Source organism: Telmatherina bonti, assembly GCF_933228915.1.
Source record: "Telmatherina bonti genome assembly, chromosome: 4".
NCBI classification, from domain to species: Eukaryota; Metazoa; Chordata; class Actinopteri; order Atheriniformes; family Telmatherinidae; genus Telmatherina; species Telmatherina bonti.
The window spans coordinates 6,931,691-7,003,779 of NC_136622.1; the positions used below are offsets into that span (position 1 = coordinate 6,931,691).

The 72,089-nt window shown below is 42.2% G+C and overlaps 2 protein-coding genes across 2 annotated transcripts in view; both read left to right on the forward strand.

The window, feature by feature from the left end:
• Positions 1-14,084, forward strand: part of LOC306755288 (L-rhamnose-binding lectin SML-like) — a gene marked incomplete at both ends in the record, with an annotated part of 18,851 nt that extends 4,767 nt beyond the window's left edge. Inside the window, 5 exons of the mRNA XM_079239617.1 lie at positions 10,439-10,548; positions 10,627-10,671; positions 10,776-10,908; positions 11,007-11,110; positions 14,059-14,084. Coding sequence (XP_079095743.1) covers positions 10,439-10,548; positions 10,627-10,671; positions 10,776-10,908; positions 11,007-11,110; positions 14,059-14,084 — 418 coding nt within the window. The remainder of the gene's footprint in view (positions 1-10,438; positions 10,549-10,626; positions 10,672-10,775; positions 10,909-11,006; positions 11,111-14,058) is intronic.
• Positions 14,085-15,898: 1,814 nt separating this feature from the next.
• On the forward strand, positions 15,899-42,967 carry clcn6 (chloride channel 6). Its single transcript, XM_079239092.1, has 23 exons — positions 15,899-15,996; positions 17,534-17,593; positions 17,680-17,745; positions 17,933-17,998; positions 18,088-18,154; positions 23,397-23,503; positions 26,681-26,807; positions 27,723-27,790; positions 28,117-28,175; positions 28,283-28,415; positions 28,563-28,676; positions 29,314-29,480; positions 29,554-29,665; positions 29,866-29,995; positions 31,330-31,483; positions 35,807-35,963; positions 39,080-39,186; positions 39,434-39,620; positions 39,888-40,048; positions 41,541-41,697; positions 41,770-41,877; positions 41,968-42,093; positions 42,845-42,967. Exons 1-23 carry the CDS (start codon positions 15,922-15,924, stop codon positions 42,923-42,925), a joined length of 2,589 nt encoding a protein of 862 aa, XP_079095218.1. The 5' UTR covers positions 15,899-15,921; the 3' UTR covers positions 42,926-42,967.
• Positions 42,968-72,089: the final 29,122 nt, after the last annotated feature.

Here is a 72,089-nt window from a genome sequence, read left to right on the forward strand (position 1 = left end):
TAGCTCCACCCCTGCTTTAATGACCCTTTTTTTTTCACCACAGTGATGGTCTTTTTCCAGCAGAGTTTGACCACACAACCCTTATGAGCCCAGTGGCCATGCCAGCTTGAAACTGGGCTGCATGCCTGGTGATGAACGTAGTGCCTCACCCGAACTCTTCTACCCACTACACATCCGTTTCTCTGAAAGTTACGGAGAAAAGGTGCTTTCTGGTGATGTTTGCTGGAGATTCTCTGTTCTTGTTGCTTCTATTGAAGCATAAAGAGTATCACACGTGGCAGGCTGAAGTGTTTCACCGTCTCAGCTCGTGTAAGGTTGTGATTTTTGATTTTCGGGTTTCTGACAACAGAGGACTCGCAGCCTCGTAGGAATTCTGCACTTCATATCAGTATTTATTACTGATTGTATGTCCAGTGTTTTTATTCTGTTTTATTAATGACTGGATCATTATCTTGTTCTGTGGAGCATCTCTGCTGTAATTTAGCTGAATGACGATGAGCTGAAGCTGAATCTGGAGGCGATGATTTGTTCTTCAGCAGGGAATGTTGTCTCTTATGACTACCTGCTGGTACAGTCGTGCTCGTACTGGCATCCTCCCTTTAAAGAAGGCTAGAGCTGTCTCTCAAATGACTAGAAACTAAAAAAAGGGATAATAAATTACAATTTGCTAAATTGTTATTGAGTGAAAAGACACTGCTGTTGAACTGTGGTTGAAAAGAATAATTTTAAGGTTCCATTATGATATTTTTTTTTTTTAATGTCTGTTGAACCACAATTCAAAATCAGTGTCAGAAGTTTCCCGTATTTACTGGCAGGTTGCCGGTACACGTGAACATGACTGTATAATAAAGTGACCTTGACCTTGAACTACATCCTCAGCTGTGCATTGTTCCAAAATACTCACCAACCTTGTTCTTTATTATTCTGAATCACAGCGAGACATCTGCTGTAACGGCAACAATCATATAAGTGCATTTAATATAAACATAATATTGTTTATGTCATATCTAAGCAGAAAGTTGTTGAATGACCAGAGAATAAAATCAGTCTCAACATTCACGCCTCTGGTTTATGAAATAAATGATGAACATGACAACAGTTGGCCTGTATTACCTTTACAACGGTGTAGCAAGAGGTTGTTGTGAAGCCACGAAACCCGTTCAGTCCTCTGGTAAAATTTCATCTCCTTCCAACCGATTTTATTTTATTTTGGTTTCATTTTAATCCAGTTTATTTAGTTTATATTAGTTTTGCCATTTTCCACTGGCTGTTCATTTTTTATTTTGTTCCAATTTGAATTTATTTTTATTCCAACCTTTGTACATGTGAAGCAGCTCCAGTTATTCACTTCTGACCAGAACAACATCAGCCTTGTTTACATGAACAAGTATTCAGATTAAAATCTTAATTAGAACTAAATGTTTTGTGTAAACAGAAGACCTCGGATCTGATCACAGTCTCGTATTGTAAACTGATCCTTTCTGTGCATCAGCCAGACATCAACATCATGTGATCCACGGGTGTCAAACTCCCGTCCTGGAGGGCCGTCATCCTGCAGGTACAGCCATGCTCCAGCACACCTGACCGACATGAACAAATAGGTTGACAGGACATCGTTGGATCTGCTTGAATTGAATCAGGTGTGTTGGTGCAGGGAAACAACTAAACCCTGCCGGATACCTCTGATGTAATCTTTTATTTACTTGACTCAAATGAATGAATGACAAACTGTCACAGTTTGGACTTTTAGTGTCTTCTTTAGTTCCTGTTTCTTGTTTTATTTAGTAGTTTTCCTTGTTTTGTTCCCTCCTATCTTGTTTCCAGTTTGCCTTCTTTTCATTAAGTTCACCTGGACTCAGTTAGTTTAGTCAATACACCTGTGTCTTGTTCTGTTTCCCTGTATTTATAGCCCTTGGTTTCTGTTCCCACTGCTGGCTCATTGTGTGTGAATTTGTAGTTTTTCTTGTCTAAGTTTTGGAATTGAAACGTCTTGCTTTCAGTTCACTGTGACACACGGATGTCATATGAAATGCAAAAACAGTTTTAATTTTTTTATTTTGTAATATTTCTTTTGCAGTCAGTTGGAAATGAAACAATAGGTACAATTTTAATCTTTAAAGACATTAGGAGCGTTTTTGTAGAAGAAGTTTACTTTATCCACATGCAGCAGCGAGGGCTCCAGAGGGTTAAAGAACAGGTTCGAATATTAGTAAGTTTGGTTTATTTCAACACATTTCTAACTAAGTGCATAATGTTTTTGTTTTTAATAATAAATAGACCTGGATGAGCCCCTAACTGCAGACAGACTGTGGTGGAGTGTTGTTTCTTTCATGTTGGTCTGAAGCAAAAAAGTGCAGTTTTAGGAAATAGACCAGAAGTTTAGAAAATATCACATTTTTGTCCCCTTTCCCTGTCCAGCTCAATGTGCATGTGCTTAACCCAGCCACAGGATGGTCCCACACCATACCGTGCCTTCATACAGTTCACATCTCAACAACAGCACACACGGAATCAGATTGGATCATACACTACTCACAAAAAGTTAGGGATATTTGGCTTTCAGGTGAAATTTATGGAAAATGCAATATGTTCATGCTACAGTGATATAATATCATAAAAGCTAGACATTTAAGTAGAAGGATGCACTACTGATTTCCTCATCTCAAAAAATACATTCAACACAAAAGGTAACAACAATGGTAGTTACACCACAACAAAAAATGTGAACGTCTCAATATCTGGTCATGTGCCCTTGAGCATCAACTACAGCTTGACAACGACGTCTCATGCTGTTCACAAGGCAACTTATTGCCTGCTGAGGCATGGCATCTGTATAGGAAAATTGTTATGAGTTTGATTTGTATTAGATATTAGACATATATGCATTGATTTGTTGTATTTTGTAGTCCATGTAGATAAAGTTTAGACATTGTACTCATTGTGAACTGCTTTCTTTAACTCATATATGACCTCTCAATGGAATGCGCTGGTAATGTTTGAGGCAGGAAGCGTTTCCTGCAGTGCATCTGTTTTTGTCAACTGCTTGGTTGACCAGTTGTTTAAAGGTTAAAGGCAATAAAGTAATATAGTAAGTGATTGATGCTTAGTGAGTTCAGTTTAGTCTTAAATAAGAGATAATGATTGTTTCATATGATCTGCCCAGCAACAGAGGAGGAGTTCCGAAACTATATAAGCTGGCGACTTTCGTTACTTCTCAGAGATCTCTCCATGTATGACTTACATGTATCATTTGTGTGAATAAACTAACAAAGGCAGTTTGACTCAGCATCGTTGTTTCTCATCCACAAAGATTTTTCCAGCACACATCCCACTCTTCTTGAAGGGCAGCCCTCAGGTCATTGAGGTTCTGGGGTGCAGGGTTTCGAGCCTCTACACGACGGCTCAGCTGATCCCACAGGTTTTCAATGGGATTCAGGTCTGGAGAGAGTGCAGGCCATTCCATTTGAGGTACACCAGTCTCCAACAGCCGTTCCCTGATGATGCGGCACGATGAGCAGGAGCATTGTCGTCCATGAAGATGAAATTAGGCCTGTGCTGTTCATGTAGGGGCACAATCACTGGATTAATGATGTTATTCAGGTAGTATGGGCTTGTCACTGCACCATTCACAAAGTGTAGGGCAGTTCTGTACCAAGTGGACACCCCTGCCCACACTGTAACACCGCCACCACCAAAAGCTGGCCTGGTGACAACAGTGGCTGATGCATAGCGCTCTCCCTGACGTCTCCAACATCGTTGCCGGCCATCATTTCTGCTCAGTGTGAATCGACTTTCATCAGAGAACAGCACTGAGGCCCACTGGTTCCTCGTCCAGCGTAAATGCTCCCTGGCCCATGCAAGACGATGATGCCTGTGCCTGGTGGTGTGGTCAGGTACCCGTGCAGGTCGTCTAGCACGCAGACCACGCTGATGGAAACGGTTTCCAATGGTCTGACGTGACACTTGGGTGCCTCTCACCTCTCTTAAACGTGCCTGGAGTTGAGTGGCATTCATCATCAGGTTTCTCAGGGCAGTGTTCACAATGTAGCGGTCATCAGCACGGGATGTGGCCAAAGGACGTCCACTTCTAGGCCTTTCTGTGACTCTTCCAGTCTCTCCATATCTCTGTTGCAACCTGCTGATGACACTCTGTGACACTCCAAGCTCAGTGGCCACTTCTGTCTGAGAACGTCCTGTTTGAAGCATCGCAATGGCAAGGGACTGTTGTTCCATTGTTAGGTGTCGTCTTGGTCTCATGATGTCAAAATGTGAACAGCATGATGAGGACAACTGTTTAAACACCAGCTCTAATTGAACCAGGACATTTATTGGTCAATTCAAGGATCACACACCTGCTGTGATTTTTGCCGTTAAGCTCCTTGTTTGAGAACACCAACTTGTGCAAAATTTATTGAAACATTTAACAGTTGGACATGTGCATTTAAAAGCTTAGAGAAGATCACATTAAGTTCACCTGTACAGGTTTGAATGCATTTTAGGCTTGTTGTGAAATTTCACCCAAAAGCTGAATATCCCTAACTTTTTGTGAATGGTGTATTTAGGTGCCGTTTGTTATTTCATTGAACGGTTTTATGAATTGTCTCATTTGAGCTCTGTCATTATAAACGGCTGGTTGAGCTTTTTTTTTAAAAATTTTTTATTAAACCTCAAAGTAAATTACAGTTGTCTTCAAATCTTTTGCCTTTATTTTCCTGAGGCTGAAAATGAAAAGAATTTAAATCTGCTTGCTGAATGATTTAATGGTTTAGTTTTACAGCGGTTAGGATGAACATGTTTGTTGGTTCTTTTACTGATCATATAAATGTCTCATTCAGACGCCTTCCTGGAAAAACCTGTTTGCTGCTGAGGTCTGGATGGTAAGGTTGAATAAAACAAAATCATTTTCCAACCACCCAGAGCAGTGCTGTTTGCTATCGGCCCTGCTGGGGACCTTGAGACAGTCCCAGTAGAAATGAACTTTGTTAAAAACAACCACTTCCATGCACACTACTGTGACGGTTTAAACTGAGGGTGTTTCGCATTAGTACTTATTTTTAGTGGTCAGTGGATCACACGCATGCTGTGGTGGAATGGTGATTTCTGATATTTACGTCTGCTTAATAAATGCAACATCCTGCTCCAAACTGTCTGAACGTTGTACTTTAGGTGCCATGAGGTGTCAGGGTGGCCCGACTTGCTGGAGGATGAAGGCCAGATAGAGCAGAGCGAGACATCAGGACGCCTGTCTTCTGTTCTGCTGATAATGTGTCTTATAAAAAGCAGAAGCTTTTTATCTTGTGGACCGTTTCTGCTGCCTTCTGGTCAGAATAAAGTCGTGTCTTTTGAACCTTTTAACCCAACAAAGCGTCAGGTCATTTCTCTTCCAAGTCATCCTGTTACCAGCGGCTGATTCCTCCACGTCGTCTCGTCACAACAAGGTGAAGTTTCACTTCTTATTTTCATCACATCAGCTTTAAAATCAGCTAATGATCACGTTCAGCAGATGTCTAAATGCAGAGACAGGAAATTAGCCTTGTATGTCTTATATTAACCCTTTAAAACCCATAAAAACTGGCATGAAAAGTCCAATTCTTTCACTATGAAGACTTTATTTGGCCCTTTAACAAAGTGTGACAACAAAATGAACATTTTTTGTGATATTTTTCATTTTACTTGATATGTTAAAATTCATTATAGTATAATCTGCTTCCTGGTGTCCAATAGGGGCAGAAGACAAGTATCAGACTGCTCAACAGCATATGGAGCAAAATGTTAACGATAAAGTGATGCAAAATGTCTGAGAAACTAAACTGTATGTATCATATATGTCACGCTGGGCTTCAAAGGGTTAAAATATTTCAACTTTGATCCTTTTCTGAATCCTCTTCCCTTTTCCACAGATGGCATGTCTTCTTGTCACGCTGCTCCTCTGTGGACTGCTGACTGGAGCCGATGTAAGTCTGGTTTAAACACACATCTCTTCTGAACGTCAGTTTTCTGTGATCACGCTTCATGTTTCTCAGCAGGCTGGATGTTGAAAGGATGACATTAATCAGTTCTAAATCAATCAATCTTTTGATATGTTTTTTTTCTTTCCATCCACAGTCCAGGTGTTCTTCAAAAGGTTGGTGCTTCTTTATTTCAACAAAGCACTGTTTGATTTTCTTTTTTTTCATTTTTTGAAAAAATAGAAATATAAAATAGACGTTTTCCCAACTGAATCTTCATTGAACTATATTTAGTTTAGTTTATTGGTTTATTTATACCCATTCCTTCTTGAGAAAGATCAACAAAAACAATTAAAAATAATGTAAATGGAATAAATAAAAATACAAAGAATAAATATTTCCCTGCAGTCTATGCAGCAACGTAACCCCATTACAGTTCACTGGTAAGGACCAGAAATCACTATAACATCTGGCCAAATATATCTAAACAAATCTTAAAAAGAGTTTTATATCTGTATATTGTGCATCGACGACCACAGAGAAGCTGCCTGTGACACATTTACACCCAAAAGAATCCGACTTTCAGCCCACAAACGGTTACAGATAAAATCCCAAACCTGCTGAGTCACTGTTAATGTTGCTGAATGATGGTTAAAAAAAACATCTTCTCACTTTCAATAAGACGCTTGAGCCCAGGAAGACCAGGTAGATCTAAGATCTGATGTTTCAACCAGTGACCACAACCGGTTAACCAGCTGTTAACCAGATGGAAACGCTGATGTCATCAAATCATTTCATAACTAAGGTAGCCATGACAGAAGACGCTGCGAGCCGTGTGTGTTTCCCACGCTTGTGGTGATTTACATTCCTCCTGTGTCAGAAAGAAATGAAGCCGTCAACATGTCACACACTGGCCTTTATTTGTTTTGTGTTGTTCTGTGTTTAGTTGTTTTATTGATAAAAATGTTAAACCTGACTGTATTTTATATTAAAAAAATGCACAAAAATGAAGCTTTTATGTTGAAAAATACATTTTAAAAATGGTTTACCAACAGCACACAAAAGGAAACCACTCATAAATGCTACTTAAAACTAAATTATATGTTTTACTTCAAACTAAATGAGGAAACATTTCATAGCAGCTACAAGGGATAACCTTGTCCAGCCTGGAGAATGGGGCGGGGCTGAATATTGGGTGAGGTTGGACATTGGATGTCAAATGGGTGGGGGGTTAGGGTTAGAGTTAATCCAGTATAAATATCCAGCCCTGCCTCATTCTCTGTCTTACTCAGAGTCACATCAACCAACATCATTTCCTTCTGCAGTTGTATCTCGGTGGAGTTATAAGGCATGATGCATACGCTTTACTTGTGGTGCAGCACAGAGTAGGGGAGGCGCCACAAAGCATGATGGGAAATATGCTGACAAGACATTTCCATATTCAAGGTAATGTACAGACACTGAAGCAACAGGACCAATGAAAAAACTAACACTCAGGTTTCTTTTTCTCTTTTCAGTGGTTGCACCGAGCTGTACATGTGACAGTTCAGGTAAATACGTGTGAATGCAGCACGAGAGCTCGCCAGGTGGTCGGACTTCCTAAATGTTACGTGTGATTTCAGAACAAGTTTCAGTAATTCACACCATGTTGTTTAGAAACCTGCGGTGGAAGCAGGTGTGGCCTTATCTTTGCTCTGCAGTCTTAGTTTTGGCCAACGATCAGTCTCTTCCCTTTTCACTATAGACTTGGTAAAGTTTGATGCCATCTTTTATTATCAAGCAAACAGTAAATGTTGTCACAGACTTGAAAATAAAGTTTAGGTTAGAAATGCAAAGATTTCCAAAATAACAAACCAGTTCTCTTTAATGGAGCAACTATATGTAGAGAATAACACCAACATTTTTCCCTCCAGTCCTTTTCAACGCCCAGCCAAGCTGTACATCCACTCCCACTGCCTTTTCCACAGAGAGAGTGGTCACCTGTGGAGACAGTCACAACGTCCAACGCCTGAGCTGTGGTATGGATGATTAACTCTTCCAGGAAAGTTTGCAACAGTTGAACAAATCTGCTTATTTTCTCTGTGTAAACAACAAAACCAACAAAAAATCTGCTTTATTGTCACATCATGAGTGTGTCAGACCCAGAGAGCTCTTCCTCACCAGTGAGCTCATGGTGTCCTAGAAACCATGAAGCTAATGAAATACAAAGAGTTTTGTTTTTATGAGGGCTGTCCTTTAATTAACATGTTTAATTTTTATTAATCATGTTTCTAAATATGAACACCTGGTAAAGAGGAGCTCAAATGATCACAATATGTTACATGTTTGCAAGTTGTCCCAAGCGGCGGTGTGTTGTGTGACAGACTGTGGGGTGATCATCGTGCAGTCAGCTCTGTATGGACGTGTAGACAAAGAGACCTGCAGCGAAGGGAGAACTCCAGACCAGCTCAGCGACACACACTGCTTACAGCAAGGCACTCTGGAAACTATTCAAAATAGGTAAAGAAGCACTCAGCAGCTTTGAGCACAAAAATCTACTCCTCATTCTTTATGCCAGGGGTGGGCAACTCTGGTCCTCGAGTGCCACAGTCCTGCAAATGTTAGGAGTTTCCCTGCTGCAACACACCTGATTCAAATCAATGGCTAATCAGCAGACTGGTGCAGTTTGATGTCAAGCTCTGCACCAGTCTGCTGGTCAGGTCTGATGTGTGCCAGGTGTGTTGCAGCAGGGAAACTCCTAACATTTTCAGGACTGTGTCCACCCCTGGTCTATGCTGTAAAGAATCTTTAGAAGCTTCGGCAATGCCACAAGATTTATTTCCATCCGAGAGCCAAGATTTTTCACATCATCTTGTATTGATGATGAGACGGTCCGACTACTGCGCAAAGCTTTCTCCAGCACAGCCCAAAGATTCTCCATGCGGTTCAGGTCTGGACTCTGTGTGAGCATGATGTCTCCTGGTCCCTGAAGCACTCTTTCACAGTCTGAGCCCCATGAAAGCAATGTGGCCGTGCATTCAGGGAAGATGGAATAACCTGCTCACTCAGCGTATTCAGCTAGTCAGCTGACCTTATTCTTGGACACACAATGTTCCTGAACCTAGACCTGAACCTAGACCTGAACCTAGACCTAACCAACTGCAACAACCCCAGATCATAGACTGCCCCCCCCCCCCCCCCAGGCTTGTTCAGTAGACAATAGGCATGATGTCTGCATCACTTCATCTGCCTGTCTTCTTACTGTGAAGCTCTAAATCCTTCTGGAACAGGGTCAGTCTGGACTCATGTGAGCTTATTCCAGCTCCAGAGTCTTTATGCTCTCAAGCAAACTGAAGGCTTTTTCTCTGGTTGCATTTCTCTGAAATGCTGTTCAGTCCCTTCAGTTCCTTCGCATTGTTCATGTGAAATGTTCTGACGTTCCCGATTTCTACTGCTGGTTTTCTTCCATCTGATTTCACCAAAAGTTTAAATGATCACCATCATTCAGGATGGGAGAAATGGTCCCATACTTAATGTGTTGGACAGTTCTGAACCCAGTTTTAGTGGTTTCTGCCTCTCCTTAAATGTTTTATCTGCTTGGTCACAATGATTTGGCCCTTCTTAAACAAACTAAATATTGTTTCCATGACCCTGGGAGCTGAGAGGGCAGCCGTGAGCGTCATGGTGGATGATTGACATCGAGTGAACTCCGAGCTTTCTGTAGCTAAAAGCTAACCTTGAGATAACAGGAGCTAACCAGCTAACGGAGGTAAGCAGGCTAAAGCTAAGCCACACTGTTAACCGGCTAAAAACCGCGGTTGTTCTACGTTCTTCTTACTCGAAGCCGGAGATCGGTACCTGTCAATCCCCTAAATATATCCAAGTTCGAGTTTAAATTACTTTTAAACGGGCGAGTTAGAAAAAAATTCACTCCCTCCACAGTTGTCATGAAGGTAAACCTGACCTATAAACCGATAATGGATTTTCTAACCAGGCTGTAAACATGTTTATTTCTGCTGTGAAGTTGGTCTTTTTAACATGGGAGTCTATGAGGATTTGTTCTGTTTTGCAGCCCCTAGTGGATGAAGGGGGAACTGCAGTTTTATGCACTTCCACATATGCTTCACTTTTAACCACTCTTCCTTTGGGTTTTTAGTGGTCAGACATCTTATTATAAAACAGCACATTCTGCAATAACCATTTAGAAATTGTAAATGTGCATTCAGGTGATTGGAAAAAGTCAATAAAGTTCACTTGTACAGGTTAAGCTGCCTGTTAGGTTAATTCTGACATCATAGAGGAAGATCGGTTTCCCCAACTTTTTGTGAGATGTGTTTCTTTAATTTACTGTGTGTAAACTTATTTATTTTACTTAATTTATTTATTTGTTGACAAGACATGTTTTATATTCTGTCAGTTACAGTTAAGCCTTGTCAACACAGAATAAAAAGGCTTGTAAACAGGCCTCCAAACTTGCTCTTTTCATTCTTTTCACTTTTGTGTCTCTGCAGATGTAATGGCCTAAAAGAGTGTGAATATAAAATATATGTGGTAGAAGTATCTGATCCCTGCCATGGCATCTACAAGTACCTGGGCACAACCTACAGCTGCTTCCCAGCAGGTCTGTTGCATCAGTGAGCATGAAGTCATCACACATGGACAGATTTAAGTGGTTTCTAATCATATGTTGCTTCTACAGTCCACAGTGTGACCTGCGAGCATTCTCTGGCTTACCTCCAGTGTGGTACGATCACAGATTCAGTTTAATATTATCCTTATTTCTCTTAATTTAAACACCTGAGTTTATTTGCTTTCATCATGAAAGTTTTAAACTTTTCTCTCGGGCAGGTAAGGGGCAGATTATATTTGTCCTAGGAGCTTATTATGGACGTAGTGACCAGTCAACATGCATTTATGGACGTCCCTCCGGACAGGTTGAAAATGTCCAATGCTCAAACCCGACTAATAAAGTTGCTGAGAGGTAAAAAAAAAAAAAAAAAAATTTGTTTTACTCTAATCCTCTATTTGCTGACACCTACGTTCCTCTGCTTCATGTTTAATCCTGTGTTGCATCCACAGCTGTAACGGACAAAACAGCTGTTCTATCAAAGCGGAAAACTCAGTGTTTGGTGACCCCTGTGTAGGCACCTACAAGTACCTGGAGGTGGCCTACATCTGTAAGAGTAAGTTATCTGAAGGGATTCTTCAGTAAAAAGTATCAAAGCTCATCTGTACCAGCCTTTTTCTTTTAAAGGCGGTGGCAGTGGGGACTGTGTGATTTTGTACGCACTTCCAAAGATCCAAAAATAAAAAAAAAAGAGAGGATTTAGAAAATTACAAATAATTTATTTTTCTTTAAACAAAGCAAAAAACCCAACAAAACACCTGAAAGTGGTCAAAAAATCATTTCACCTGTCTCACACCACCTGACACTGATTTCCAACAAAAACACACCACCACCACCGGGCGTGACATAAATTACCTGTCTGCCATTCCCGTCTCACACTCATCAAAAGCTAAAAATAAACTTTAAATAAAATCGATCTGTGTAATTTAAGCTAATATACTAAAATATAATAGAAAAAATCATTTAACTTCCATCACAGCCATCTCTCATAAAAGAAAACAAAAAAACACATAAATGGCCTCCACATCATCACTAAAGCAAGAATTGCAGATTGGACATGGGGAGAGTTTTTTTTTTTTTTTTTAAATTTTGTGGTGCCCTGCATTTTATTACAATAACAGGATCATCTGGCAGACGTTAATTTCACAGCTACAAGAGTTCATGCAGCCTGTCAAAGCCGTTTTGCTCAGCTTTGCAGGTGTTTCCCGTCTGCATCTCTCCCTCTCAGCATCAAGTCAACATAACAGCACATCTGACCCCCGTGACGTGTTGTGAATCAGCTGACATTCATGGGCATGGCCAAGCTGACAGATCCATAAGCGAGGCAAACCGTTGTCCCTGTCCACATCATGACTGGGACAATACTAAAATCATCTGAGAATACACAGACAATCATAAAGAATGGATTAAGGATGCAAAATAAATCAGGGAGCAGGTTAAGAACACCGTTGACAGGGATGAGGAAGCTTTTATATTAACACACAGAGACAGACATACATGATGAGGCTGTGCACACACAGCAGCAGGATTTATAACGTTAGTGGACATCCAGTTAGCTTGCCATCATTAGCACATTATCTTTTATAAACACATGCAGTTGACACAGCAACTAGCTTCTCTCATTCGTTCAAACGGGACAGTGGTACTTAACACCTGTAATGTTGGCTAGAAAAACATCGGCTAACTCCTACCTCAACACAGATAAAGAGTAACCTACGTTTAAGCGCAGGAGCAATCAGGAGGACTGGTGATCATAAAAATGTGTTAGAAGTTAAGCATTGTGCAACAAATCCTGATTAAAGCCGTGTGGGGAGGTGTTACAGTATTACTTTTTAAACCAGGTAGTGTATAGTTTCTACACTTTGAGGGTTTTTTTTTTTATTATTTAAAAAACAAAACAAAAAAAAACAAAAAAAAAACGCATACACTAAAAGAAAAAAACGAATCCGAGTTTTGGGGTGCTTTGCTAGGGTCTAGGGTTGCTTAAGGACCCCCCAAAAATGGGCTAAAAACGCATATGCCACTAACATAATGTCCACTAGCCATAATGTCCACAAACCATAATGTCCACTAGCCATAATTTCCACTAGCCATAATGTCCACTAGCCATAATGTCCACTAGCCATAATGTCTACTAGCCATAATGTCCACTAGTCATAATGTGTACTTGCAATAATGTCCACTAGCCATACTGTCCACTAACCATAATGTCCTCTAGCCATAATGTCCACTAGTCATAATGTGTACTTGCAATAACGTCCACTAGCCATAATGTGCACTAGCCATAATGTCCACTAGCCATAATGTCCACGAACCATATTGTCCACTAGTAATAATGTCCACTAGTAATAATGTTCACCAGCCATAATATTAGCTAGCCATCATGTCTGCTAACCATAATGTCCACGAACCATAAACTCCACTAACCATAATGTCCACTAGCCATAATGTCCACTAGCCATAATGTCTACTAGCCATAATGTCCGCTAGCCATAATGTCCGCTAGCCATAATGTCCGCTAGCCATAATGTCCACTAGTAATAATGTCCACTAGTAATAATGTTCACCAGACATAATATCAGCTAGCCATCATGTCTGCTAACCATATTGTCCACTAGCTATATTGGCTGTTGCCATAATATCCACCAGCCATAATGTCTACTTGCAATAATGTCTGCATCCATTATATATACTGGCCATAATGTCCACTCGCCATAATGTTCAGTAATGATAATGTCCATGAACCATAATGTCCAATCACCATAATGTCCACTAGTATTAATGTCCACTAGTAATAATGTTCACCAGCAATAATGTGTACTAGCCATAATGTCTGCTAACTATAATGTCCACTAGAAAAAATGTTCACCAGCAATAATGTCAGCTAGCCATAATGCCTGCTAACCATAATGTCCACTAGCAAAATTGTCTGCTGCCATAGTGTCCTCTAGCCATAATGTCCACTAGTCATAATGTGTACTTGCAATAATGTCCACTAGCCATACTGTCCACTAACCATAATGTCCACTATTAATAATGTCTACTAGCCATAATGTCCACTACCCATAATGTCTACTAGCCATGATGTCTGCTAACCATAATGTCCACTACCCATAATGTCTACTAGCCATGATGTCTGCTAACCATAATGTCCACTAGCCATAATGTCCACTAGTAATAATGTCCACTAGCCATAATGTCTACTAGCCATAATGTCCACTACCCATAATGTCTACTAGCCATATTGTCTGCTAACCATAATGTCTACTAGCCATATTGTCTGCTAACCATAATGTCCGCTAGCCATAATGTCCGCTAGCCATAATGTCCGCTAGCCATAATGTCCACTAGCCATATTGTCTGCTAACCATACTGTCCACTACCCATAATGTCTATTAGCCATAACATCTGCTACTGAAAAAAGCAGTTTCTGAATGAAAGAGGATTGTATATTCAGTGGAAAATGTTATGTCTGATGTGTTGTATCTCCCTCTTCTTTTGCAGATCCTGATATTGGAGTTGATCACTGAAATCAAGACAATATTGTATTCACTGCATTAAATGCATACTTGATCAATATTCATATTTAGTCAAATCCTAAAATAAAGCCAGTAAACAGTTGTCATACATTGTTACAGCTTAAACTATTTGGATACCTGGAAGTCCCACCCAACTCAGGCCATTTATGTGTGGACTGCATCATCAACAGTGATTCAAGATTTTCAGTCATTTTGTTGATGTTTTTTTTTCTGTGACCAACATAAATAAAAAAAATTTTGCACTAACAGCTTTCTTGGCTTCCTGTAATAACATAAACATATAAAATGTATAAGGAGCCTGGCAGGGGCACTACTTTGGAAATGGATTGGCATTTGTCTTGGAATGCACTAGTGGTAATCACCACAGATGGACCAACTCCTGGGGCATGGGACCCACCTGAATGTCTGACCAAGGGATGAACAGTCCTAATCCTGTGAAATTCCCAGAAGGGAACAGTCCCATCCAGCTATCAGCCTCTAACATGTCTCTCCACATCATGAAAGCTCTTGCTGAGCATAGCGGTGAAGATCAGTGTCAACATGATCAATACATTACAGAGACACAGAAAATTATCAAGTCAAAATGCCATAAGAGCCAATAATGAATAAATGAAAATATTAAATAATAGTTAAAATAATGCTTATGCTTGGACAGTGGCTGCCACTGGCCAAAATTCCTCCAGACATAAAGAGGTTTTCTTATATATAGGTCCTAAAGTAGTAGTAGCTCCCAAAGTGATTTACTGACAGTGAAAAGTGACATTATGTGTACAGTTAAGCACCAACTGAAATCAGTTCAGCCTGATCCCCTGACCAGTCACATGAAGACAATCCCCAACAGATATAAATAAGTGTTTAAAAAAAAAATGCAGAAAAAATGTAACAACTTGAGTATTATATGACAAAAACATCTAAACCATCATAAGGAAATATAATACCAGAAGAAAGTATAAATTTAGGTGACTCTGCTAATGTAATGTTGGGTTTTATATAAGTATCAAGGATAAACCGTGAAATATACAGACAAAACAAACATATAGAGAAAATAACTACCAACTAGAACAGGGATCACTAACTCTGGTCCTCGAAGGCTGCCATCCTGCAGGTTTTAATGTTTCTCCCTGCAAAAAAAAAAAACAAAAAACAAAAAAAAAAACAGTTTGAAAACTTAATTTTCTGCACCACACATGGAACAATAGGGGTGCCAGAAATAAGAATACAACTGGAAAATAATTTAAAAAATCATGGAAGAAGTATATTTATGAATGTGTAAAACAAGAGTGCTAAGAATTATTGTTCCCATTTTTATTTGTCCATAAGTTTCCCCATTAATCGATGTATTAATTGTTTTATTTGTTTCTCAGTATATTCATAATTACCTTTCTTCATTTTTTTTTCATATTTATTTATTTGTGTGCGCGTGTGTGCATGTGTGTGTGAGAGGTGTAAAAGCTTTGTGGTTTCTAAAGAGGCGCAGCATCACACATGGTTATAATCAGAGAACAAGCACGTGCGTTATTTCCACGCAGTTTTGACCATTCAGAACAACAGCCCACCCGTTGTGTCACGTGGGAATGGGTTTGATGGATTCACTTGTTATCGAATATATGTCTTTCTAAACTTAAATCCCAATTTAGACACGTGTTTAATGTAATACAAGGGACCTACGAAGTATGAATTGCTTATTTATATTAGGTATTTATTTCCACACATGTATCACACACTGACGTCTTTTATTTTGCAATATTTCTGAAGCCTTTTTATTTTGAAGTGCTTGAATTGACAGATTTACTGCAGACCGTGAAGGCAGCGTGACACAACAACGAAGATGGCGTGTTGCAGAAGCTGTGTTTGTTGCCGGTGTTGCTGCGGAGAAGGAGAAACGCGGACTCCAGAAGAACTGGTGAGGAAAAACCCCATAAACCGATCAAAGAAGGGTCTATTGATTGGTTTATGGTTGCATTTGTTCCGCTGGATTTCTTGAGAAATCTCCTGAGTGGCTCTTTCTCTTCTCCACCCTGCTGCTCAGTCCCGGATCCTGTTGTCTGGCATCTTCTGCATGCTGAACTTTAATGCACCTTTAATCTATTCCTAGTGGAAACCTGACAGTTTGGCTTTTATTATAAGTCTGAAGGTGTAACTTGACGTTGCTTCCAGATTGAAGAACTAAAGCTGCAGGATAAGAACAACTTCTGTGTTTCTGCAGTTTCCTTCCAGCTGAATGTAGGCTTGTACTTTCAGATATAGATGTGGAGATGTACTTAAAGAGAGGTGTTCACACATGTCCAGAACTTAAATTTGGAATAACTCTGAATCTGGTGCATGGATGCTAACCATGAGTTCCCATGTTTACAGTTTTTATTTCTTTATTTAGTCTTTACTAGGGGTGAAATGTATATTGGATCTAGTTTATGAGTTATGTGTGAGATATACATGCAAAAAAAGTGGCCAAATAAAAACTCCGTCCTCACCATAAAATAAATATGGCCTGTGATTAATGTCAACTCATGGCACATTACAGTGCAATTATTTATGCAACAAAACTGAGCTAAACGTCAAATACCCAGAGAGAAACTAGAAAAATGCCAGGAGTTGCATGTTATGTTCACCAGACCTCATGTTAAACTTGTTTAGAAAATAGATGGAACCAGTGTGGCTTGTTTGGAGAGGTTGTAGAAGAAAAACCTGAACATGGAATGGAGAACATGGCAACAAAGTTTTGGTTTGCAAAGCTGCATCTGGACAAACCACAAGACTAGTGTAACGTCCTTTAGACAGACCAGAACATGGACAGGGTCATTCTGCATGCCAAAGGAAAACGGCATGTCAGCATACCCTGCAATATATATTTTCTGTAATTAAATGTATATACACAGTACCAATCAAAAGTTTTGACACACTTTTCCATTAATTCTAATGGAAAAACAATGTTTTTGGAGTTGGAAAGAGCTGTTAGTAAAAAGTGAACCAGACATCTCTGCAATGGAGCAGATGATTAGCAGCAAATGATTTCTTACCGCGATTGTCTTCATCTCTAACTGGGACTGTTCACTAGCTCACTAGCCACAATGCTAGCTACAGTACCAGGAAAATAATTTCAATGGGTAATTGTTTTCAAACTTTTAAATGGGAGTCTATATACCTACTTACCTACCCACCTACCTACCTTCCTACCAACCTACCTACCTAAGTAAATATCTAAATATGTTATATGAATATTGGGTAGGACTTTATTGAAGGAGAATTTTTGGATCTCACTGTGATCTTCTTGCTAAATAAAGCAAATAAAACTGCAAAGACCAAATGAGATTGAGACTTCATAAAGGATAAACTTGAGGATGATACTTTGATACTGTTTTGTGTTCATATCTGTTATGTATTCTGTATTCAGGTTGTTTTTTGTGATTTCATTTCGTAGTTTTTGTTTTGATGTTTTTCAGACAATTCTTGGGGAAATCCACGATGAAGAAGATGAGATTCTTCCCAGGAAAGACTATGAGGTAAGAAGAGTCAACAGGGTGTTGCTGCCATCGGTACTGATGATGTCAGAGCCAGGTGATGGTGACTGTGTGTGTTTGGTTTCAAGAGCTTGGATTACGACTGCTGCATCAATGAGCCATATGTGGATGTTCTGGAGGGGATGGACAACAAGGTGACAATGTTTGATTGTGCATGCTGTGTTTATGTGATCCTTTTCTTTTTATTACTATTGAGGTTGTTGTGCTTTCTCATAAAACACCCGAGAGTAAAGAGTGGTCTGTAAAAAAAAAAAAAAAAAAAAAAATCTGGTTTTAATCTCAGCGGAATTTTCTTTACGTCCATTTTTAATCTGCCTACAGAAAGCCAGAAAGTATGAGGCAGTGCGGTGGGTGATGGTGTTCCTGATTGGGGTCACAGTAGGTCTGGTAGGTGAATTCTCAAGATCCTGATTTGCTCTGTCAGACTCGGTCCTTCTGCAGATAAACAGAAACTGCCTCCTTCCTATCTCCTCCAGGTTGGCCTGTTTGTGGACTTCTTCGTTCGTCTGTTCTCCAAATTCAAATTCAGAGTCGTTGGTGATTGTATCCTTTATCCTGAAGTTCACTGATCCATGTAATGACCATAGACTCAGTCAGTCAGAATGTTATGGCTTCAGGTGAAATGTGCTCTTTCCTGATGCTCTGAGAGGACGCTTTGAGGCCCCAGACTGGAATGTCCTCTGTGGACCACGTGAAAAGTACATCGATCCCATGACTGTGTGAAAGTTAATATCAACTTCTGTTTGGACAGCATGATCCCAACAGTACGATGCTTTCCAAGTAAAAAACCTACATCACCAGAGATGGAAGAAAACTACTTAACGTCAGAAAGAAAGCTTTCAGGGAGAAAACCGGGAGTCTGTTGAAGACAAAACAAAAGCATCTTAAAACAAAGATTTAGAAGCGCAAAGAGGACTACAGCCTGTCTGCCTCCACCTCTAGCCTGTCTGTCTCCTGAGTCCTCGTCTGTCTCCACCTCTAGCCTGTCTGTCTCCTGAGTCCTCGTCTGTCTCCAACTCTAGCCTGTCTGTCTCCTGAGTCCTCGTCTGTCTCCACCTCTAGCCTGTCTGTCTCCTGAGATGTCGTCTGTCTCCACCTCTAGCCTATCTGTCTCCTGAGTCCTTGTCTGTCTCCAACTCTAGCCTGTCTGTCTCCTGAGTCCTTGTCTGTCTCCACCTCTAGCCTGTCTGTCTCCTGAGTCCTCGTCTGTCTCCACCTCTAGCCTGTATGTCTCCTGAGTCCTCGTCTGTCTCCACCTCTAGCCTGTATGTCTCCTGAGTCCTCGTCTGTCTCCACCTCTAGCCTGTCTGTCTCATGAGTCCTTGTCTGTCTCCACCTCTAGCCTGTCTGTCTCCTGAGTCCTTGTCTGTCTCCACCTCTAGCCTGTATGTCTCCTGAGTCCTCGTCTGTCTCCACCTCTAGCCTGTATGTCTCCTGAGTCCTCGTCTGTCTCCACCTCTAGCCTGTATGTCTCCTGAGTCCTCGTCTGTCTCCACCTCTAGCCTGTCTGTCTCATGAGTCCTTGTCTGTCTCCACCTCTAGCCTGTCTGTCTCCTGAGTCCTCGTCTGTCTCCACCTCTAGCCTGTCTGTCTCCTGAGTCCTCGTCTGTCTCCACCTCTAGCCTGTCTGTCTCCTGAGTCCTCGTCTGTCTCCACCTCTAGCCTGTCTGTCTCCTGAGTCCTCGTCTGTCTCCACCTCTAGCCTGTCTGTCTCCTGAGTCCTCGTCTGTCTCCACCTCTAGCCTGTCTGTCTCCTGAGTCCTCGTCTGTCTCCACCTCTAGCCTGTCTGTCTCATGAGTCCTTGTCTGTCTCCACCTCTAGCCTGTCTGTCTCCTGAGTCCTCGTCTGTCTCCACCTCTAGCCTGTATGTCTCCTGAGTCCTCGTCTGTCTCCACCTCTAGCCTGTCTGTCTCCTGAGTCCTCGTCTGTCTCCACCTCTAGCCTGTCTGTCTCCTGAGATGTCGTCTGTCTCCACCTCTAGCCTATCTGTCTCCTGAGTCCTTGTCTGTCTCCACCTCTAGCCTGTCTGTCTCCTGAGTCCTTGTCTGTCTCCACCTCTAGCCTGTCTGTCTCCTGAGTCCTCGTCTGTCTCCACCTCTAGCCTGTCTGTCTCCTGAGTCCTTGTCTGTCTCCACCTCTAGCCTGTCTGTCTCCTGAGTCCTCGTCTGTCTCCACCTCTAGCCTGTCTGTCTCCTGAGTCCTCGTCTGTCTCCACCTCTAGCCTGTCTGTCTCCTGAGATGTGTTCTGCCTCCACCTCTAGCCTGTCTGTCTCCTGAGATGTGTTCTGCCTCCACCTCTAGCCTGTCTGTCTCCTGAGTCCTTGTCTGTCTCCACCTCTAGCCTGTCTGTCTCCTGAGTCCTCGTCTGTCTCCACCTCTAGCCTGTCTGTCTCCTGAGTCCTCGTTTGTCTCCACCTCTAGCCTGTCTGTCTCCTGAGTCCTCGTCTGTCTCCACCTCTAGCCTATCTGTCTCCTGAGATGTGTTCTGTCTCCACCTCTAGCCTGTCTGTCTCCTGAGTCCTCGTCTGTCTCCACCTCTAGCCTGTCTGTCTCCTGAGATGTGTTCTGCCTTCACCTCTAGTCTGTCTGTCTCCTGAGATGTGTTCTGCCTTCACCTCTAGTCTGTCTGTCTCATGAGTCCTTGTCTGTCTCCACCTCTAGCCTGTCTGTCTCCTGAGTCCTTGTCTGTCTCCACCTCTAGCCTGTCTGTCTCCTGAGTCCTCGTCTGTCTCCACCTCTAGCCTGTCTGTCTCCTGAATCCTCGTCTGTCTCCACCTCTAGCCTGTCTGTCTCCTGAGTCCTCGTCTGTCTCCACCTCTAGCCTATCTGTCTCCTGAGATGTGTTCTGTCTCCACCTCTAGCCTGTCTGTCTCCTGAGTCCTCGTCTGTCTCCACCTCTAGCCTGTCTGTCTCCTGAGATGTGTTCTGCCTTCACCTCTAGCCTGTCTGTCTCCTGAGTCCTCGTCTGTCTCCACCTCTAGCCTGTCTGTCTCCTGAGTCCTCGTTTGTCTCCACCTCTAGCCTGTCTCCTGAGATGTGTTCTGTCTCCACCTCTAGCCTGTCTGTCTCCTGAGATGTGTTCTGCCTTCACCTCTAGCCTGTCTGTCTCATGAGTCCTTGTCTGTCTCCACCTCTAGCCTGTCTGTCTCATGAGTCCTTGTCTGTCTCCACCTCTAGCCTGTCTGTCTCCTGAGTCCTCGTCTGTCTCCACCTCTAGCCTGTATGTCTCCTGAGTCCTCGTCTGTCTCCACCTCTAGCCTGTCTGTCTCCTGAGTCCTCGTCTGTCTCCACCTCTAGCCTGTCTGTCTCCTGAGTCCTCGTCTGTCTCCACCTCTAGCCTGTCTGTCTCCTGAGATGTCGTCTGTCTCCACCTCTAGCCTATCTGTCTCCTGAGTCCTTGTCTGTCTCCACCTCTAGCCTGTCTGTCTCCTGAGTCCTTGTCTGTCTCCACCTCTAGCCTGTCTGTCTCCTGAGTCCTCGTCTGTCTCCACCTCTAGCCTGTCTGTCTCATGAGTCCTTGTCTGTCTCCACCTCTAGCCTGTCTGTCTCATGAGTCCTCGTCTGTCTCCACCTCTAGCCTGTCTGTCTCCTGAGTCCTCGTCTGTCTCCACCTCTAGCCTGTCTGTCTCCTGAGATGTGTTCTGCCTCCACCTCTAGCCTGTCTGTCTCCTGAGATGTGTTCTGCCTCCACCTCTAGCCTGTCTGTCTCCTGAGTCCTTGTCTGTCTCCACCTCTAGCCTGTCTGTCTCCTGAGTCCTCGTCTGTCTCCACCTCTAGCCTGTCTGTCTCCTGAGATGTGTTCTGCCGTCACCTCTAGTCTGTCTGTCTCCTGAGATGTGTTCTGCCTCCACCTCTAGCCTGTCTGTCTCCTGAGATGTGTTCTGCCTCCACCTCTAGCCTGTCTGTCTCCTGAGTCCTTGTCTGTCTCCACCTCTAGCCTGTCTGTCTCCTGAGTCCTCGTCTGTCTCCACCTCTAGCCTGTCTGTCTCCTGAGATGTGTTCTGCCGTCACCTCTAGTCTGTCTGTCTCCTGAGATGTGTTCTGCCTTCACCTCTAGTCTGTCTGTCTCATGAGTCCTTGTCTGTCTCCACCTCTAGCCTGTCTGTCTCCTGAGTCCTTGTCTGTCTCCACCTCTAGCCTGTCTGTCTCCTGAGTCCTCGTCTGTCTCCACCTCTAGCCTGTCTGTCTCCTGAGTCCTCGTTTGTCTCCACCTCTAGCCTGTCTGTCTCCTGAGTCCTTGTCTGTCTCCACCTCTAGCCTGTCTGTCTCCTGAGTCCTTGTCTGTCTCCACCTCTAGCCTGTCTGTCTCCTGAGACGTGTTCTGCCTCTTCACACTGTCCACCTCAGACTTCCAACTCAACTCTGAAACCTGACAGAAATACTCTGATTACTCTGCGGCTGTGGGGACAATCCATAACGGACATGAAGCTGAGAACAGAGAAGTGGTCAGTCAGTGTGTGAGATGCTGCAGAATCACCTGATGTTGAAAACAAACAACAGAGATGATTGTTGACTTGAGGAAGAAAAGGAGTAAACAAACTGTTTACTTCCTGGGAGAGGTGGAGGTGGTGGAGGATTGCAAGTACCTCAGAACACCTTCTAAAAATACAAAACAGAAGCATCTACACGAAGGGACAGAGCAAACTCTACGTCTTAAAGAAGCTTAGATTCAAGATTTTGGTCATCTAAAAGTGTGTTGTGGAAAATAAAATCAGCTTTGCTGCGTTGTTGGGACAGAAGCATCAGTCAGACCTCCAGGAGACGGAATAAAGTTATAAAGAAGGTGGGTCTTTTGCTGGTTGTAACACTGGTTCTGGTTCTATACTGGGGATAACTGGTTCTGGTTCTATACTGGGGATAACTGGTTCTGGTTCTATACTGGGGATTACCCTGGTTCTGGTTCTATACTGGGGATAACCCTGGTTCTGGTTCTGTACTGGGGATAACCCTGGTTCTGGTTCTGTACTGGGGATAACCCTGGTTCTGGTTCTGTACTGGGGATAACCCTGGTTCTGGTTCTGTACTAGGGATAACCCTGGTTCTGGTTCTGTACTGGGGATAACCCTGGTTCTGGTTCTGTACTGGGGATAACCCTGGTTCTGGTTCTGTACTGGGGATAACTGGTTCTGGTTCTGTACTGGGGATAACCCTGGTTCTGGTTCTGTACTGGGGATAACCCTGGTTCTGGTTCTGTACTGGGGATAACTTTGGAGCTTCCAGAGATGAATGTTGCAGAAGCTGCTGGACATATTGGATGATTTTTCACAGTCATTCTCCTGCAGGTGTTAGATGTTTCCCTGCTGCAACAGAAATCCTCCTGCAGGTGTTAGATGTTTCCCTGCTGCAACAGAAATCCTCCTGCAGGTGTTAGATGTTTCCCTGCTGCAACAGAAATCCTCCTGCAGGTGTTAGATGTTTCCCTGCTGCAACAGAAATCCTCCTGCAGGTGTTAGATGTTTCCCTGCTGCAACAGAAATCCTCCTGCAGTTGTTAGATGTTTCCCTGCTGCAGCTGAACTGAATGGGTCAACAGCAGACTTCTTGTCAGAGATCCATCACATATTGGGCCTTGAGGACCAAAGAGGTCTCAGCTCTACACAACACAGTGCGAGGCTTCGTCAAGGCCAATGCAAGACACAAAGATTCCTGCACGCGTCGTCATTTCTAAATGATTAATATGACAACATTCTACAACATTGCAATTTCCCTCTGAGATGAATAAAAGTATTTTACATGTAATTACATCCTATGTGGAAAAGTGTTTTCCTTAAATGAACGCCTCCAGCTATAGAGACGTGCACTGATAGAGGATGTCTGTCCCTGTCTCTGCTGGAACTCCTGTCATTCAACATGACCTTCGTCCTGATTGCTAGTGTTCTTGTCCTCATTGAGGTAAGTTCATTTCCCCATGTCCGCTACAACTTGGCCACATCTGAAATGCCCAGATGAGCCACATTAAGCTGTTGACTTTGTCCAGCTCTGGTCCTCAAAGGGCCACAATCCTACAGGTTTTCCATGTATCTCTGCTCCAACACACCTGACTAATCAGTCATTGTGCAGAACTTCATTGGCTGTTGGATCCATTTAACTGAAGCCAGGTGCGTTGGAACAGGGATAAACCAAAAACCTGCAGGACAGCGACCCTGAGGACTGACTTTGGACACTTCTGATGTAAGGTGTAACACCAGTTTCAAGGTTTCCCTTCTCCTGTTGCAGAAACCTGAAGAGATAAAAAAAGGAAGAGTTAACAAAAATAAATTTAAAAAAAGTAGTCATCCTTACCAGGCATTAAAGCAGAGCTGCTGGACTTTGGCAGATTTTCTGACTGCGGTCCTCCCTGACGAAGACCACTCCAATGTCTGTCCTGTATCCTGTCTCTTCTCGAGGTTCTGTCCAGCCAGTAAAAGTCATTATGATGTTAACTTGCCGTGCCACCATCTATCTTTCTTTTTCTGGTTTCCTCTGATAATGTCCTCTTGCTTTTTTTGATAAATTTCTCCAAACAGTATGTTGATATCCAGTTACTGGCATGTGGCGTGATGCCGTGAGGAAGTATTCATCCCTTCATCCCATCAGAGGTGGACAACTCCGGTCCTTAAGGGCTGCAGTCCTGCAAGTGCTGTTAGAAAGAAAAACAAAGAAAAAAACTTTCTTCTTCCTTGGTGTTTATACAGTAACAAAACGAGTTTTGTCAGCTGCAGGAAAACCTTCCTGGATGTAAGCAACAAGGAAAACCATGCAGTAGAAACATTTGGACAGCCCTCTTGGCTTTGTGCAACACAAGTCTGTGCATTCCTCTGTAAAGGACACCGAATGCAGAACCGAGACCAGATGAGCATGTTTGTGTATGTGCATGTTTCTGAACGTGACTGCAGCTGTTTAGACTTGTGTGGACGTACAGCTGCTGAAAGCTTGGCCTCTAAAGCCGTCACCAGTTTAAGGGCCCTTTCTGCTAATGTGTCAGCCAGCTCTAGAAACCGGTGTGTTATTTTTGATCAGGCAATGCTCCTTTATGAAGGCATAAAAACTAATCTGGTTCTGCTTCTTCCATCTTAAAATATTGCCAAACTTTGGTCTCTGGAAATGATCTTTAATGCCTTCGTCTTCTCAAGCCTTGATTATGGTAATTCCCTCCTCACCTGGCTCAGTAAAGCCTCATTAGATGGCCTTCAGTTAATCCAGAACGCTGCTGCTAAACGTCTGTCCAGATCCTCTCTCATCACTCGCTTCTCTGCGCTGTAAATTTCAGGATCCATTACAAAATCCTCACTCTTCCATGCAGAGCCCTCTACGGTCAGGCTCCTCCATATTCCATGTGTTTACATGGGAGTTTTAATTCCTCTTTAATTCTGAATAAAAGTTAATTCCACTTTAAACAGATGAAAAACGACCATGTAAACACTTGATTCCTAATGCAAGTTTCTGTTCAGAATTAACCCTAATTCCGATGTAAGTGTCTGGTTTATTTGTATTTTAATCCCGAACTATTTAATTCCTCTGTCATGTAAACCTTCATCCCGCTCTAAGTTAACTCCGGTCGTTCTGAGCATGCTCGTTACCTTGTCCTGTCCCGATGACGCGCGTTGTTTTACCTCCCGTGTTCGGTGGTCTGTCTTTCTTCTCCTTCTCAGTTGCTGCAGAAAGTGAAGTAGTATGCTGGTGTTGAGCTGCTACTTCACATTTATAATAAAAATAGCTGTGAAACTGGAACTTATTATTTAGTTTTTACAAGTTACGACTGAAAAGACGAGAAGCAGGGAGCCGACTTTGTTTATTTCCGGTTTACATCATACGTCACGTGCACCCTCTGTCCAATCAGAACCCTTCCCAACCCGCCGCTCTAAAGAGGAATTAAGTAAAGACGTGTTTCATGTAAACCTTCATTCGGAATTATCTTCATGTAAACTCGTAGGAGAATACGTGAATTCCAAAAGATTTAATTCCGAATTATTAATTCCAAATGAAAAAACATCATGTAACCGTCCCATTATCTGATCTCTCTTTCTGCCACCCGGTGAGCTCTCTAGCTGTGTTTCCATCACACCTATTATTGAGCAAAACCTAAATATCGCAACAAAAACTGGAAATAGAAACACCCCTATTTTTAAAAAAAAAAAAAAAACCTCTCAAATATCACTAAAACACATAGAAGAATATCACAAAAGTGTGATGGAAACACTTTTTTTGCATTTACACAATGTTACTAGTTAAGTAAAGATGGCATGGTATGGTTGGATGGAGGACACAAATACAACTGCAATCCTTGGTAGCAAAACACAGTGAAATGCAGTTTTCCAGAACTGCACAGGGAAATGAGGGAAAAGTTGTGGCAAATTGAAAACGCAGAAACATCAGCAGCTGGCAAAAGCTGCAGATGAGATTATGAGATATGTGCTGAACACCTGCAATCACAATTTTAATTTGTCAAAATTTTTACAATTATTGTTTTCATTGAGTAAAAAGCTGTGATTCAACATCATGTGTTGAATCCTGCTGCTTTATGTCCCGCGTGGCAGGTTATAAACCTGCTTAAACAAGAGAAAGAGCCCTCTAGGCCGCTGCCCCAAAAGTGTGGAACTCACTTCCTGTAGGCGAAGCCTCGTCTGCTGACATTTATAAAAAGCTGCTTTAAAAAAAAACCGGCAGGCATGTGAACTCATCTGAAGTTTTCCTTTTTTTTTTTACTTCAACAAAATAACTTTAAATGTTTTCCTGCTTTCATTTTCTATAATAATTCTATGATGTCATATTTTAAATGTATTTTTGTGTTTCTGTTTTATTCTATGAAGCACTTTGTGAGTTTTCTCTGTGAGAAATGCTGTGTAGGTGAAAATTAAAGACAATCAAGGCGCGTTTCATGTGTGAGAGAGCGATGCGACTGACTAAACAACTGCCTCATTTTAACTTGTCTTAAGGATAATGTAAGTGGGAAAAACTGGTTATTTATATCGGTAAACTAGTTTACCATTTGGGTTTTAAAGGTAAATATTTCCATGAACATGCTGTCGCCTTGTCGTCATGGAGATTGCCACGGAGGACACTAATCTGTGGCGTAATCTTGTTGTCCAGCCACTGGCTGCAGGTTCGGGAATTCCAGAAATCAAAAGCTACTTGAACGGAGTGAAGATCCCAGGAATCGTCCGGCTGCGAACGTTTCTGTGCAAAGCGACAGGAGTCCTGTTCAGCGTGGCTGGAGGTATGTTTCCACCAGAAATTACACCTCCTGTGACAGATTCTCTGGAAACAGCCCTAAAACATTAGGGGTGTGAAAATCAAATGGAAAAATCGGAAATTGTGGGGGGGGTTTTTTCTTCTCAATTTTAAAATCGATTTTTTTTCCCTCAAATAAAATGAATGCACTCTAAAATTTTTGTCATTTTTATCGTCGTTTTTTTTTTTTTTATTGAACTTTTTACATGTCTTCTTGGGCATTATAGCAGCAGAATGATGGTCCGGCTACTGGGTTGTTTTTTCTGCATTGAAATCAAGAAAAATGCCGAGCAAAAAAAAAGTATTATCCATTTTTTTTGTTTTTAATCTACAAAAATCAGCAATATTGAAGAATTGTGAGAATATTAATTTAAATCAAATTGGCATCAAAAAATCTGAATCGAATCGGGACGAAAGTATCTTCACACCCTGATAAAACACGTTTGTTTGCTTTGCCCTTCCCAACAGCAGCAGCTGCAGCAGGAAAATCCAGAAACTGTTTAGCATGTTTTGCTTCGTGAACTCAGACGTAAACAGCTTCCACTTCTCTTGTACGGTTCGGTTAAAATGGTCCAAATAAAAGAATCGTGTGTTCATAATGTGGAAAGATCTGTGATTACACCCTGATGCAACACCATGAACCATCCAGTCATGTCTGGCAGATCCAACACGAGGAATATTTTACATCCGCTGTGTGACCGAATCCACTGCCGTCACTAAACGCGATGCTGGTTTAATGCCAGCAGGGAGCTCATATTTCTTCTCAGGAGTTGATTTAAATCACGCTTGTCCAGATGTTCAGACCACATCGGGAGACGAGGTTCGCTCTGAGAAACAGTCTGTGATTCGGCTGGTTTAAGTGTGGATGTGATGTCGTGTGACTCCGTGTCTGTCCTCTCAGGTCTGTTTGTGGGGAAAGAAGGACCCATGATTCACAGTGGAGCCATTGTGGGAGCTGGTCTTCCTCAGGTACTGAGCTTCTCTGTGTTTAACGCCTGTATGAGGTGTCATTTCAGGTTGCAGCGCTCTCTGCCTCCTGTAAAGTCTGCAGCTGTGTTTCAACTCGCTTTCAGATGCTCTCCCGGCATTCCTGGTGAACTTCTGCGGATTTGAAACAGTTTTCCTCTAATATTCCGAGTGAAATCAGGCAGCTATGAGGATTAAATCTGTCAGATTTGTTCCTGATGAAGGTTTTTTTTATGACTCCATTAATGAAGTTTGGGACCAGTCAGATGCCTAAACATCAGAAGAGCTGCATTGGTACTGTGCACTCATCCTATTTCATCCTCTATCAGTTTCAGAGCATCTCTTTCAAACGGATAAAGTTTGATTTCCCCTACTTCCGCAGTGACAGGTATGTCTGCATCCCATAATCTCCCCAGTAAAACCCTGCAGTGTTAACCAGTTAGCGTGCAGGTTCAGTCCAGTGAAGCTCCTCGCGTTGTGATCTCTGTATTTCAGGGACAAGCGAGACTTTGTTTCTGCTGGAGCTGCTGCTGGAGTCGCTGCTGCCTTCGGTGCTCCGATAGGTGGAACCCTGTTCAGCCTGGAGGAGGGCTCCTCCTTCTGGAACCAGGCCCTCACCTGGAAAGTGGTACGTCTTCGTACACTCTCCATGTTTATGTTGTCATATCATTAAAAAGAAAACCTTTCTGGTATATCTAAAAAGCATCGGGAGATAAAACCGTTGAGAATGATGAAGAGTTTCCCTTCATTTCTCACATTTGGTCTTCTGTTGCAGCTCTTCTGCTCCATGTCGGCCACGTTTACCCTCAACTTCTTCCGCTCGGGAATCAACTTCGGCAAGTGGGGTTTGTTCCAGCTGCCTGGTCTGCTTAACTTTGGAGAGTTCAAGGTAGAGAGTCCATCATGTTTCCTGTGAAACATTAAGTCATTTTTATTCTGATCTAAGGTTTTATTTTAAAACCTGATGATTCTTGTTAATTCTAAAACTTTTTTCTCAGCTTTTAAAAAACATATATCACATAAAACAAATTAAATGTTAAACCTTCAGCTGTTGTTGTAATTTATTGACTTTGTGAGATTTTTGGTTTATTGTGTTGAAAATGGCCGTGAGAGGCTTGAAAGGTAAAAGTGATTCATAAACAGTCTGAAAGAGAAGACAGGTGAGAGTTACCTGTTCCAGACCAAAGCATCAGATTTACATTAGTGTTTTCTGTTTGCACAGGTGTGTTTTTAGTATCAGAGTACTTCAGGCCTGATTAAAACTTCACCGATTGGAAAGATTTTCTGTTTTTTGTCTCCTTGATTTTTGAAATTGAACCAAATTTGAGCCAAATTTCTAAAACAATCAAAATAGCTCCAGGGTTTTTTGAAAGCCTTTATTTAACCAAGAAAAATCTGACTCTTTTGGATTTTAAATGCTTTTTAATGAGACTGGCGTGGTCAACACACCCTCGCTGGGAGCCACGAGGAGTAAGACCAGTTTGTTCTGCAGTGTTTAGTTGTTATCGCTCTCCTGTGCTGACCAGTGTCCAGATGGGGATAAGAACTGCCACCTGTGGACAGTGGTGGACCTGGCCTTCTTTGTGCTGATGGGTGTGGTGGGCGGCCTGCTGGGGGCGCTCTTCAACTGCATGAACAAGTGCCTGGCCAAGTATCGTATGAGGCACATCCAACCCAAAGCCAAGTTTGTCAGGTATCCGGGTGCAGCCGTCTGAACAAGCATCCTTTTCTGCTTCCACTGATCTGATCTACCCCTCTTTTCCTAGAGTTCTGGAGAGTCTGCTGGTTGCCATGGTGACAACCCTAGTGACATTTGGAGCTTCCATTCTGTTGGGTGAATGCTGTGACCTTTACACCCCGACAACTCATAACATCACCGTAAGTGTGATTGTTGTTACGGCGGTGACAAGCGGAGATGCTGGTGGTGAAGGAGGCCAAACTCTGACAAGCAGATGTTTGCTTGTCCCACATTTTATCACACAGATCTCAGCAGCTCCTCAAACTGCTGCACAGCTTGTCATTACATTCAACGTTGTTATGACTGCCTCGTATAAAGCTGAGGGTTTGTTTTTTTTCAGCTTGGCAGCAGCGATGAAATCAACTCAACCATTCGACAGTTCTTCTGCTCCAACAAGACCTACAATGACATGGCCACGTTGTTCTTCAACCCACAGGAGGCAGCCATCCACCAGCTCTTCCATCAGAATGGTGAGCTCAGCAGCTCTGTCGCAGTGAAAATCTTCATTTAAAAAAATTCCCCTTTTAACAGCAGTGGGGTTGGATTGATTGGCATCGTTAGAAAATGTTTATAGTTAGGAAGCAACATATGTTGACACGTTTCGGGGAAAATACCAGAGACAGTACAACAACTCCCTTTTCGTCCATAAGCTAGTAGTACTGTTCACAGCAGCTGGTTAAAGGCATACGATGACATCTGTACCCTGCTTTGATGGAGACAAATAAATGAAAAAGTATTTTTTTAATCTCCTAAATTAAATAATACTCTTAAACTAGTTTTTTTTCACATGATTAAAATGTAGATTTTTTTGTCCTGCAGGGCAACAACCGGGAACTCTTTGTGTCTTTCATTGTTTGATTTATGCTTTAGCTTTACTTTTCACATTTAAAATTTCTTTAATTTCTTCAGTGTTCCTACAGCTTTGTGAGTCCATGCAAACTTAAATGTGGACTTAAGTTAAACTCAATAAAACTTGAAGCACTTTTATCACAGAACAAACAGAACCCTGTCAGAGAGCTCAGACTAGCACACACCAAGCAGGTTTATTCTCTGGTAGTCTGAGAGCTCAGACTAGCACACACCAAACAGGTTTATTCTCTTATAATCTGAGAGCTCAGACTAGCACACACCAAACAGGTTTATTCTCTTATAGTCTGAGAGCTCAGACTAGCACACACCAAGCAGGTTTATTCTCTTGTAGTCTGAGAGCTCAGACTAGCACACACCAAACAGGTTTATTCTCTTATAGTCTGAGAGTTCAGACTAGCACACACCAAGCAGGTTTATTCTCTTATAGTCTGAGAGGTCAGACTAGCACACACCAAACAGGTTTATTCTCTGGTAGTCTGAGAGCTCAGACTAGCACTCACCAAACAGGTTTATTCTCTGGTAGTCTGAGAGCTCAGACTAGCACACACCAAGCAGGTTTACTTAGTTGTCCTCAGACTTATTCATTTCCTTCTATTAAAGAAAATGCTAAATTCATAATAGTCACTCAAAATAACTGCAAACTGAAAAAAATAAGTAATAAAAATTTGCCAAAGTATAACTTAGTAAAATAAAATCTTTCTTTTGAATGTAATTGAGTTAGAAAGATTTATTAAAAACAAATAAACAAAACTGTCGCAGACAAATTGGAGCTCTTTGCTGGGGCCACATCACAGACTTGCTCATTCTGTGATGTGGCTCTGGTCGTTTTTAATCCGAGCACACTGTGTTCTCGTAGAGTCAGCCACGTGGAAACTGGGAAATTAGGTTTCAGTGCCATGACAAATGGTGGCGTGTCTCTGCTTCCTCCTCATAGGAACATTCAGCCCGGTGACTCTGTCCGTGTTCTTCCTGCTCTACTTCCTGTTGGCCTGTTGGACTTACGGGGTGTCCGTTCCCAGCGGCCTGTTCGTCCCCTCGCTCCTCTGTGGAGCAGCGTTTGGACGTCTGGTTGCAAACATCCTCAAAGTGTAAGAACGAAGTTAATAACCAGTTTTTGCCTTCTTCCAGCTGTGGGTTTCTAAGAAATGTGACCAGTTTGGTTTTGGAGCAGATCTTTTGGTTACTGTTGTTGTCGCTGTCCTCACCCGAAGATGAAAGAAGTTATCCAGAAGCATCTTCACTTAAAAAGAACTGGTCACCTGACCCCCTACGCCACATCCGGTGACGTCTAAATGCGAAAATATTGTTTCCATTCCACTTTTGTGACATACTTCTACATGGACATGTCTGAAAAGTCGCCTCATGACAGCTTGAAAACTGTTTGGCGAAATTTCAGAGGTTTTTCTGAATGTAGGTGTTTTCATTACCAGTCTTTTCTGTGATATGTAGGTTTAGCAGATTCCTGGAGGCAACGCAGCTTTTACCACACCGTTGTCCACTCACTCACAAGCCTTCAGAAATGCACCTTCATGTTTAAGAAGCTCGTCTTGTTGCAGGACTCCAGACTAACATTTTGCATTAGTTGCAATGGTGCATAAACTTTTTCATTTGTTTCCGCCAGCGAAGAACTAAGCTCCACTAGACGTTTCATCACTCAGCACCACATTTTGATACATTTTAAGCGTCATAACTCATACATTGATGGTTATTTGAAGTATTGTGAACTATAATGAGGTTTCATAAAATGCTTAGCTTCATTTAACCAACTGAAGGTGCTAACTTCACTCATACTAATGATATTAAACAGTTCAAACTATGAAATGGATCAGGGGATGTGCTGCAGAGAGGGAGGGGGGATCACTTAGTCACACTTATCACAGAAGTCATTTTATTTTTGAGCTGTTTGCTTTTTGAAAGCTTCAGTGCAGGATTTTTGATGCTCTGCTAACAAGACAGTGATGCCGACCACCAAATCTCCTGCAGCAGGTGTCAGTCTGGCTCTTCAGGGATGCTGTCCTGCAGGTTTTAGGTGTTAGGATGGAAGATTCTGAGAGTCCATCACAACGTTGGCGCTAAAAACTCTCATTACCTCTGTTCCTGTCAGGCTAATGTAACCAGGACTAAAATGTTCCAGTTTTTATGCTAAGAAACACTCATCATGAAGACTCCCGTCCCACATGTAAATAACAAAGGCCCAAATGGCCCTACTGGGATCTCCAACGTGAAACTGGCTGGTCAGATCCCTACTGATCGCAATCCTACTGGTCAGATCCCTACTGATCGCAATCCTACTGGTCAGATCCCTACTGATCGCAATCCTACTGGTCAGATCCCTACTGATCGCAATCCTACTGGTCAGATCCCTACTGATCGCAATCCTACTGGTCACAATCCTACTGGTCAGATCCCTACTGATCGCAATCCTACTGGTCACAATCCTACTGGTCAGATCCCTACTGATCGCAATCCTACTGGTCAGATCCCTACTGATCGCAATCCTACTGGTCAGATCCCTACTGATCGCAATCCTACTGGTCACAATCCTACTGGTCAGATCCCTACTGATCGCAATCCTACTGGTCAGATCCCTACTGATCGCAATCCTACTGGTCACAATCCTACTGGTCAGATCCCTACTGATCGCAATCCTACTGGTCAGATCCCTACTGATCGCAATCCTACTGGTCAGATCCCTACTGATCGCAATCCTACTGGTCAGATCCCTACTGATCGCAATCCTACTGGTCAGATCCCTACTGATCGCAATCCTACTGGTCACAATCCTACTGGTCAGATCCCTACTGATCGCAATCCTACTGGTCAGATCCCTACTGATCGCAATCCTACTGGTCACAATCCTACTGGTCAGATCCCTACTGATCGCAATCCTACTGGTCAGATCCCTACTGATCGCAATCCTACTGGTCACAATCCTACTGGTCACATTCCTACTGATCGCAATCCTACTGGTCACATTCCTACTGGTCACATTCCTACTGATCGCAATCCTACTGGTCACATTCCTACTGGTCACAATCCTACTGGTCACATTCCTACTGGTCACATTCCTACTGGTCACATTCCTACTGATCGCAATCCTACTGGTCACATTCCTACTGATCGCAATCCTACTGGTCACAATCCTACTGGTCACATTCCTACTGGTCACAATCCTACTGGTCACATTCCTACTGGTCACATTCCTACTGATCGCAATCCTACTGGTCACAATCCTACTGGTCACATTCCTACTGGTCACAATCCTACTGGTCACAATCCTACTGGTCACATTCCTACTGGTCACATCGCTGCTGGTCACATTCCTACTGGTCACATTCCTACTGGTCACATTCCTACTGGTCACATTCCTACTGGTCACATCGCTGCTGGTCACATCGCTGCTGGTCACATCCCTACTGGTCACATTCCTACTGGTCACATTCCTACTGGTCACATCGCTGCTGGTCACATCGCTGCTGGTCACATCGCTGCTGGTCACATCCCTACTGGTCACATTCCTACTGGTCACATTCCTACTGGTCACAATCCTACTGGTCACATTCCTACTGGTCACAATCCTACTGGTCACAATCCTACTGGTCACATTCCTACTGGTCACATCGCTGCTGGTCACATCGCTGCTGGTCACATTCCTACTGGTCACATTCCTACTGGTCACATCGCTGCTGGTCACATTCCTACTGGTCACATTCCTACTGGTCACATCGCTGCTGGTCACATCGCTGCTGGTCACATCGCTGCTGGTCACATCCCTACTGGTCACATCGCTACTGGTCGCAATCCTACTGGTCACATTCCTACTGATCGCAATCCTACTGGTCACATTCCTACTGGTCACAATCCTACTGGTCACATTCCTACTGGTCACATTCCTACTGGTCACAATCCTACTGGTCACATTCCTACTGATCGCAATCCTACTGGTCACATTCCTACTGGTCACAATCCTACTGGTCACATTCCTACTGGTCACATCCCTACTGGTCACATCGCTACTGGTCGCAATCCTACTGGTCACATTCCTACTGATCGCAATCCTACTGGTCACATTCCTACTGGTCACAATCCTACTGGTCACATTCCTAATGGTCACATTCCTACTGATCGCAATCCTACTGGTCACATTCCTACTGATCGCAATCCTACTGGTCACATTCCTACTGGTCACAATCCTACTGGTCACATTCCTACTGGTCACATTCCTACTGGTCACAATCCTACTGGTCACATTCCTACTGATCGCAATCCTACTGGTCACATTCCTACTGGTCACAATCCTACTGGTCACATTCCTACTGGTCACATTCCTACTGGTCACAATCCTACTGGTCACATTCCTACTGGTCACAATCCTACTGGTCACATTCCTACTGATCGCAATCCTACTGGTCACATTCCTACTGGTCACAATCCTACTGGTCACATTCCTACTGGTCACATTCCTACTGGTCACATCGCTGCTGGTCACATCCCTACTGGTCACATTCCTACTGGTCACATTCCTACTGGTCACATCCCTACTGGTCACAATCCTACTGGTCACATTCCTACTGGTCACATTCCTACTGGTCACAATCCTACTGATCACATTCCTACTGGTCACAATCCTACTGGTCACATTCCTACTGGTCACATTCCTACTGGTCACAATCCTACTGGTCACATTCCTACTGGTCACAATCCTACTGGTCACATTCCTACTGGTCACAATCCTACTGGTCACATTCCTACTGGTCACATTCCTACTGGTCACATTCCTACTGGTCACAATCCTACTGGTCACAATCCTACTGGTCACATTCCTACTGGTCACAATCCTACTGGTCACATTCCTACTGGTCACAATCCTACTGGTCACATTCCTACTGGTCACAATCCTACTGGTCACATTCCTACTGGTCACATTCCTACTGGTCACATTCCTACTGGTCACAATCCTACTGGTCACATTCCTACTGGTCACATTCCTACTGGTCACAATCCTACTGGTCACATTCCTACTGGTCACAATCCTACTGGTCACATTCCTACTGGTCACATTCCTACTGGTCACATTCCTACTGGTCACATTCCTACTGGTCACAATCCTACTGGTCACATTCCTACTGGTCACATTCCTACTGGTCACATCGCTGCTGGTCACATCCCTACTGGTCACATCCCTACTGGTCACATTCCTACTGGTCACATCCCTACTGGTCACATCCCTACTGGTCACATTCCTACTGGTCACAATCCTACTCGTCACATTCCTACTGGTCACATCGCTGCTGGTCACAATCCTACTGGTCACATTCCTACTGGTCACATCCCAGCAGCTTCATGGTCTGATAGTGTTATTTCAGCTTCTGGAAGATCAGAGTTACATTACTTCCTCTCTCCTCTGGCAGGAAACTGGGGATGGACATCTACTCGGGGACATATGCACTCATCGGTGCTGCTGCCTTCCTCGGAGGCGTGGTCAGAATGACCATCAGCCTCACCGTCATCCTCATCGAATCCACCAATGAGGTCTCATATGGGCTGCCCATCATGGTCACACTAATGGTACGTTATGGGTCAATGCGATGATTTTCCTGTTGTTCAGTCAAAGTAAACCTAAAATTATGTTATTTATATGAGAAAATACCCTTCAGAGTTCTCTGTGCTTCTGATACTGATGAGAAGAAAATGCATTTAAAGAGATTTAATACGGATAATTTGGGAAAACAAATGTTATTTAAACCACTTTGTGGTCTTCTGATGGAAAACTGGCATTTTTAAATTAAATTTTTAAGCATTTTTATTCACTTACTGCTTGAATTATGTCATAAATCAGATGTCAGTATACATCAGGGCTGTCCAGCTCCAGCCCTCAGGGGCCAAAGTCCTGCAGGTTTTTGATGTTTCCTTTTCCAACACACCTGATTCACATGAAATCTCTCTCCTAAACATCTTGTTGTGAAGTTCTGATGATTATTGGTCACCCATTAATTTGATTCAGGAAACATCTAAAACCTGCAGGACAACAGACACGGCCCTTCAGGACTGACTTTGGACACACCTGACCTAGATTATTAGTTATTATTGGTTGAGCTGTGAAGCTAAGAATGTCATGAAAACACATTCATTCATTATCCGAACCACTTAATGACTGGAGCTGGAGTCCATCCCAGCAGTCTTTGGTCGAGAGGCAGGAACATCCTGGGTCGGTAGAAGGAATACTTCAAAGACCTCCTCAATCCTACCAACTCGTCTTCCGATGAGGAAGTAGAGCTGGTGGACTCAGGGGTGGACTCTCCTATCTCTGGGGCTGAAGTCGCTGGTGGTCAAAAAGCTCCTTGGCGGCAAGGCCCCAGGGGGTGGATGAGATCCGCCCGGAGTTCCTTAAGGCTCTGGATGCTGTGGGGCTGTCCTGGCTGACACGCCTCTGCAGCATCGCGTGGACATCAGGGGCAGTGCCGCTGGATTGGCAGACTGAGGTGGTGGTCCCCCTTTTTAAGAAGGGGGACCGGAGGGTGTGTTCCAATTACAGGGGAATCACACTCCTCAGCCTCCCTGGTAAGGTCTATTCAGGGGTCCTGGAGAGGAGGGTCCGCTGGATAGTCGAATCCCGGATTGAGGAGGAGCAGTGTGGTTTTCATCCTGGTCGCGGAACAGTGGACCAGCTCTATACCCTCTTTGGGGTCCTGGGGGGGGCATGGGAGTTTTCCCAACCAGTCTACATGTGTTTTGTGGACCTGGAGAAGGCATTCGACCGTGTCCCCCGGGGGCTCCTGTGGGGGGTACTCCGGGAGTATGGGGTACCGGACCCCCTTGTACGAGCTGTCCGATCCCTGTACGACAGGTGTCAGAGCTTGGTCCACATTGCCGGTAGTAAGTCGGATTCGTTTCTGGTGAAGGTTGGACTCCGCCAAGGCTGCCCTTTATCACCGATTCTGTTCATAACTTATATGGACAGAATTTCTAGGCGCAGCCGAGGTGTTGAGGGGATCCGACTTGGTGGCCTCAGGATTGGGTCCCTGCTTTTTGCGGATAACGTGGTCCTGTTAGCTTCATCTGGTCGTGATCTCCAGCTCTCGCTTGAGCGATTCGTGGCCGAGTGTGAAGCGGCTGGGATGAGAATCAGCACCTCCAAATCTGAGACCATGATCCTCAGCCGGAATAGGATGGATTGCCCTCTCCGTGTCGGGAGTCAGGTCCTGCCTCAAGTGGAGGAGTTTAAATATCTCGGGGTCTTGTTCACGAGTGAGGGAAGGATGGAGTGTGAGATGGACAGACGGATCGGTGTGGCGTCTGCAGTTATGCGGACTCTGCGCCGGTCTGTCGTGGTGAAGAAGGAGCTGAGCCAGAAGGCGAAGCTCTCCATTTACCAGTCGATCTACGTTCCTACCCTCACCTATGGTCATTAGCTGTGGATCGTGACCGAAAGAACCAGATCTCGTATACAGGCGGCTGAAATTAGTTTCCTCCGCAGGGTGGCCGGGCTCTCCCTTAGAGATAGGGTGAGGAGCTCAGTCATCCGGGAGGAGATCAGAGTAGAGCCGCTGCTCCTCCACATCGAGAGGAACCAGTTGAGGTGGCTCGGGCATCTGGTCAGGATGCCTCCTGGACGCCTCCCTGGTGAGGTGTTCCAGGCACGTCTCTCTGGGAGGAGACCCCGGGGAAGACCCAGGACACGCTGGAGGGATTATATCTCTCGGCTGGCCTGGGAACGCCTCGGGATCCCCCCCGCAGAGTTGGCAAATGTGGCTGGGGAGAGGGAAGTCTGGGCTTCCCTGCTTAGGCTGCTGCCCCCGCGACCCGACCCCGGATAAGCGGCATGAAGATGAAGAAGCAGGAACACCCTGGACAGGTCGCCAGTCCATCACAGGACCACACAGAGACAAACAACCATTCACACTAACTCCTAGGGACAATTTAGGCTAACCAGTTAACCTGACAAGCATGTCTTTGGATGGTGGGAGGAAGCTGGCGTATCCGGAGAAAACCCACACATACACGGGGAGAACATGCAAACTCCACACAGAAAAGCCACTATTTGACCCTCCCACACAACCCAGGATTGAACCAGCGACCTTCTTGCTGTGAGGCCACAGTGCTAACCACTACGCCACCATGCAGCCAAAAAAAAATCATTTTACAATAGAAAATGCAGATTTTAGCCCAATCTGTTTGCAGGACTGAGAACTGGGTCACGCGGAAGACGTCTGGTGACACAAAGACCATGACTGCTGCTTTCAGTACCAACAAGGTCCTCTTCAAAGTCCAACCCTGCCAACGGTTCAGCTGAAAGAAACTAAAGAAAAGAGAACATATAAAGTTTTAGTGTGGAACATATACAAGGCATCACTGTTGCCATGGTTACTCGTGCATTTATCGCCAGTCTGAGCAGCAACTGTAACGGGAGGAAAAGTGTTTGTGTGGAGGAGCCATTTTTATTTTTGGAAAATCTGACATTGAATAACTGCAGGTATTTCATTCTTTCCGCTGATTGGTGGAAAAACGGGGTCAGTATTGTCCCGTCCGTTGGAGCAGACGCTTTCCGTTAAGTTTAAACCCTCTCAAAATGCAGAATGGTCTCTACCTTGGTGGATTAGATTAAAAAAATGATAATAAAACGATGAATAATCCAGCCGTGTTGTGATGAGTTCCTGTGTTAATGGCTTTGTGTCGACTGTCAGGTCGCCAAGTGGACCGGAGATTTCTTCAACAAGGGCATCTATGACATCCACATCGACCTGCGAGGAGTCCCGCTGCTGGAGTGGGAGACCGAGGTGGAGATGGACAAGTAAGATGGACAAGACTTGCTTTGGACAGAATAACGTTTCAGTTTCTGTGTGCGACTGCTTGCTGTTGACATCCTGATGTGTCGGGGAGGTCGTCCATGTTTAGTGATGATAAATTGGACTGATATGAAAGTATGCAGAATAAATGTTTAAAAGCTCTTTTCCTGTTACAATACTGCAAAACCATCAAAATGTCCTTTTTCTCTGGTTTCTGACAAGCTCGTGCTGTGTGCTGTTTATCTCCTCCAGGCTGACAGCCAGTGACATCATGGAGCCCAACTTGACCTACGTTTATCCCCACACCCGAGTCCAGTCTCTGGTCAGCATCCTGCGCACCACCGTGTACCACGCCTTCCCTGTGGTCACGGAGAACCGGCAGAACGAGCGGGATTTCATGAAGGGAAACATCCTGATCAGCAACAACATCCGCTTCAAGGTTGGTCCGAGTCAGGAGGTGCCGAGCGTTTCACGCAGGAGCTGCAGGCTTGAAACATGTCTTACAGCAGGGGTGTCCACATTCAGTCCTGCAGGTTTTGGATATTTCCTGCTGCAGCTGGATCAGATTAATACGTCAGCATGTCTGGACAGAACTTTACTGTCTTACACAGATGTGACCTTTATAAATAGCTTTTTATAACCTTTTTTTTGTCTCTTGGACACGAGGAGCGTGCATCACTGTCTCATCATCGCTTTTCTCATGTAGAAATCCAGCGTGGTGTCCCGCGCGACTGAGCAGCGACGGCGATGCCAGTCCATGAAGTCGTACCCATCCAGCGAGCTGAGGAACGTTTGTGACGAGCAGAACGTCGTCACAGAGCCGGCGGAGGAGGGAGAGGACATTCTGCAGCAGATGTTGGAGAGAAGGTAGGAAGAACACGCCGGAGAGGTAGCAAGGAGAAAGTTGGTCCAGTCCGGAAGAGTAATGTGGATTCTGGTCTGGAAGTTTTTTGTTTTCCTGGTTTTAGTGAGAACTCGAGCAGCAGAGTTCTGAATAAGCTGCAGTTGTCTGATTGATTGTTTAGGAAGACCCATAGAGACGCTGTTACATTAATCAAGCCTATTAAAGTCTGGACTAGTTTACCAGGTCCTGCTGGGACACCAGATCTTTTTCGCTTCATATGTTCTGAAGGTGACAGTAAGCTGACTATGTCATTACCTTGATGTGTATTGTGGTCAGGTTGGTGGTTTTTAGGTCCAAGTCCATCACTGCACCCAGATTTCTTGGTTGGTGGTTTTTAGACGTGTAGAGTGAAGCTCTGCGGGGACCTTTAATCGTTTCTCTTTGGCTCCAAAGACGATCAGTTTTTTTTTTATTTAGCTGAAGAAAGATTCGGCATTCCCTGTGATGGACTGGTGACCTGTCCAGAGTATACCCCACCTCTCATCCAAAGACTGCTGGGATAGGCTCCAGCTCCCCTGTGACCCTTAATTGGACTAAGCGGTCCAGTTAATGAATGAATGACTGAAGTTTAGGCACATCCAGTCATTGATCTCCTCATTGCATTTATGAAGATCCCGTGCACTCCTTTGGTGTCTTGGTGGCATTGCAGTATAAAGCTGTGTGTCAACAGAGTCGTCTGTGTTGCCATGGTAACTAATGTTCTATATGACCTATGCCAGGGGAAGATGTTATACAGGAACTCAGATCTAAAGTTACCCACCGACACAAAGTACTTCCTGTTCTCCAAGTATGTTTAATTTGAACCAGTTTAGTACAGTGCCAGAGACCCACCCAGCCCTCCAGTCATTGGAGTAATATATTGTGGTCAACGGTGTCAAAGGCAGCACTGAGGTCCAGTAAAACTAAGGCAGACATTTTCCATCCTCTGTATGCAAACATATGTCATTGATAACAGTCTCAGTGCTGTGGTGTTGTCTAAAACCTGACTGGACGACATCATCGCTGCTGATGAAAAGCAGCTTTTTCACTGATCTTACTCAAAATGGAAGGTTTGAGATCAGCCTGTAGTTGTTTTTTATTCGTTTAATGTGTCCATGATACTTTTGCAATATGTACGGGCACGTCTAAAAAGCGTAAAAACCTTTCAGCGATATTTTAAAAGTTTTCTAAATGTCGATGTTTCCATTCCCAGTTGAGATTTTCACAACGAGGCTGCTTGTTTGAGCCTTAGTGATTTTACATACAACCTCATGTCTCACACATCCACAGTTAACATTCAGCTCGAAGTGTTCTGGTGCGTGTAACTGTACCTGTTACAGACGCTAACTCATCACTGGGATAAAGAACATGTTGGTCCAACAACAACTTTAAGTCCTAGATTTGTGTAGAAAGGGAGGTGAATGAGGAACCTTAAATCAGGAGCAGCTACAGCAGTAAAACCCTTGTGTCACACAGGCATGCTCCCTACCCCAACCTGTACCCAGACCAGTCTCCCAGTGAGGAGTGGACCATGGAGGAGCGCTTCAGACCGCTCACCTTCCATGGCCTCATCCTGCGCTCCCAGCTGGTCAACCTGCTCATCAGAGGGGTCTGCTACTCCGAGAACCAGTCGGTGAGTCGCACGTCCATCTGTACGTCATGGCTGTCCAGGACTTTGTCTGATACGTGTCTCCCTCCAACGCAGAGCGCCACTCAGCCCAGGTTGTCATACGCAGAGATGACCGAGGATTACCCACGATACCCCGACATCCACGACCTGGACCTCGCCTTGCTCAATCCCAGGATGATCGTGGTACGACCAGTTTCGCTACTGGTCCGCCTGCAGGGTGAAAGTATTCTGCTAGATTTTCAGCTGATGAGGTGGTGATCCGTCTGTTTCCAGGATGTCACCCCCTACATGAACACGAGTCCTTACACCGTCTCACCCAACACGCGGATCTCCCAGGTCTTCAACCTGTTCAGGACCATGGGATTGAGACACTTACCAGTGGTCAACGCCGTTGGAGAAGTAAGTCCAAGCTGCTTTTAGCTCCTCTTGTTTTCAGTTAAAGGTCCCATATCATGCAGCATTCACTTTCTAGAGGTTTTCTAATGGTCATCTGTGTCCTGGTAGCTGTGTGAGGCTCAGGAACGAGTCTTTTGCTGCTCCACGTCTTACTAAATGTGTACTGATGGGTGAATCTAACATCTTTCCCTTTGTGACCTCATGATGGGAAATAACCACTCGCCCAGTAGGGGACACTCCCATTGACCAGATCCCCGGCGAGCCTGTCCTCTAAAGGACCGGGTCAGGACCCGGTCAGGACTGGGTCACATATGGGTTGGGACCGGGTCGGGAGCGGGTCGGTACCGAGTCGGGAGCGGGTCGGGACCGAGTCGGGACCGGGTCGGGACTGGGCCAGGACGGCCCAGTCCCTGGACGGGGCCAGGACCGGGTCAGGACTAGGTCAGGACGTGGGTCGGGACCGGGTCTGGACCGGGCCAGGACCGGGCCAGAACGGGGTCAGGACCGGGCCTGGTTGGGACCGGGTCTTGACCGGGTCAGGACCAGGCGCTGATCTTTGACATTTAAAGGTTCAGACACAGGAAACGGCTCGTTCTAAGTAGAGTTAACTAAAGTGAAATAATTCCAGACAAAGGCTGAATTTGAGGTAAAACAACGTTGACCTCTGACCTCTGACCCCCAGATGAAATGTGGGACCTTTAGGTGTTAAACTCTGCTGTTGTTTCTGACTAAACTCTCTTTTCATCGCTTCCAGATTGTTGGAATAATTACAAGACATAATTTAACCCACGAGTTCCTGGTGGCCAAACTGCGACAGCACTACATCACCATCTGACACGACTCTTCCACATCTTCACTCTGCCTGCTTTTATTTGGTTTTTCTGTAAAAGCATTCCGGTATTTCTTCAATATATTTGATTTGTTACAATACTACACACTTGTGTGGTTCGGCAGGAAGCACAGAGCTCCTGTCAGAGGTTTAACGTGGTGGGTGGGAGTGGTCGCATGAAGATGAATCCAATCGGTCGCTGTGTGTTCAGGCTGTGAGCAACAGATCTGAGGAGTTACTGATCAGGAACAACATCAGAGCCATTAGCTGGCAGGGTAAGTGTCCCTGCAGCTGCATTAGTTTCAAGACTTCTCTGGACAAAAGTTCAGAAATAAAACTGGAACGACCATCAACACCGAATTTCAGCTTTAAAATTCTGATGTTTTTGGTGGTAAATAATGAATAATTCAGTTCTGACAAACTTGAGACTTATTGTAATAATAATGTCCTCCCATAACTAATGCAGCTGTGCTCATATGTCTTCGTCCCCTTTCATTAAAGAAAAGCTGAATTTACAACAGTCACTCAAATAACTGGAGACTTTAAACTAAATAATAACTAAATATTTACAAAAATATAATTTAGTAATATAAGACACTGTTTTTTCATTTCATTGAGTTGAAGAAAGAAAAACAAACAAACAAATATGTCCTGGACAAATGAGAGACTTTTCTGTTTAACAGTGGGACAAAATACCTGTCAACAGGTGCAGAAGTCTGACTGAGAGGAACAGAAAACACCTGACTGGAGCAGAAACATTAAAGGATTCTTCAACTAAATATTACTTTATCACTGATGGAATATGGAATAAATTCTTATTTGTTTGCTTTTTAAAAAAATATTTCTATTGAACCAGAATTAGAAAATAATGTCATGATTTTCATAAAAGTTTTATTTATTATTACTTTAGTTAATTTCAGCTTATTTTACAGGCAGCTGTTTTTTTTCTTCTTTAATGAAAGGGGATGAATAAATATGAATAAATATGAGCACAGCTGTAAGTTTGTAATCGTGTTTGATAAACCCTGATTATAAAGTTATAAAACCAAGCTGCGCCTCGGGAAGCTGAAGGCTGCTGATGATCCGGTGACTTCCTCACGTTGTTGCTCGTAGTGTGAAAGCAACACGACAGGAAGGAACTTCCACCTGTGGATGATTCATGGCATCTCTTTCTTTTCCTGTGATTGTTTATTTCATCATTATTGTCACTGCAGCACTTTTTGTTTTTCCATTGTATGTTTTCATTTCCAGCGTGTGATTGGCTGGAATTTATGCACTAACAGCAGAATGTGTGGGAGCCGCTCCCGAACTAAACCGCAGTCAGATTTGAAAGCTGGCTTCGTAACCAAGTCAGTCCATTCCAGTTTGCACGTCCGGCCATGTTTCTGACCCTGCAGCAGCCAGGATGTCCGCAGGCATTGTTTTGCACTAATGAAACTGTTTAAATGTCAGTTTTAAACGTCCTAAATGAGCTGACAGGAATGTTTGTGTTCCAGTCTCAGGTTGCATTGACCAAGCTTTGGTCCTTAAAGGACTCAGAGAGGCTGGAAGAGTCCTCCTGGTCCGTTGTTAGGCTGTCATTTCTATCCCTGCACTCTGGTGCATCCCATCATTCTCATTCCTAAATAGGGATTCAAATGTGAGCAAAGGCAGGTCAAAGGGAGTCGGTTAATCAGTTCATGTGGAGAGGAAGGATTACTTGCAATCACAGCGGCACATACACAGGGTTCTTGCAGGCTCTGAAAATGTCTAAAATTCAAAACTTTTTAAGGTTTAAGGTCTTAAAAAGTCTTAAAAGTTTCTTTAATTTGGTCAAGTTTTACTTGCAGATGCCTCTTTCCTACGTTTGGAAACAAAACTCTGGTTGTTTCCACGAATTGTTGGCTGCATAAAATAAACCAAGTAAAACGGTGCAATCAGAAGCCGATTCGGTCTTTCTGAGGCGCTCAGGGTCCAGTTGTCTGGAGACACTAGTCCACATCACTACCAGGTGGCTGACCTTCTGGCTCACAACAAAGGGACGCCTCAAAACTGCCAATTTGTGAGCATGAATGTTGTATAAAAAGGAAATTTAATGGGAATAATTTTAATAAATAACAACAGTGGACTACGAGTGGTTGTGGGTGCAGCCATCTTTAAATCTGGCGTGTCAAGGTCTTCTGGGAACTACGTCTTCCCAGTTCAGACTCCAAGATTGCATGGTCACTGCTGGAACAACTGGAATGCAAAAACTCAGCCTTAAAAAACAAGAAAAAAAAAAATACAAAAATTAAGTAAATGTTGCCTAAAATAAGATAAATTATCTGTCAACAGAACAAGAAAATTTGGCTTGTCAAGACTTCCTAAAACAAGTAAAAATACTCTTAAAACAAGAAGAATTCTCTGGCTAGAAACTAAGAATTATCTTACCTTTATAAAAATAAGCATATGTGTATTCCGTTGAAGATTTTAATCTTAATTAGATTTCAGTTTTTTGCAGTGTGGAATGCAGATCAGAAAGCTGCTGGAGTTCTTATGTGGAGATTAAACTACAAATTGTGACGCCTGCAGGCAGAAATGGCCCAGTTTGCAGCATGCTTGCAGTCGCCTCGTTTCACTCTTTCTGGTCAGTTTGGTGCAAAATTAAAAGACCGAAACCTGCAAGAACCCTGCTTACATGTTTACGTACCTCAAATATTCCTCGTTTGATTTCCGTCTTCGCTTTATGTTTTATTTAAAAGAGTATTTTTATACAGTTTTAATTTTGTGATTTGTTTCCTGTGATGATTCAGGTTGTATTTTTCGGATCTTTTAGCTTTTTGTCGGGGACCTGCTGAGCTGTCATCATAAGTTTTTATGTTCATTCCAAATCCTACATGTGGCGAACGAAGCGAAGGACCTGAACATGTGGACGGTATGTTTCCCGCTGCAGAGCCACTCTGCACAGACTGTTTGCCAAATCCCGTCTCTGGACATTGACTTGACTTGTTCAGGAGTGTGTTTTCACCCCAGCAGCAAAGTAAAGGAACAACTCTGCTTCCATGGAAGAAAAACAAGCAAAGTCGTCTGTTTTATGCCTTCATTCCTGTTTAAATAAAGTTTTTCCATCATTCCCAGTGCGTCTCTTCATTTTAACCTGTGACAGAAAAGCAGCCTGAGAAAGACTCAACAGGTTTTGGTGCTCATCGGACAGATGATGGGTGCAAGATGTTTTCCACATCGCAGAGAGAAGACGTGGAGCGTCTGCTGACGGCGGAGACAGCAGGACAAGATCTTAGTCTCTGCTCAGCTAAGAAATAAGTGATGACAGTCATCTGGTACACACACTCCCAAGCATCAGCTCCACCTGCTGTTTTCCTACAAATATCTAACTGGCCAATCACATGGCAGCATGTAGACACGTTGAAGACTTGCTGAAGTTCAAACTGAGCTTCAGGATGAGGACTAAAGGAGATCTCAGTGACTATTAATGACTATTTAATCTGTTTTAAACCCAACCACCTCTACGGTTTACAGAGAATGGTCTAAAGAAGTGAAAATATCTGGTGAGCAGCAGTTGTCTGGATCAGAATGTCTTGGAGCAGTCCTGGACTTGGACCTGAGCTTCAGCAGTCACATTAAGACAGTCGTGACGTCGACATTTAGGCCTTGTGCACACGTAGCCGGGTTTTTATAAAACCGAATATCTTCCCCTCTCTGGCCAGTTAAAAAAGTAGGAGTCCACACGACCTCATTTATCATAAACAAATCCATCCACACATACCTGCATCACCGCGTAGTTCAGCAGCGTGTTAACCCTTTAGTATCACCTCTAATCCTATCCAATCAGAATAAACCTCCATCCTACAACATCACCTCCACAGAACACACAACACGGCTCTGAGATGACAGGGTCAGGTGGTGGAGAATAACTGTCCTTCATCTCGTCCTTCGCCTTCGGTCGTCTACGTGGAGCGGTTCTGACGGCGGTGTGAAAACACACACAGCACCTGGACAACGTACAACACCAGCACAGTCTGAGGACGTCCATGCTGTTGGAAACAAAGGTCGCACATGTGATGTCGTGGTGTTTCTCTGTTTTTTTATTAGAGTTCATTGTGACAATACATATATACATATAAAGAATACAAAGTAAATAATTCACATTAAATAAAATATATCAAATCTTTATGAATCACACCTCTGCTTAAGTGGCTTTTGAGATATTTTATTCTGAACCCATGAAAATAACTGATGTGGAAACAAACAAGTTCATCACAACTGAACCTTTCCACTAAATGAAAATCAGTGAGAAAATATCTTAGAAAGGATCCAGATAACAAGTTAATGTCTTCTTAAAAAAAAAAAAAAAAAAGGGACAAAAAAAGTTTCATGTGTGAATGATAAAAAAAAGTAAAAAGGAAGATAAATAATAAAATGATAAATTTGTAATTTAGATAATATTTATCAATAAGAGAATAAAGTTTGGTAGCTTGGGCATTTTTAATCAATTATAAGCTTTTGTAAAATAGATTGAGTTCATGTTTCAGTTTGTGAACCAGCATTTATGTCTGTAAGATTTGGCAAAAATTGTAATATTGTTAATTAGAAATGGCTTGTTTTATTTTCCATCACTATTGATCTATCAATTATACATACACACACACACACACACACACACACACACACATATATATACATATATATATATATATATATATATATATATATATATATATATATATATATATATATATATATATATATATATACATATATATATATATATATATGTATATGTATATATATACACTATTCACAAAAAGTTAGGGATATTCAGCTTTTGGGTGAAATTTCACAACAAGCCTAAAATGCATTCAAACCTGTACAGGTGAACTTAATGTGATCTTCTCTAAGCTTTTAAATGCACATGTCCAACTGTTAAATGTTTCAATAAATTTTGCACAAGTTGCTGTTCTCTAACAAGGAGCTTAACGGCAAAAATCACGGCAGGTGTGTGATCCTTGAATTGACCAATAAATGTCCTGGTTCAATTAGAGCTGGTGTTTAAACAGTTGTCCTCATCATGCTGTTCACATTTTGACATCATGAGACCAAGACGACACCTAACAATGGAACAACAGTCCCTTGCCACTGCGATGCTTCAAACAGGACGTTCTCAGACAGAAGTGGCCACTGAGCTTGGAGTGTCACAGAGTGTCATCAGCAGGTTGCAACAGAGATATGGAGAGACTGGAAGAGTCACAGAAAGGCCTAGAAGTGGACGTCCTTTGGCCACATCCCGTGCTGATGACCGCTACATTGTGAACACTGCCCTGAGAAACCGGATGATGAATGCCACTCAACTCCAGGCACGTTTAAGAGAGGTGAGAGGCACCCAAGTGTCACGTCGGACCATTCCAAACCGTTTCCATCAGCGTGGTCTGCGTGCTAGACGACCTGCACGGGTACCTGACCACACCACCAGGCACAGGCGTCATCGTCTTGCATGGGCCAGGGAGCATTTACGCTGGACGAGGAACCAGTGGGCCTCAGTGCTGTTCTCTGATGAAAGTCGATTCACACTGAGCAGAAATGATGGCCGGCAACGATGTTGGAGACGTCAGGGAGAGCGCTATGCATCAGCCACTGTTGTCACCAGGCCAGCTTTTGGTGGTGGCGGTGTTACAGTGTGGGCAGGGGTGTCCACTTGGTACAGAACTGCCCTACACTTTGTGAATGGTACAGTGACAAGCCCATACTACCTGAATAACATCATTAATCCAGTGATTGTGCCCCTACATGAACAGCACAGGCCTAATTTCATCTTCATGGACGACAATGCTCCTGCTCATCGAGGCCGCATCATCAGGGAACGGCTGTTGGAGACTGGTGTACCTCAAATGGAATGGCCTGCACTCTCTCCAGACCTGAATCCCATTGAAAACCTGTGGGATCAGCTGAGCCGTCGTGTAGAGGCTCGAAACCCTGCACCCCAGAACCTCAATGACCTGAGGGCTGCCCTTCAAGAAGAGTGGGATGCCATGCCTCAGCAGGCAATAAGTTGCCTTGTGAACAGCATGAGATGTCGTTGTCAAGCTGTAATTGATGCTCAAGGGCACATGACGAGATATTGAGACGTTCAGATTTTTTGTTGTGGTGTAACTACCATTGTTGTTACCTTTTGTGTTGAATGAATTTTTTGAGATGTGGAAATCAGTAGTGCATCCTTCTACTTAAATGTCTTACTTTTATGATATTATATCACTGTAGCATGAACATATTGCATTTTCCATAAATTTCACCTGAAAGCCAAATATCCCTAACTTTTTGTGAGTAGTGTATATATATATATATATATATATATATATATATATATATATATATATATATAGATATATATATATAGATAGATATATATAAGATCTACAATCTGATTATTTCACAACTGTAAAACAAGTGTTCTGTTTCATTTTTATTACATAAATAACATTTATCTACTTCAAATTTAAATTTGAATCTGATTAATTTATTACAAGGATATATTCCATTTATAGTTTTGAAATGAATCTCTTTATATTTAGGAGAGATTGGAAGTTTAATTTCTACGGTTCCACATGCAGACGGAGTCCTCACACATCTTCACTTTGGTCCGAGGTTACGAATCGGTTTTGATGCCTAAATCTGTTTTCGTGTGGATGAATGGCCGAATTACAGAAAAATATCTTCATTTTGTGAGATACGTGCTCTGTGCGGACAGGACCTCAGTCACCTGAAGAGGACGGAGGATTACAGAACTGATGCATTTATGTTTAGTAGACTAGAGGACTGTAACGCTGTCCTTACAGGTCTCCCTAAAAGTCCCCCAGACAGCTGCAGTAAGACCAGGAAGTGGATGATATAAGTCCAGTCCTCAGGTTGTAAAACTGATCCCTCTGGTCATCAGGACCAGGTCGACTTTCTGTTTCCAGAGTCAGAACCAAACATGGAGGCAGCGTTCAGTTTTTATCCTCCTCACATGTGGATAAAAACTCCCAGAAACCTGCAGGTCTGCTGAAAGTCTCCTTTGAATCAAGATTACTTTCTGGTGTCCATCAAGGGGCAGATTACAAAACTCAGACTGTGTTCAACAGAACACAATCAACACGTTTGTACCATAAAGTGACGGCAAGTGTCTCAGGAACTGGATCATAGATGTCCCACTGGGTTCTTATGGGGTAAAACCTTTTGTATTTGCTGCTTTTAATAAAAAAAAAAACAAAAAAACAAAAAACTTAATTCCTCACAGTGGAACTTTAATTTCATGCCATTTTGAATGAAGTGAGGACGTTGTGTAAACCTAAATGAAAACAGAATGGAACGATTTCAACCTAAATCTGACTGGAAACACCACAAAGACAAGATTTTTAATGTTCAAACTGATGAACTTTTGGATTCTTCAGACATCCACCAGTGACTGGGATCAGCTATCTAAATATTCATATAAAAATAGTATTTAGCATTTCCTTAAATGCGTGTATTTGAAGAACCTGTTTGTTTTTTTTAACCTGTCCTGTCCAGCATCTCAGCATACAGAACAGCCAGGCCATGTTCTTGCCAGACAGATTTGCTCTGTCAAGGGAGACATCTCATGTCTCCCTTGACAGAGCTGCCCTTGATAATCTGAATATTATTATTATTATTATTATTATTATTATTATTATTATTATTATTATTATTATTATTATTATTATTATTATTATTATTATTATTGTAATCATCATCAGTCCTGGCAGGGGAAGAGGGAATAAAAGAAGTTGAAAGCAGAGAGAGCCCCTGGTCCCACAATGTTCCCAGCCGGCTTCCGTACTGTGGCACCGCTGCAGCGTCACGTTACCATAGCGACACGTCAGGTAAACCCCGGCGGAGCAAATTCAGGTGAGTTTCTGATCTAAACTTAAGAGTTTTATTTATTTATTTGCAAGTAAAAACTGTCCGGATTAGTTTGGAAAGACGCCTAGATCCACAAACGGCAAACATACACGATTAGACACACTTCCCCATTAAATCCAATGGTAAAGTGTCTCCAAACTTTTGACTGGTCTTGTATAATATTAAGGTGTCTCATTGTAATTGTAATTATCTATCTATCTATCTATCTATCTATCTATCTATCTATCTATCTATCTATCTATCTATCTATCTGTCTGTCTGTCTGTCTTTTTGAAGAGTAAATAACTATATAAATAAAAAATAAACGACAGATCAGTATTACAAATAAATACCCTATTTTCTGTTTTGCGTGGTAGTATCCAGAATTTTGCCGGGATCCAGATCAATCCCAGCTCCCTGACCTTTTATTGTGGAGTTATGTGATCATAGTAAAAATGTCTCAATGATAAAGAATCCTTCAGAACATTCCTGGATGGTGACCTGGATCACTCCCAACATTTAATGGAATCTAAATTTAGTCTAGTCTTGTTGTCAGAATAGCATCCTGTAGCTTTTGTGTAAAATTGCAAACGGACTGAGAACCAGACCCCGCCAGCAGAAACACATCCTCTATGTCACTGTTTCTCAAATGGGGGTGCGTGTACTCCTGGGGGTACTTCAAGGCTTTCCAGGGGGTACGTGAAATTTTTTGAAAAAAAAAAATAAAAATTTATGTTTTCTTTAAAACATCCTTAAGTAAAATAATATAAATGTAACATCATATAAATATTTAATATATTCCAATAAATGTAAGTGTACATTCATAAACTGAATTCACATTTAGATTTACACCATTTCATTCCTCCCAAAATCCCAGATGCCGACGTGAATTGAACCCCACTGTCGCCTTGACAACAACGTGGTTGAAACGTATAGTAGAGATGTGCAAAACACAATTAAAGTTTAAAAGGCCAAACACAAATGATAAAATGCTGTATTTTGTGTTTTTTTCTGAACCAAAAGTACTTTGCACTGGTTAGGGGGTACCTGGCTGAAAAAATATTTTACATTTTTGCAACACAGTGTTGCAACACAGTGTTGCAAAAATGTTGACAACCGCTGGTCTAGGTGGCGGTAACCCACATTCACAGGTTTTATTAAAAGAACCGGAGCAGATTGACAGCTACAGCTTTCATGGTTTGGGCTCAGCCTCTAATACCAAAGCTGTGCAGGAAAATGCATAGGAAGCAGGGTTGGGGTTGAAGCAGGCGAGGTGGGAACAGCCAGGGATTCATCTGGATCCAGATCTGATTCATCTGGTTTGTTCTGACAGAAACACCGAAGCATCATCGACATCACCGCAGGAAGAATGACATCACCACGTCTAGGCGTAGTCAGGAAGTCCATGCTGACCGACCCACTACTCATCAAGGTAAACAGAGTCCGAACCACAACCAGAAGGAGAGACAGCTCAGAGGGTATACTGACATCAGGAAGTGGGAATGGAAGTGATTTGTTGATCAGTTGATTGATCAGAAGCAGAATCCAACTAAACCAGGAGGGAATCTATCACAGTCAGAGTATTATGCTGAGGACCGGGCTAGAAGTCTGGCTTAGTCCTTCATGTGGATCTGGTCCATAGATAAGGTGCTGTATCAGAACTGGGGGACATCACAAGTGTATCATTAAACATGTTGCCGTGGAGACATGGCTGATTGGAGGAGGAGCTGCCGCCATCCCAGACGCCTGACGTTTGTACGGTTCTTCCTGCAGTCGCCCCTCGGAAAGACCCGGTCCAGAGGTCTGACTGTTCCTGGTTCAGACTTTACCTTTGGAATGAGGAGCAGCTGGTTCTCAGACGGAGGCGTGGCTGAGGGTAAGACTTTAAAATCATCACTGCAGCTTTAAGACTGAAGCTTCAGCAAACTGGATTTTTTTGTAGGGGAAAAAAAAAAAAAACAAAAGGATTTTTCTGTAGAAAGTAAAACATAAAATATGACTCATGGTTCATAATATGGCCTTTAGTTTAGAATAAAAGTCCAATTGGCTGTAAATAAATGAAAAAGGACAATTTAAACACCTAATTCTGAATGTAAATAACAGTTCAGCATCCCCGTACCCCCTCCCTCCCTGTACCCTCTCTGGACTCAGTAAGACTGCAGATCCACCTGTAGCCTACTGCTGTCCTCCACATGGGTCAGTTTTAGATGAATGAATTTACTGAGAAGTTGATGATTCCCAGCTGGATGGTCTGATGTTGGTTTCCTGGACACACTGGACCCTGACCAACAGATTTTTGGATTCTCAGAGTATCTGGTCCTGCAGCAGTCTGGATCTAAGTCCTGTACTCCTGCTAAGTAATATTATTTTCCTTTTTCAGCACTGTCGAACTGGAATGTCCATGCAAGGTCTGAAGAGCCTGCTCAAGTTCCAGACTTTGTGTCTCTGAACTGGCAGGCAGTGAAGGCTGGCATAGTTACTTCAAAAGAAATGAGACAGTACCAGGTTGAGAAGGCCATTGTTCAGAGCCAGGAACCTCCAAAACACAAGAGCAGAACTCCACAACAACCACTACCTGTTCTGGACATCCCATTTGGAGTGAAAAACCAGTGAGAAAACTCATCACTGATTGATGGCTGATTGATGACTGATCAACAACTGATGGATGACTGATTGTTGTGTCTTAGGGAACCAACAGCCATGTCGAGTCTCCTCTCTCACAGCTATGGTCAGCAGTGGCTGGACAAGCAGCTGAGGAAGGAACGTCCCAGTAAGCAGCCGACGGTGAGATGCAGAGCTCTAACGTCCTTTAAGCATCGACTGAATGTTTCATAAGAATAATTCGTATGATAGTATTTCTTATGGGGCTGCACGGTGGCGTAGTGGTTAGCACTGTGGCCTCACAGCAAGACTCGCTGCTTCAAGCCTCGGCTGGGGCTGTTTGAACAGCAGCCTGTCTGTGTGGAGTTTGCATGTTCTCTCTGTGTATTTTAGGGCTGGGCGATATGGCCAAAAAATAAAATCTCCAATTTTTTAAATCAGATTTTAATCGATTTTTTCCCCTTACCGTAAAGAAAAAAAAAAAGTTACAAACGTAAAAATAATTCAGAAATGCCTTAATTGCAGTCAGCCTAGCAGTTTACCTGAATTTAAAGTTCAACTAAACAAGATGTTAAACAAGATTGTAAAAAGAGATGCAGGCGCTGCCGCTGTAAACATTATAAGAAACATGTTTGCACTTTGTGCATTTCCACTGTGAGATAGTTTTTAACTTTTGATCATACATTTCAGAATAGGCCTCACTTCACTTGTTTAACTTTATTCTAAAATAAAAAAAAAAACCTAATAAATAATAAATAAAAATGCCTCCCCTTGGAAGAAAAATAGTGATTCATTTTAGAGTATTTTGACATTAAATAACCAAAACAATTTTCCACATTGGCAATAAGGTAATAAAAGTGATTGTTTCTTTACACTTCACATGTATTTCGAGAAAATCGACCTCTTTGATACAAAATACTATTTTTTTAAAAATCCCTGAATGTTAATTAAAGCTATATTTCTAACATACATGTATTATTACATTATTGCTGTTTTTTGTTTAATTTACACGTTTTTGGCAAGAAAGACGAGTTTGTCAGCTGCATCTGGCTTCAGACCACTGTGTCATGTGACAATCCCCCCTCCCACACTGAAAACCCTGCATTTCCATTACACCTATAACTGCACAAAAACTAAATATCGCCATAAAACCCACAAATGGAAACACCCGCATTAAAAGAAAAAAAAAGTCTCAAATACTGCTAAAAATTTTACGATCTCAAGAGATGGGTTTTCAGACATTTTGATATAGAAATATATTGCAAAAGTATATTGGAAACATTTTATTGTGTAAAAGTGTCCCCAGACATGACGTGGGGGGTCGTGACTAGTTAGTTACCGGTAAAGATGGCGCGGTGTGGAATAAACAACAGCAAATTTCAGAGTTTTAGAACAGAAAGAGAGGGAGAAAATCCGAAGCAAATTCTCCGCAGCAAGTAGAAAACCCTAAAATAACGCTACGTGCCCACTTTGCATAAACAGCAATTTTTGTAAAATCTCACGAGAGAAACGAGATGTTACGAAACGTGATGCTAATGTGCTAAACGCTGTTCCATGGAAACACCCGCAAATCACAATTGTTGTTTGTTGAAACATACAAATATTGTTTTTATTTTGCAACAAAACGTAATGGAAACGCAGAGGGGGCACGTTGCTAGCTGTCATGTTATGTTTATGCGTTTCTGTGGGAAACCAGCGGTGCGCTGATGTCACTATAATGTATGGAAGCCCAAAAGGGGCAAAAAACAATCCCAATTTTCATAAAAATAAATTTCATAAACAGAAAATTCGAATTAATCGATTAAATCGAATAATCGCCCAGCCCTAGTGTATGTGTTGGTACTTTGGCTACCTCACATGTTAAGTTACTCTCAGCTGTCTGTAGGAGTGAGTGTAAATGTTTTTTATTGTCCCCCTGTGATGGACTGGCATGCAGGTTTACATGCATCTCGCCCAATGACTGCTGGGAAAGGCTCCGACTTACCTGCGGCCCTGAATCAGAACGAGGGGTTTAGAAAATAGATGGAAGGGTATTTCTTATGGGATCGATGCCAAGTCAACGAGATAGTTCACATCAGTGCTGAAATTTTAAAAAAAAATTTTAAACTGAGGTCAATGTTTCTCAATATTTGCATCTGACAGATACAGTATGGATCAGTCAGAGAAAGTGTGTTGACAGCGTTGTTGGAGCCGCTCTAGATCCACGACATCATTACTTTGTCGCTGCTTCTTCACTCAAACTGTGTATTGATATGACGACCATGGCCAAGCATGTTATTGTCTTCTTTTTCATGTTTCTTCAAGCTAGCAGCTAGCTGCTGAAGCAAATCCTCAGATTGTCCCACAGACGTCTTAAAGACCATCCTAAAGCGGCCGTGGTCCAGCTTCAGCTTCTAGACTAAACAACTTCTATGCTCTTTTCTAGAACAGGATGAACTCAGTTCCTTTTTTTATTTGGAGCATCAGCACAATATCACCCTTGCTCAATGTGTAGTTCATCTTTGTTTTGCAGTCTTCATAATTTATTTGTAATTTCACATCCAAAGAGACAAAAACATTATTTCACCTCCAAAATATTTGTTTGTGTGTTTGACTACAGAACTAGATTTATTTACCTTGATGTTTTTACCAGAATAAGATAAAATAAGATTTTATTCATGCTGTAGAGCAGGAAGTTCAGATGTGACAGCAGTGATGAGCAAGTAGACAGACTAGGTGTACAATAATTATTTAAAAATGTAACTGGGGAAAATACTACAGTAAATATTTATAACACATTTTACAATAAAGAATAAATTTTGTACAGCAGTGTCTTATTTTCAATAATTGAATAAAAGCAGAAAAATGCCAGATGTTAGAGATCTGAATGTAAATAAAGACCAAAAATCTACATCAAACCTGAAATAATGTTAGGTTGGTGGATGAGTCACGTAAAGGTTTCAGCTGAAAAACAGGACTGTTTGGACCCAGAAACCTCCTGAAAACTGGACCATGTCCCCATTTGAGGACATGTTTTCTGTCTTCAGGTTAAACCAGGTTCTGTGGTGGAGACCAGGACCAGCCTGCTGAGGAGGAGCAGACCTGTACCTGCCACAAAAATCCCCAAACAGTCCCGCTACATAGAGGTAATGCAAACACCTGAACGCACTCATACCTGCACAGCAGTCCCCTCCAGATCACCTGATAGAGAACGAACATGTGACGTCACAGCATCTCTGTTGCTATGTTGTGGAAATTTACAGGATTTCATACGTCTGGTTTCAGCGCCAGAAGGAAAATATGAGGACATATTTATCTATTACAATAAATGTACCTGTATTTCCTCATACAGGGGCTGTCTGGTCTGGGCACGACCGCTGTCACGGTTTTGTCCACATTGCCGGCAGTAAGTCGGATTAGTTTTCAGTGAGGGTTGAACTCCACCAAGGCTGCTGTTTATTCTGCTCATAATTTTTATGAACCTTGGGATTGGGTCTCTGCTCTTTGCAGATGACGTGGTTCTGTTCACCTGGTCGTGATCTTCAGATCTCGCTTGAACGAGTGTGAAGCGGCTGGGATGAGGATCAGTACCTCACCCCATCCGAGACCAAGGTCCTCAGCCAGAAAAGCGTGGTGTGTCCTCTCTGGGTTGGAAATGAGGTCCTGGACCAAGTGGAGGAGTTGAAATATCTCAGCCTCTTGCTCACAAGTGAGGGAAGGATGGAGCGGGAGATCGACATTTACCAGTTGATCTATGTTCCTACCCTCACCTACGGTCATGAGCTGTGGGTCGCGACCAAAAACAACCAGATCTCGTATACAGGCGGCTGAACTGAGTTTCCTCCGCAGGGTGGCCGGGCTCTCCCTTAGAGATAGGGTGAGGAGCTCGGTCATCCGGGAGGAGATCAGAGTAGAGCCGCTGCTCCTCCGCATCGAGAGGAACCAGTTGAGAAGAATAGCTCCTGGACGCCTCCCTGGTGAGGTTTTCCAGGCAGGAGGAGACCCCGGGGAAGACCCAGGACATGAGGGAGGGATTATGTCTCTCAGCAGGCCTGGGAACGCCTTGGGATCCCTGATGAGCTGGGAAATATGGCTGATAAGAGGGAAGTCTGGGATTCCCTGCTTTGCCTGTTACCCACTCGACTCAATAAGTGGCAGAAAATAGATGAATTAATGGAAGAAGAAGAAAAGAAACTGGATGTGACTGGAGTTCCAGTGTGAAACCAGTAACAGTCCTGAATGGACTCATGTTAATCAGAGAGCATCAAACATCCCAACCTGATGGGGGACAGTGATGTTCTCATCTGTACAAAGTTTCAGCCAGGTGTTCCAGCCCACCTGCTCTCTCATTATCCCATTCATCTCTGCTGTAGCGGAATAGGCCTCTACTGATTATTAATTTATTAATTACCTCGGAGCACCACTCATCACTTTTAATTAACCTAAGATTCAGGCGGATGAGACACCTGAAATAAACTCAATTCAATAAACACAGTCTCAATTTAAAGGAGTAAATTCTAAGAACGAGCGAACCAGAAATTGTGCATAAATTATGACAAGAACAGATGAATTGATTACATATTTATTGGCAATGATGATAAACAACACAGTAGAAGAAACCAAACAGTTAAAAAGAGGTTATTGATGGATGTCTGCATGGGTTTTCAATTCTGACATTAATAAGGAATGCTGAAATTAATTAAATTAGATGGAGCAGGAAGAAACTGGTTGGAATTAAGCTAATAAATTGGGATGATTATTTTACTTAAATCTTTGATAAGAACGTGTTCAATAATTCTAAATTTGGATAAGAATTCAAATTTAATTATTTAGTTAAAATTTGATGTACTGGTTTGGGACATCACAAATGTCAGAGCGTTATCAGATCCTACTTGGACGCTGAATCTCTGGAGTTTGGGGTCGAAGCGGGTGGTTGGTTCCCTAGTCGGCGCGTTTCCGGGGAATTGGATCCTTGGAGGGTCAGGAAGAGCAGGTCTATGCAGCTACTCTGGGCTTCTGGGTCCGTTCAGCGGAGTTCCAGAGCGGTGTGATGATGATCCAGATTGTCCCAAAAATAGATAGTTCCATATTTTACGTGTAAAGACGTAGTGGAAAAAGTTGGAGCTACGGCTCTAGTTAATTACTGATCTCGGGAAAAATGACTGGTTACAAATAAACACTTGTTGTACTTTCTCCCGTTCGGAAAAACGGAGAGGTAAAAGGCTTATAACGAAATAAAACTAAGAAAGAAAGAACAAAAAAAAGGAAGAAGCTAAAAAGAAAAAGAAGCTGAGCGAAAAAGAGAAAAGCTAAACGAAAAAGAAGACAAAAGCTGAGGAAGTCAGGCTGCAAGTCTAATTTAAACAGACCCGCCTTTTGAACTTCCAGCCAATCATGAGTTGCTTCTGTCAGAGGCTGACCGACCTTCTCCAATCAGGTCAGCTCTAGTTCCTTCCCTCTGCATCTCATTAATGTGAACATGAGACTCAAATTCTTTACTTTGTTTCGACTCCAATACACATCAAATCACATTCTTAAGAGTTATGCAGACTCCTCGTTTGCTGGGAAGAAAAGCATTAACTTAAAGTATTACTTTCACACATAAAAAGATTGGCTACATGTATTTTTATTAAAGGTGGATTAATTAATTGTCATGACTCGTCTTCATCGGGCAATGAATCCTGAAAAGGAAACTCACATTTTATTCATTCACATTAGTAGCTTAAGAGAGGTCTGGAGCTTGGAAAACACAATCAAGATTATTTAATAGTGTTCATGATTAATTGTGATGTGTGATCAGTTCAAAGAATTAAATCACATATGAAAATGAAATAATGAAAAGGGAGAAATTCAATCAAACAATAAATCAAAGTCATTTAGACCAAGTTAAATCGGTTAGAGACAAACTTGTAAAATAAAATCAATGAGGTTAATCATCTGAAGTTTCCCTTAATTGGGGAAGAAGTTGGATCTCTTTCCAGTCCCCTTCTCAGTCAGGGGAGGGGTTGTTCTGGCGCCATGAAGTCTGGTACTTTGATGAAAGGTGTCATTTTTGACAAGATCCAGGTTTGGTCAGATGCGACTCTCGGCATCCCCCCAACCTGCAACTATAAATTGCATTAGATGTTCCACTTAGAAAACCTCCCTTTGTTGACGCAGCTGCATTCTGTAGAGAGAAGGGAGAGTGTAAATCTCTGAGTGTCGTCCTCCCTTGGGTCAAATGGTCATCCTTCTCGTCCTGTGTGGGGACCAGTCTTACTGCAGACAGAGAGAGATGGGAACTATTGTTTAATCCAGTTCGAATGTCTTTTAATCCTGGAAGGCCAAGATCATTACACTGCCGACATTGTAAATCCCAGACTGACCCAGGATCAGACCTCAGAAAAATCACTGCAAGGCCATGATGATGATCAGAGTTTCACAGCTTTGATGATGTTTCATCCAGATAAACTACAAGAGGACAACTGTCCTTCATCATTTTACAGCCTCTACTTTCTATCTCCTTTCATTGCTTGGACTTCTAGGTCTCAGTTTGGATCTTTATGTTTCCTTCTTCATTGCTATCTGTTCAGCACCAACCAGATCTGTCCTCTGTGCTCTGCCTGCAGGTTGCACCAGCTCTGGACACTTTCCGTGACCCTGAGGCTCGTCGGAGGGCCCTTGGGACTCGGTCCAACTTGGTCCTTGGCCAAGGACATCAAACTATGGCGACAAACTCTGAGGACAGACCTGACAAAAAGGAATAAAACCTAAGAACATTGTTTGTGCAAAAAGATCTTCCAGCTTTTCTTCTTCCAGAAAGGTTCTTGAAGAGTCCCTCAGAGTTGCAGTTTTCCACATTATGATCCAGCAGGTCTGCAGCTGCAGACAATTTTATAAAAACCAGGACTCAGAAAACCTCATTTATTAAAACAGACACTCTGTCAGTTAGGAAACTTTATTCATTGAGTTTTTATTCACAAAAATCTACAAACAATAAATATTGATGGAAACAAACAGAAAGTCCAGAACAAGGTCAAATGTAGCATCGCTGCAGCATGTTGATGTTTCGGTTTACAGTCATGTCCTCATCTGCCAGTGCAGCAGGACAGAGACGGTTGACCCTCTGGACATGGTGGAGATGATCCTGGACTGGACGGTCTGTAAGTTTACCAGTCCTGTATGTTTTACCTGTTTCCACACCTGCTTCAGGTGTGTTGTTAATTTGAGCCGCATTAACCTGAATCAGTTGGAGAAAAACTTGCAGGACAGCGAGGACCTGAACTGAGATAAGTCTGGACCCAGAGGAGATATGGAAGATATAAAAACCTCTAGAATTGTGCTATTATTGCATAACAGACAGTGTGAATGTGATAATGTGAAATTACTGAAATATAATGCAAAAAAGCTGGAGATGTCACAGAGGTTAGTGACATCTCCAGACAAAAAAGTGACATCTCCAGACAAAAAAGGGGGCACGCCCCCTTTTTTGTCTGCAGCAGATCCCCCTCCCAACACACTAGAGCACCCAAGGCTGGCTCCACTTTTAACTTTGTTTATACCATGGCCAGTGATAATTCTAATGACAACTGGCATCCATTATTTTCATTTATATGCACACGCAGTTTGGCGAGTTAAATCGCTGTAACATCCCTCCGTTACGGAGCGTCACCGTAGCAACATGTTAGTCAACTGATTCAGATCAGCTGTCTTTTAAAAGGTGAATGAGAGAAACACACTGCAGCTTGACAGCAGTTGTTTGGCATAAAAAGTACATTGAAGCCAACATGAAATAGTTCCTATACTTCAGCATATTAAACAATTTGTGCAAAAATTAAATATGAATTTGTTATAAAATGTTTACTGTGTGGAACTAAACCAGCAGATTACACAACTCTGATCCGTGCATTAGACGCTGCGCATGGTTGGGTTCTAGACTCTGTGTCGTGCATTATAACCGTCTAATGCACGGCTCCTCTTTGTTTAATCCTTGCATAAAGCATTTTTTTTTCCAACTTTTTTTTTTTTTTTTTTTAAATTTTGCAATGCTCAAGAAACACAAATATGCAACATCCGCATGTCTGCGGTTAAATATTTGCAAAGTAATGCAGACTTGAAAAAAAAAAAACACAAAACAAATAGTGGGAAAAAAAATTAAATAAAAACAAAAAAAAAATATATATACACATGACAATGAATAAAATGGTATCGGTAACATGCGTATACATACATATATACACACATACACGCACATCAGACTTATATTTGACACAACAGAGCTGTTGCAGGATCCCACCTTTGATGAACAACTCCCTTTGTATTCTTAGTGAAAAGGTAATGCCTTCCATCACATATATTTCTCTGACTTTCTCAATCCACATGGAATAAGTGGGTGGCTCCAGTTTCAACCACTTCATGGTTATACATTTGAGTGCAGCAGTCAATAGTATCCTCAACAAGTATTTTTTGTCCTTTCCGTTGAAGCCATTGGGGATTAGGCCCAAGATTGCCAAGCGGGGTTCCTTGTCCAAAGATTGTTTGAAGACCACGTTGATGGCTGTAAAAATATCCTCCCAATACAGCTTGATATTGGGACATGACCAAAATATATGGGTATGTGTACCGATATCCGTGCCACAGTTTCGCCAACAGGTGTCAAGGTTCCCAGTCCCATATTTTGAAGTAATTTCTGGAGTTCTGAAAAATCTACAAATAACTTTCCATTTATACTCCAAATTATCTCCAAATACTGGTCACAAATGTGCCTCAGAGCATCCCCCCCCCAATCGCCATCTGATATATGGGTGTTGGTTTCACTCTCCCATCTTCTCTTTATATGACCTGTATTACTTGTGCTAGAGTCAGACAATAAACTATAGAAATGGCTAATAACTTTAGGGAAATTATTCCCCTGTTGTATTTTAATCATTTTCTCCTCAAATAGTGAAGGCTTATTGACTTTATCCCATTCTTTGTGCTTTAGTAGAAAGCTCCTTAACTGGCAATATCTGAAAAACTCAGAGGAGGGAAGGTGAAACTCTTTACCAAGTTGTTCAAAGGATTTAAAAATTGCCTTTATTTATCATATGGTAAATTTTGCTTATACCGTAATTTGACCATTTCCGAAAACCTGAGTCTATCATACTGGGCGTAAAACCCTGGAGGAATGAAATACTCGATAAAACAGAAATTTCTTTTGGTAGACCCAATGATTGTTTTATCTTACACCAAATCTTGAGTGTTGACCTGGTCCATTCACACATTTTCACGTCAAGGAAACATCAGAGAATGGTAAGGCTTCTAGAGGATCCCCACACAGACTTTTTTCAATGCTCAGCCATTGTGTGGCCGACGAGTCCTGCACCCATGCAATTAAAGGTCTCATTTGAGCTGCCCAGAAATAATACTTTAGGTTTGGAACATTAAGTCCACCTTGTGATTTGGATAGTTTTAAAATCTGAAGCTTTGTCCTTGGTCGCTTTCCTTGCCAAATAAAATCTGAAAAAAGTTTATCTAATTCTGTAAATGTAGAGTTGGGGATGTTGTAGGCAGCATCTGAAATAAATACAAGAATCTTGGTAGCACATTCATACGTAAACTGTCAATGCGACCAATTAGAGATAGGGGCAGAACTCTCCACCTTTCCAGATTCATTTTGATTTTCCTTAGAAGTTACTTATAATTTACATTATATAAATCTTCCAGTGATGGGGGTATTTGAATACCAAGGTATTTTATGCCGTCTTTTGGCCATTTAAATCCACTCCAGTTTTTTACAATTTGTGATATTCTGCCTCCAATATCCATAGCTACAGTTTTATCTATGTTAACCTTATAGCCAGAAAGATATCCAAAGTTTCCAATTAGCAGCTTCAGGTGAAGGATTGTTGTTTTGGGATCAGATATATATAATAGCACATCATCAGCATATAAAGACAGTTTGTGTTGTTCACCATTTATCACGACCCCTTTAATGTTATGACTGTCTCTAATTAAATGTACCAGGGGCTCTATACTGATATTGAAGAGCAGAGGTGACAGGGGGCAGCCTTGCCTACAGCCTCGCCCCAACGCAAACCTCTCTGACAAAATCCTGTTTACCTTTACTGCAGCTAGCGGATTAGAATATAAAATTTGTATCCATTTTAAGAAATTTGGGCCAAACTGGTATCTATCCAGAGTCTAATGCAAGTATTGCCAGTACACTCTATCAAATGCCTTTTGGGCATCAAGAGACAGTACCATAGCTTCTTCCTGATTGGCTTTATTATAGGACATTATGTTCAGCAATCTACGAACATTGTCTCCATAGTGTCTCCCTGTCATGAACCCAGTTTGGTCTGGGTTTATTATTTCTGTAACAATTTTACTGACACGTTTAGCTAAGATTGTAGTGAGAATGCGTAGGTCAGTGTTAAGTAGTGAAATAGGTCTGTATGATTGACACTTTGTGGGATCTTTGCCCTCTTTATGAATCACGAAAATTGTGGCATCATTCCAGGAAGGCGCCATGGTTCCAGATTGCAAAGGATAATGATAGGCATTCAGCAACAAAGGAGCAATTTTTTCTTTAAATGTTTTGTAAAATTCATTGATGAAACCATCTGAGCCTGGGCTTTTGTTGTTTTTGAGCTGAGAAATTACTTGTTCAATTTCTTGAATAGTAACTGGTTCATCTAACTGTTTTGCCATAGCCTCAGGGAGAGGTTTTAGTTTGATATTTTCCAAAAAATATGTCAATTTGGCATCACCTTTGCATGTGTCTGGATTTTCATATAGGGCTTTATAGAAATCAGCAAAGCAGTCAGCAATCTTGTCTGGGTTAGTTATCATAGTTTCATCTGACATGAGTTTTTGGACTGTGTTTAAAGACTGTTGTTTCTTAAGTCTCATTGTTAATAATTTGCTTGCCCTGTTACCATTTTCGTAGTATTTTTGTTTAGTGAATCTTAATGAGCCCTCTATTTTCTCCGTGATTAGATGGTCAAGTTCTTTACGAAGACATTTTAGCTCCTCGAACAATTTAGTGTTTGGTGTCTCTTTATGTTGTCGCTCCACACGCTTAATGTTTTCCTGTAACTCACACTGTCTGGCTTCCTTTTGCTTTCGTCTGGCACTCACAAAAGATATTATGCGACCTCTGATATAAGCCTTGGCACAGTCCCACAGAGTCAATGGTGATATTTCAGGAGTAGTATTTAAATCTAAGTAGACATCCAGTTCTGTATTTATAAAATCTAAAAATTCCCTATCATTTAAGAGTGAGGCATTCAGCCTCCAGTATTTTCTTTTTAGTGTCTTCCCCAAATCCCATTTTAGTACTAATGGTGCGAGATCGGATAAGGTTATTGGAAGGATTTCAATGTCATCTAGTCTATGTAACTCGGCTTTAGGGGTAAAAAAAAAAAAAGGTCTATTCTGGAATATGAGGAATGCCTATGTGAATAGAAGGTAAAATCTCGTTTTCTTGGGAATCTACTCCTCCATATGTCTACCAGACCAAGTTCTGTTACATAATATCTTAGAGCCTTACACATTTGGGGAACTGAACTTTTTGAACTAGGTTGTCTGTCTACGTGAGGGCACATGACACAATTAAAGTCTCCACCGAGTAACAAATCACCAAAACTCTGTGGAAGCACAGTATTGAAAATATTGCGCATAAAATTAGGTTCATCATTGTTGGGGGCATAAATGTTTAAAAGGGAGACCTGCACTCCATCCACTATTCCATTAACCATAATATATCTCCCTGAGGAGTCTTTAAATGTGGCGGTTGGTGTAAAATTAACCTGCCCATGTATTAGAACAGCAACGCCCCTTTTCCTGCCAGGAGGATGTGAAGAATAGAAGACCTGCTTTGCCCATGATTTTTCCAGCTTATCATGCTCGGCATCCGATAAATGCGTTTCTTTGAGATAAGCTATTTGACAGTTTTCTTTTTTTAAATTGACCAATAATTTTCTTTCATTCTATCGGACTGTTAAGTCATTTCACATTATATGTAATGACCTTGAGAGAAACCATATTTAACTAATTTGACAAATATTAAAATGATCTATCAACATAGAAACAGGTAGAAAATAAATCCTTAACAGTCTGTAGGTTAAAGTAAAGGAAAATAAAAACCAAAGAAAAAGAAAAAAGTTTGTTTGCATGAGAGCACTGCCTTGCACAAAAGAACACTTTTTGGTTTTTGTTTTTGTTTAAACATATGATCCCTGAAAAACCATGGGACCCGAACAAGAACAAACACACCATAACTCAAAAAAGCCCTGGACATAAACATTATCAACTTAAAACAACTGTTAGATCAGGGCATCTACCAGTTCCGAGTATATATATATATGTATATATATATATATATATATATATATATATATATATATATATATATATATATATATATATATATATATATATATATATAGATATATAGATATATAGATATAGATATATATATCATATTAATAATTATTAAACTTAATAGAATTAGTACGTCTGAATGTTGCATCAACCATTTTTAAAGACAGAAAATAATTGAAACATGCTCTATGGGATGTTGCCATTTGTTTTCCAACTTGACATATTGTCTTATCTGTGCAGCATGCAGACTTTGCTCAGTGCAGCTCAAAGATGAAGGATATAATTAGAAGAAGCAACTTGTAGCACTCTGTATGATGACAGAAGCAACGAGTGATATACCATCATGAAGCTCTATGTAAGATGCTGGAATTTAACCGGCACCTTGTACACCAAATGTTAATGCGATCTCTGTGAATGCGTCATTCACAGTGATTAACATGGTCACCATGGTAACCTTCTCGAATTCCAAACCAAATATCAATTAATAAGTTTAATGAAGGTTTAAAGTCGTCTGACGATCAATCATCTGCTTAAATAAAGTTTAAAAACGTTAAATCTAAATAATGATATAATTTATTCCTGATTAATCTACAACACACTGCTGCTTCACTATAAATAAATATATTTTATGATGTTTGTAATTATCTCTGACTTGCAATAATTAATCAAGTTAATTCATTCACCACCAGGCAAAACTTATTTTATTCTTACATTTACATTCTGTTTCTTATTGAGGATCCTCCTGAATAATAAGAATTAAAGAGGAGCAAAGCTTCCTGCAGCTAAAATCAGAAAACTCAGTAATCCATAGCATTCTCACCTTGATTAATAAAACTCAGTCATCAAGACTTTACTTTAAATCAGATTTTATTTTTCTTTAAACAATTAAAATACTGTCATATTTTCATCACGTTCAGAATTGCTGCTGATCTTCAGAAATGTATCAATAGTCAATTAAATTATGAACATTTCTGTTGAACTGCTGAAAGAGAAAAATACCTTTAAGAGAAAAGTTGAGAGATTCTTCCTCAGAGACACATTGCATCACACAGGTTCTGGAGGTCTGGAGACCTGGGTCCAGTCCTGTATGATGTCAGAGACCTTCAGCATGAAGTTTACAAATATTTAACTCAGAAATAAAACCATCTAGATCTGCAGTTTGAAACAGAAAAAAAGCCTGATCTAGAACTAGTGATGGGTAGATGATGTCTTGTGAAACGTGCACACACATCACCCATTGTTGATACTGCGTCAGTACTGTGTTGACACCTGCAGGTAGTGAAACCACATCGCAGCTGACCTTGTTGAGAGCCTCAACTGGCACACAGAGTGAAGACATAATGATTAAGTTATTGTATATTTTAATATATTTCCATCTAAGTTTAAAATCTCTTAAAATATAAAGTCAAATAATGTAAACGTGTCATAATCTGAATATCAACGTGAAAATGTGAATGAAGCAAGGAGGGTGTTTTCTTTACATACATTTTTATCCAAGAAGATAAGTTTTTCCAACGTTTTGGCCTTCAGGCAACTGTATTTTATTGATAAGTTCACCAGCTTATGAGAACACCCGCTCATGTAGCACCGATGATGCTGTTGTGCACAAAAGCTGTAGGGATAACCGGAAGAGGTTTGGGTGGGTGTGCCTTTGATTTTGACAATATTGTAAAGGATCCTGTGACAGTGGAAGATTGGCCTCGGCCAGGTATCGTCGAACCTTAGTTATAGAAGTGGCATAGGTGGTCTGCCTGCCAACTTCTTCATCCAGCTGCTGCCACAGGTTATCTAAAAGACATTTTACTTTGAGACATCACTTACAAATAGGTATATTATTTGCAAGTAAATAAATGTGATTTTGAAGAAAGTCCAGGTTGTAGTTCAGTAGATGTGTGCCCAGTTACAGCTGCACAGTTTCAGTCTATTGACTGCTTCAGTGCATTTGGAGGAACTACAAACCCCAGTGACTTAAATCTGGGGTCCAGAAGTGTTGACAGGGTCAAAACAGTGACTCCAGATTGGAAGTAGTGTCTGTGATTTGTCACTTACTGTGTTTGACAGTCTGACAAGTAAACCAAAAGAGAATCATATTTTAATCAAATATTAAACTAATACAGTGTGCAATTTATGAAAAAAACCAGAGGGGGGGACGTTTTAAAAAATCTTTTATTTATAAAATAATTGGCAACATGTTATCTTTCACGCGGGTTTCTTCATTCCAGTTTCATTGTCTTCCACTGGAAGAAAAATTGGGAAATAAAAATGAAAGTCAGTATAATGTTCTGAAAATTTTGGCCTTTTTAAAAGATTCTTATTATTTTTTAATGCCCTTACCTATAAACTTAGCAGAACAGTCTGGTAAGAGGAGGGATCTCAGCTTTGTTTGGCCTTTTCACCGTGCATATAGCTTTTTATAAAGCTTTTTGACTGCCTCGACCAAAGACTGAAACATAAGTCTATCCCCCCTTGGGATAAAAAATGAATGACCAGAGGGGGAGGGACATCAAAAAGAGAGGGTGAGGGTAAATCCCCCTCATCCCCCCTCACAAATCGCACCCTGAACTAATATATCAAATATTTTTCTAGACATTTTCTACACAAACCTTCCTTTTTTATTTATATATGATAGCACTGTTACACATATACAACATTTAACCTGCAGAAAAAATATAATGATAATTAATTACTATGATATTCATTCAACTTCGTATAGATCAAACAAGAACTCAGAAGAACAGAATGAATTGAGTAAAAAAAAACAAACAAATACCGTATTTGTTGATATAAGATCAAAATGGTTCCACACGGCTTTTTCTTTCTTGTTCCTTGTTTCACTGGCTCGAAAAGTAGAACTGTAATCCAAAGGACCAGAGGGATTCTGCTTCTCATTGACAGACCTGCTTCCGTTAAACACAATGTGGTGCATCGGTGACAAGCAATACAGCAGCTGTATCGGTCACAGGACATTTTCTTAAAGTGATGAGCGCACCGACATGGGCTGATGTGTCGATGCTACTGGACCCATCACAACCCCACACCATGTGCTCTCTACCTGGGACTGTTCCCAGGAACCGGCTGTCTGAATAAGCCAGGGACTGCGTTCAGTGACCAGCAACTGGTGCAACTGGAGAGAAGCTTCCAGAAGCAGAAACACCTAAATGTCCTAGATTGCATGGAGCTGGCAGCCTGCCTGCAGCTCAGTGATACCCAGGTCAAAACCTGGTACCAGAACCGCACGTAAACCAGAACCGCACGTAAACCAGAGAAGCACGTAAACCAGAGAAGCACGTAAACCAGAGAAGCACGTGAACCAGAACTGCATGTAAACCAGAGAAGCACGTAAACCAGAGAAGCACGTAAACCAGAGAAGCACGTGAACCAGAACTGCATGTAAACCAGAGAAGCACGTAAACCAGAGAAGCACGTGAACCAGAACTGCATGTAAACCAGAACTGCAGGTAAACCAGAACTGCAGGTGAACCAGAACTGCACGTAAACCAGAGAAGCACGTAAACCAGAACTGCAGGTAAACCAGAACTGCAGGTGAACCAGAACTGCAGGTAAACCAGAACTGCAGGTGAACCAGAGAAGCACGTAAACCAGAACTGCATGTGAACCAGAACTGCACGTAAACCAGAGCAGCACGTGAACCAGAACTACAGGTAAACCAGAACTGCAGGTAAACCAGGATGAGCTCCACATGGACATATTTACTGGGAGGTGTGTTCGTGTTACACACACGCACCTGTGTATTAATGTTGCTATGATGACAGACCTTGCTGGTTAGCATCGCTATGACTACAGAGCCATCCTCTGCCAGATGAGTCACTATGAAAGAGTTGCAAAGTTCAACTGCCTTCTGGTTTTTTCGAAGAGTTAAAACCCCCCTTGTCATCCACGTTATGGAGAAAATTAGAAAAAGATAAAATGGAAGCCAACAGAGGCAAAAGTCAGGTCAACCTCACTCTCAGGCAATTTTAGAGGAAACTGTGAAGTCTATCAAACTTTCTTTTAGATTAGATCAAAGCCAGAAGATTAAACTATGTTTTGATGTATAATTTCTGTATTGCAGAGGACCATTACATAAATTATAAACATAATTCACCATGTAGTTATTAAAAGTATGTTCACAGTAACTCAGGAACCCCAAGCATGGCCTTTGGTCCATGAAGGAAAGTCCCTTTAACCACAGGGTTTCTGGGGTTTTTGTTTGTAAAAGGTGCTGTGCCCTTTTGTGTTTTGTCTTCTTTATTAAGAACTCCAATAAACAACATGCCGCTGCAGAGTGAGAATTGCCTCTTTACGTCTATTTCACAGTATCTTCAGGAAAGACTGAGAAGTTTGGGGAAGTTTCAGAAGAGTTCTGAGGTCAGATTTATAGTGTGATGCCACACATCAGTGGAGATCTGAGAGTGATTTCTTATTTTTAATAAAACTCAAACTGTGATTTTATTAAAAATGTATAAAATATGAAAAAGACCTTGCGGGCCGTAAAAGTTTAATCTTTTGGGACTTGTTAACACTTGATAAAGTGTCTACATGAAGGTATGCTTGAGGTGTCAGGCTCCTCTGCCTGGCAGCCGGTCAAAGAAGCAGACACTATCGGGCTGTGAGTGCTTTATGACGGGGAGGGACTCCCACTGCTCGTTCGTGACAGTAACTGCTAAACATTATGTGCTTTCAAGCGAGTCGCCAAAACACCAGAAACGTCTCCAATAACTCCAGTAAAAGTTATTTGATTTGTTGCTAGTCGCTTTCAACAAAAGAAGTCGCCAAGGAAGTTTGGAAAGTCGCCAGATTTAGCGAGAAAGTTGCCAAGTTTTTTCCTACCAGCCGGCATCTGCGTCACGTGGTACAAGGAGCCACCGTTGTCATTTGTTGAGGGAGAAAGAGGGAGCGCTTGTTTTTATGCAGGTGATGTCCCAGTTCAAAATGCGCTACATTCTTGGTCTTTTTTTTTTTTTTTTTTTAATCGTTGTCCTTTGAAAATGAGATCGCATACAAGTATTAGTTGAGATGCCGATTTTTTAACAATTAATTGTGCAGCTCTACCGTGAAATGGTAAGCTCAGGGTTTTTGCAGTTTTATGACCAACCAGAAAATTAGTCAGCATGGAAGGTATCTTTCTGTAGATCTAAAGAGAACTTAAATCTGACACCAAGAGAGGAGTTGGATCTGCTGTGCAAATGGCTTGGACCAAAGTCATCCGAGCAGGCAAAAAGAATCAGGGCAGTTCATATAAACAATGCAACAGCAGGTGTGAATATGGTGTGGCAAAGGTTGGAGGACTGCTACAGATCACCTGAGGCCAAAGAAAACGCTCTCCTTAAGAAAGTACAGGCTTTTCCAAGAATTGCCAACAGAGAAAATCAAAGATTGAGAGAACTTGGAGACATTCTTTTGGAGCTAGAGGCTGCCAGTGCAGATGGCTTCTTACCTGGGCTCAGCTACTCGGACACATCCCGTGGCAGCACTCCAATCGTCGAGAAGTTGCCATACTCCCTGCATGACAGGTGAGTCTCTCTAGCATCTCACTACAAAGAAAGGCACAGAACATTATACCCACCATTTTCTCTACTTGCAAAGTTTGTCTTTGACCAAACCAAAATTCTGAATGACCCGAGTTTTGCACCTCTCACTGGCTCAAGCATTTCAAACAAAACTGAAATATCCTTTAAACAAAAAACAAAGACTCCAGTTTCTGTCAGAGGACCGACATCTTAACAGACACTGAAAACTGCCACAAAAACTCTCTAGAAAAAGGACCACCACCACCAACCTAGAAAAGCAGTGTCCTCTGCACCTCCAACTGCATCCCCTCAGGAAGTGTTGTGGTTTCCGAAGCAAATCGTTCGATGAGAGGAAAGCCATTCTTAAGGACAAGAACATCTGTTGCAGGTGCTGTGCATCATCCAGTCACCTTGCCAAGAACTGCAAAAAATGTTAAGTGTCAAGAGTGTAATAGTGACAGTCACCCTACAGCTTTGCATCCAGGTCCTGCTCCGTGGATTACAGGGTTCTCGGTAACTGCAAAAGATCAACGTGGGGAGCTAAAGAAAGAAGTCTCTTTAGCTGTCACATCAACATGCACATATGTGGAGCTGCGTTCAGGTCAAGGTCATGTGCAAAAATCTGTCATGTTAGTTTTCCCAGCAGGCCAAAGAGAGAAAGCCATTCAAACATATGTTGTTCTCGACGAGCAGAGTAATAGATCTTTAGCAAGAAGTGAGTTTTTTCAAGAAAGATTCAGATTCAGCTTCATATACATTGACTACATGCTCAGGAGTCATTGACACTAATGACTCCCAAGCTCATAATTTCATTATGGAGTCAGTAGATGGTAAAACTCACATCCCACTGCCAACTCTGATAAAAT

What these genes read in the sequence shown, in the direction of transcription:
- clcn6 (XM_079239092.1), top strand. Translation starts at nt 15,922, where the DNA reads ATGGCGTGTTGCAGAAGCTGTGTTTGTTGCCGGTGTTGCTGCGGAGAA. An exon ending in TTCCCAGGAAAGACTATGAG is followed by an intron (nt 17,594 to 17,679) that starts GTAAGAAGAGTC and finishes TTTGGTTTCAAG; the next exon opens with AGCTTGGATTACGACTGCTG. An exon ending in TGGTCAACGCCGTTGGAGAA is followed by an intron (nt 42,094 to 42,844) that starts GTAAGTCCAAGC and finishes CATCGCTTCCAG; the next exon opens with ATTGTTGGAATAATTACAAG.